General features: G+C 36.2%; 1 protein-coding gene and 2 pseudogenes across 1 annotated transcript in view; all 3 read right to left on the reverse strand.

Moving 5' to 3' along the window:
• LOC125777527 (uncharacterized) overlaps positions 1–11,372 on the reverse strand; it is an 11,876-nt gene extending 504 nt beyond the window's left edge. The window contains exons 1-4 of the mRNA XM_049452630.1: positions 10,844–11,372; positions 6,854–7,184; positions 286–509; positions 1–219 (exon numbers count right to left, since the gene is read on the reverse strand). The exon at positions 1–219 is cut by the window's left edge and continues 504 nt beyond it. Coding sequence (XP_049308587.1) covers positions 1–219; positions 286–509; positions 6,854–7,184; positions 10,844–11,272 — 1,203 coding nt within the window. The 5' untranslated portion in view covers positions 11,273–11,372. The remainder of the gene's footprint in view (positions 220–285; positions 510–6,853; positions 7,185–10,843) is intronic.
• A 27,865-nt stretch (positions 11,373–39,237) lies between these two features.
• On the reverse strand, positions 39,238–39,365 carry LOC125777950 (small nucleolar RNA U3; annotated as a pseudogene).
• Positions 39,366–40,498: 1,133 nt separating this feature from the next.
• Positions 40,499–40,628, reverse strand: LOC125777932 (small nucleolar RNA U3; annotated as a pseudogene).
• Between the last annotated feature and the right edge of the window lie 31,461 nt (positions 40,629–72,089).

The raw sequence follows: 72,089 nt of genomic DNA on the forward strand, positions 1-72,089 counted from the left end.
AACGGAAGCCAAAAGACTGTTTCTGTCATAAAGTTTTGTAATCCTGATTGCATTTTGGTCCGTGGGTTGTATAAGGGGGGTGACGTTGGGTGGCATAAACATTGCTAAAATAGAGCCGTCTTCACTTTTGAGTTCATCCTCAGGTGGATGCGATGGAGCGTTATCAATTAAAAGGACAGCCTTAACTGGTAGACCTTTTTTTGTCAAAAATTTCGTTACCTACATATTTAAGTTGTAACACACATAAATAAGTTGTAAGCTACTGAAATACGAGTTAAAACTTACCTCAGGTATGAATGAACGATGGAACCAATCTTTGAAGATAGCGGCAGTCATCCAAGCGGACTTTGAATGTCTATAATTAACAGGGCAGTCAAACCCCTTAAAACAACGGGGGTTTCTGGCCTTGCCTATCACAAGGAGCTTGAGTTGATGAGATCCTTCCGCATTTGAACAGCATAAGAATGTTATTCTTTGCTTTTCCATCTTTGCTCCTGGGGCTGTTTTTTCTAATGATGATACATACGTCTTTTGTGGTAAAAGTTTCCAAAATAAACCAGATTCGTCGGCGTTGTAAACTTGCTCCCGGCTTAAACCAAGGACTTACATTTTCGTCTTTAGAGCTTTTTTGAATGGATCGACCAACTGGGGCTGTGAAGATAGTTTTTCCCCAGAAACTTGGAGCAACCGAACGCCATATCTCTTTTGGAAATTTTGGAGCCATCCATCAATGTATTGTTAACATATTTAAGGATAGCATTTTTATTTTTCTTTATTCCACATACTGTAGACTTTGCCACTTCATATTTAGTTGCTAAATTTGTAACACTTGCACCTTTTCGTAAGCATTCCAAAATATCGGATTTGTCCCTTAAAGTCAGAAACGTATGCTTTTTTGTGTGCATGTTTCAAAATTATTTACATTTGATTATTTCTTAAGAAAATAAAGAGGCACTTATGCTTGCGTGCAATCACCAACCAAAAACACTTAAAAATTCTTACAGACGACTGACGTAGACAAAATCAAACCCTGTAATGAGCACATGTAAGCATTTTCGAGCGATGGGTAAATACATGTGTATGTACATGCACATTGTATTCGAATAACTAGGGAATTCCCCAAATTACAAAGCGCTTTAAATTCGTTATTGACAACAATATTGTTCATATTTTATATCTTTTGTCCAAAGCTCGTATTTTAGAGTAGTCAATGGTAGCCAAAAAGTGTTCATATTTTGGGGGGTTCATAATTTAGGGTGTTCATATTATCGCGAGTCCACTGTATGTATATATTTTGAATTGTGTTTGTAGCTTCCGCACGTACTGTGGTTTTCGAAGATCGCTAGTAAAGTAAAGTAGTTTTAACTGTTCTTGTTGAATATTTTAAAAGTTCGCTGAAGCCCTTCGCCAGAGTCCGTGGTGGGCTTCACAAGATTCGCACGTTTTTCAAAGATGTCATCTACTTTGAATGGAATTCGGAAGAGCTGCGAGCTATTTGGTTTCAAAAGATCATTGCCACAGTGTGATTTAACGTAGTAAATTAAAAGAATTTACAGTGTACAGATACTTGAAGCTCTTAGATAATGGATGGCTCGTGAACATAACACAAAACTCTGCGGCGCTTTCTGTGATGTACTACTATGAAAAATAGTAAGACTCTGTTAATTTTTAAATTCTTAATTTATTCTCCAAAAACAATACACGTGTGCCAATGCAGTATGCGAAGGTACATTATCATGGTTCAAAAACCAAGAGTTGCCGACTCTGGTCTCTTTTTACGAATAGATTCGCGCAAACGACAGTCACACCTTCATCTCGCCCGCATAGTCATATACGCAATTCATTCATTTCTTTTAAGATAATTTAAATACATTTTGCAAATAAAACTCGTTCGTTGGTCAGGTGGTCGCAGCGATGGTCGCCTTTAATGGCTATTTAATGTGTCTGACTATAATGGCTTTCGGTATATTTTACTTTTTACGGAACCAAAGTGAGACATATGTTGGTAATGAATGCAATGCAGCGTTCACCTTACAGCTGATAAACATACATGTGTATGCAACAAAAGAGTTGAAGCTTTCACTCCAGTCATTCGGTATTATTGAAATGTGCCATGGTGTCCAGAAAACTCTGCTGAGTTCTCTCTTTTAACCCATACTCGTACACCGTGTACCCTTTCCACATGAGTGCAGGCACGTACAGCTTTGTGGATATATACGTTTAGCACTCACTTCACTTGCAATGCAACTCGCAATACTCTTCCCTTTCCTCTTACTCTTCCCCCTCCTCCTGTTTTTTTAGTCTTCCTTTTCTTCCACCTATTTTTAATGAATTGTTGAAATCCTGGGTTGTGGATCAAAGAATCGTGGACATAGATCAAGGATTTGCGGCATTTGTAGTTCGAGACTTCAGTTTTAGAGAGTTTGGAACCGTCCGCGCGAAAATTGTAGGATTTGGTTAAGTGAACTTGTCAAATTATTTTGTTAGCTTTGAGCTTTGGCGTCAGTCTGTTTGAATACTAAGAATATTCTGCCGCATTCTGTCGTTCCTTGAAATTTTCCAAATTATTGCGACACTTAAAATTTATCATAAGAATTTTCTATTTACTTGTTATCATTAAGTTGTATTTATAATTTTCTCTCTTCTCATCTACTACTGCAAGCAAACATCTTTCCTGTCTATTTTCTGAATTCCACAATATAAGTATGTACAGTTCACAAACAACAACTAGAAGATTTACCGCACAAACTATTCACGCTGCCAGCTTCTTCACTATTTACCACATTACTGCATTTAACTCGCTTCCAATCCGCTTGAATTACAGTAATACTCCATCGACTGCGGTTCATTGCTTAGTAGCTTTCACACTCAGTCTCCGGTTGCGCATCCACTTTACTGCCCTTCGGCAACGATTTAGCGTATATGGTTCACGAATTTACGAACAGCTTTCTTTTCCAAAACTAAGCAGTGGATGAAAACATTCCAGCTCTGAAAGTATTCGACGCAGTACCCGCCGCAGGGAGCAGAGGAAGAGGAAGACCTCCACTCCGTTGGAAGGACCAAGTGGAGAAGGACCTAGCTTCGCTTGGAATATCCAATTGGCGCCACGTAGCGAAGAGAAGAAACGACTGGCGCGCTGTTGTTGAGTCGGCTATAATCGCGTAAGCGGTGTATACGCCAGTAAAGAAGAAGAAGAAGCAGTCAAGCACCGCAGCAGCCAGACAGCCAACTCGCTAGCGAGCAGCTTGCCCAGGCAATTAGAAACACTACAATAGCTTTGATAGTCAATCAAATAGCTTTACGCCGACCATCCCGACACTGTCGCCTCTTGTCGCGATTCCGAGATTACTGACACATTTACTCATATACAAGTTTCAAGTATTCCTGCGTGCTATCCAACAATATAGTACGAGTATGTGTGGTATCGTAATATTCGTACTCTTCCAACATAAGCTTAGCTGGTAAAAAATGAGATGGTTCGCTACTTGGATTTTAAAAATGATTTTCGTTTGGTTTGTTAGCTGGTTGTCTCGTTGGCCTGTCACATTCGGAAAACAAAAGATGCGCAAAATATGAAATGATGCAAGTCGTTGCACAGCATAAAATCATTGTGACAGCAATAGTAACAAGCAGAATCGACTGGAGTCGTCGGGTGTAAGCGTGTAAATTATTAAAACGATCAGTTATGGGGATGAGGCAATTGTTTACTGAGGCTACAGTGTTGAAAGACTTAAAGATGGTAGCCGGTAGTGGAATGTCAGTAATGGGTAAGTAAGTTCAAAGAATGAAGCTTCTCAGTAGTAATCTTCGGTACTTTCAATGCTTATTCGACAGCTCTCCCACCTTCTACTACCAGAAGGATTTTGAGGTTTTAAACTTTCGATCGGTATACTGAATATAACTTTTTTTTAACAGTATGAGTTTGAGAGGTTAATGTTCTAATCAGTAGAGTGAGTATTGTGACACCTTTTTTGCTATTCATTCCCAGCGTGATTTCGAGAGATTAAAACATGCTTGTTTATTAAATTTGGGACTAACCGCCGCAGGTTACAGAAATTAGCAAACTTCTTTCTTCGATAAGCTTCGGTTCTCTCGGTGGAGGCCTTAATCAATACCTGCGGATTTTGAAAATGGTCAGATAATTCCTTTCCACGGAGAGAAGCTGATCCGATGTAGAGCCCACTAAATGGTGTGAGGTTAGCGATATCTGATATGGTATAGATTCTCTTTTCTTACATGTGCCTTTAAATATTCAAACACTTAAGACCCAGATCTTATAAGAACATAAAATCTTTTCGACGTGAAGAACATGCGATAAAATCTTGATGAGGGTTTCTTAATTTCTCGACATTGTAATAGATTGAGCCACGAGGAGACTTGGCTAGGTCCATTAATATGATTATCTATTAATAATTAAAACCTTAATCACGATGTTGATCTTAGTTGAAAAGCTTGAAACTGGATTGGTCCAAATGAAAACCAACCAATGAAACAGATCTAAATTTTAAGCATTGTTCGCAAAGGCTGACTAATTTTTCGTGATCCCGTGACAGCTAAGCCTACACAGTCGGCTGTGAGATGTCCCGGTATCTTGCGAATGATTTTGTTCTTCGCCAAACCCTAGTAAGATTAGAAAGGAAGGAAGGATAGAAGGAGTTGTTGTTTTGTTTTTTGCAATTATCCGTTTGTTCTCAAGAAGCTGTTCATTTGTCGGATCTGCCAATATCTAACAATTACAGCTACCACACAAACGGACCGATTAAAATCAAGTCCTTGTATGCAAACAAGATTGGGCAATCGGTTATTAGAATTTAGTTCCAACCTGCTTCTACAACACTTCTTCTTCTTCTTCTTTACTGGCGTAGACACCGCTTACGCGATTATAGCCGAGTCAACAACAGCGCGCCAATCGTTTCTTCTCTTCGCTACGTGGCGCCAATTGGATATTCCAAGCGAGGCCAGGTCCTTCTCCACTTGGTCCTTCCACCGGAGTGGAGGTCTTCTTCTTCCTCTGCTTCCCGCGGCGGGTACTGCATCGAATACTTTCAGAGCTGGAGTATTTTCATCCATCCGGACAACATGACCTAGCCAGCGTAGCCGCTGTCTTTTAATTCGCTGAACTATGTCGATGTCGTCGTATATCTCGTACAGCTCATCGTTCCATCGGATGCGGTATTCGGCGTGGCCAACGCGCAAGTTTTAGGTTTGTTCGAGCGGAGGAATAAAAATGCCGATGATGTTATTTCTATGACATTATATTTTATTCTCTGATGTTTCAAGTTATGTTCTGCTTATATAACTACTAAAGTGATTACAATTTTCTTAATCTATTTCTTTGTTTTGTTTATTTTCTTATGAAATACAATATTTGTAAAATGTAATCTTATTTTCTATTGAATGCAAACAAACATGACTGTGGGGTTTACCCGATAATGTTTGGGTTATCATTACAGTCAAACATAAGGACCAAAACATGTTTGTATGCATTTGCATTATGAATACAATATTTGTAAAATGTAATCTTATTTTCTATTGAATGCAAACAAACATGACTGTGGGGTTTACCCGATAATGTTTGGGTTATCATTATAGTCAAACATAAGGACCAAAACATGTTTGTATACATTTGCATTATGTTCTTTATCTCTACTTGTTATCTTATATTTTTTGTAATGTTTACTTGTTTTTCTTTAATCTTTTATTTTGTCCAATTTATAATATTTTGTTGTGTGGTGTCTGGTTGGGATGATAGTGTACACATAACTCCTCCCTCCCTTAATGGAAAACTCTCCTGAGTTTGAATAGTATTGTTTTTCATTTTTTTAATTTTACAAGATATTAAAATTATTATTATAATCACAATAATACTTAAAATTGATATTCCAATATGAGAGATATTTTTGTGATATTTTAATTCATTAATTTCTTTTAAATTTTCTTCGTTTTTAAATACAAGGTCGTTAATTGTAATTTTGTTAGTGAAATTGTGAGTATCATAGTTTGGATAATAGAATCTCTGATTGTATGAAATTTTAGTATTTGAGAATGTTTGGTATAGGGTCTTAATAGTGCAGTTATTATAATGAATCAATGTAGTGTTTTTCAACTTAATTTTTCTGTTGTCGCAGTTCTGGTTTAGTTCTATGCCATTTGCATTTTTTATTAAAATAGTTTCTTCATCAATTTGTAAAATTTCTGTAATGCTATTTTTGATAAGTTCACAATTTAATAAGTAGATGCAATGTTTAGAAATTTGTAGTTCATTGAGTGTTTTAGCTTCTTCGAATTTATAAGTGACATTTTTGTATTCAAAAACATTTTCGATTTCTGCTGTTATTTCTTTACCTGCTGTGTTTGGTATAGGAATAATAGTTTTTAATTGCACCGATTGAAATTCTTTTGGGATTTTGACTACGAACATTAACAAATTTTCTTTATATTCCAAGGCGCATAATTTTATATATTGAAGTTTGTTGAGGTCTATGTTGTAATTATAAATTTCTTCATTTGTTAAAATGCTTGGGTGAAAAATACCATTTTTTGCTGAAATAATGTTTTCCTGAATCTGGTTTACTGCGTCTTTGAGAATGTTTATCTTTATTGTTTGTTCATGAAGAATCAATATTTTGTCTGTTCTCTCTTGATACACTAAAGAATTATTTCTTTCGTCTTCAATAATTTGTTTTAATTTTGTAAACGTGTTCGAAAAGAAATTATTAATTTTTATTTGGTGGTCGAGAGCTGTAATTGAATTATGTAAATTTTCATCTACTTTTCTTAAGGTGATTTTCAATATCTATTCTATCTCCATCATCCATCGTTCCAAATAGAAATTTAAGTACAGAACCTATACCGATAATTAACCCTCTCTTTTTTCTACTAACTTCTTTTCTTGGGATTAATGTTTTGATTTTACCTCTCAAGATTTCAATTTCATTAGATAGGGTGTAGTAATGTAAATGTGAATATGTTTGCGAGATTTTTGTTATATTATTTAGTATGTAAAGAATTTCGCGAGGGTCAATTATGTGAATTACGAGGTCAGATGATGTAACAATCTGTTTAGTGTTGGTGATGATTTCTGCGTATCCATTGTCGGTATGTATTTCATGTACTTCCAGTTTGGCTGCATTGCTAATTATTACAATTGCTATCATCAATGTTATTTTGAAGATGTATTTGACCTAAAAATTTGTTTGGACGTTTAATATTTGTCGGGTGAATATTATCTAATGGTAATTTTCTATACCTTGGTTCGTATTTGTGCCGAACTGCTTTATAATTTTTTACGTAACCTTCTTTTTGAGTGTTATTAAACTCTTCTCTATTTCTATTTAGTTTTCCTATGCATTTTTCTTTAGTCTTCTGAATAGTGTCTTTAATCAAATTCTTATTAGTTTTTCCATTTATAACCTCAAGAGGTGTGGCTTTAATTGTAGAATGATAAGATTTGTTATACCATTCTATGCTTTGAAATACTTTTTCCGCTGTCGAAAGGCTTGGTTTTTCAATTTCTAGGACTCTAATTCTTTCGGATAGAGTATTATGAAATCTTTCGATATCTGAATTCCCAGTATGACTGTTTGGTTTTGTAAAATGAACTTCTATTTCTTCTTTCCTAAAAAATCTTTTATGTTAATTGAGTTGAATTCATTATCTAATATTAACATTCTGGGTCTACCTTTGATAGAAAAGAATAATCTAAGCTTTTCTATAATAGTTATACTGTTTCTATCTTCTAGCTGAAATGCCATAGCAAATTTCGCAAATTTGTCTATAAAAGTAAGGAAGTAACATTTTTTATTTATGTATATATCCGCGTGAACTATTTCATTTATATCTGATGGTGTTTTCGTTAATTGAAATTTTGGTTTTAAAGGTTTTCTATCATATTTTGCTCTATTGCAAACGTCGCAATTATTTATATATTTTTGAATCAAAACTTTCAAATTTTTCCAGTATGTTAGTTTTTTCAATTTTTCATAATTTTCGTTAATACCTGCATGGCCTGTTTCATTTTTATGATATTGAGCAATTTGTTTATAAACTTGTTCTTCATTTTTCATATCTTTAGCATGGAATTCACATCTAAAAAACTTTACATGTCTATTAAATATTTGAATAAGCTTTTGCTGAACTATATTGTACTGATTATCGGTTAAATAAGAAAAAATACCTACTTTTCCACTATTTATGTGCTTACGACAAAGATCTATGAAATTATTATTTTTTATATCTTCTGCGCTAATAAAAATTTTCTTCGTGTTGCCTAGTTCTTCAGATTCCATAATTTTCTTGTTTGTTAAAATGATTTGTGTATTGAAGCGATTTACAATAGTGTGTAAAATTGGAAAATGATCATTTAGTTCCTCCTCTTGAGAGTGGATTGTAGCATTTGTGCTTATGTTGTCTTCTTCCAATGAATGAATCTCGCCTGTGTTACTATTTATTCTACTTAGAAAATCGGCTACGTTATTTTCCTTTCCTTTCACGTAATTTATATTAATATTGTATTCACCTAGTTTAATTAACCATCTTTGCAATCTTGGGTTAATGTCTTTTCCCTTGTTTTTTATTTGGAGCCACTTAAGTGGTTGGTGATCGGTTAAGAGATCGAATGCTCTGCCATAAATGTATGGTCTATAATATGTCACTGCCCAGACAATAGCTAGTAGTTCTTTTTCTGTAGTGGAATAACTTCTTTCGTGTTTGTTAAGTGTTCGACTAGCATAGCTTATATTTAGGATGACTGTCCTGGGTTAATACTGCGCCAATTGCAAAGTCACTTGCATCAGTTGAAATGCCAAATTTTTTGTTAAAGTCTGGATATTTCAATATTGGTGGGCTTACTAATAGATTTTTAAGTTTTTCAAAGGATGATATGTACTGAGGATCGCGAGTGTTTATTTTAATATCCTTTTTTAAATATTTTGTTAAACCATGTGCTACTTTAGCGTAATCTCTTACAAATTTTCTATAATAACCTGTTATACCTAGGAATGATTTAATTTGCTTTGATGTAGTAGGCAACTTTAGTTTTTGTATGTTTTCGATTTTGCTTAAATTTGGTTGTATCCCTTCTGTTGTTAAAGTGTGACCTAGAAATTCAGTTGTTTTCGCGAAAAATTTGCATTTATCTACCTGAATCTTTAAATTATGTTTTCTTAATGCTGAAAATATTTTGGTGATATTTTGGGTATGTTCTTCAATACTTGAACTAAAAATTAAGATGTCGTCTAAATAAACTACACATATCTTGTTGATATATTCCCTAAGAACTGAATTCATTAAACGTTGGAAAGTTGCTGGTGCATTCTTTAGTCCGAAAGGCATTCTAATAAATTCAAAGTGTCCTTGGGGTGTAGAGAAAGCTGTTTTTGGTCTATCTTCTTCTTTTATTAATACTTGATGAAAGCCTTTTGCAAGATCTAATGTTGTAAAATACTGAGTTCTTCCAAGTTTGCTGAGTATTGTTTCTATATGGGGTATTGGAAATTTGTCATCTATAGTGACTTCGTTTAGCTTCCTGTAGTCAATAACTATTCTCCATTTTTTCTTCATTGAATTGTCTTGCTTTTTCGGTACAATCCAAAGAGGCGAGTTGTACGGGGAATTACTTTCTTTAATTATACCTTGGCGCAACATCTCGTTCATCTGTCTAATAATTTTTTCTTCATGAATTTGGGGATATCTATAAATTTTATTATAAGTTGGTCTACTTGTTTTTGTAACTATTTCATGCTGAATTTCATGAGTATGAGAAAGGTTTTTACCTTCTTGGAAAAATAAATCGCTATTTGCTTTTAGAATGTATTCTAATTTTTGCTTTTCTTCTTCATTCATGTCACTATTTGATAAAATATCTAGCAAATTCTCTTTACATTCTGTAAGTATATTAATATCTTCGTAATTGTAAGGGCATGAGTTTATAAATTTAATTTTATTGCCGTTTATTTCTACATACTCCTTTTCTAAGTTAATTATTGCTTTAATAGGTTTTAAAATATTTTGTCCTATTATTGCATCAAAGTTTTTATTTTTTATGTTGGTTAGTTTCCAATGTATATAACTTTTTTCATTGAATTCGTTTGGGGTTGGGGTGACTAACTCTTTATTTAGGGAAAAATTTTCCTTAATGGTGCTAAAGTGTATTGGTTTATCAAGCTCAATGCATTCATAATCTTTTAACACATTATATTTCAATAATGATGTTGTAGACCCTGTGTCAAAAGACATTTAATTTTGGAATTTTTTATGGTCACTTCTATTATCGGTAACGATTGTTTTGGGCTGACAACCGAAAATTTGCTTGTTCTTGAACGTGATCTATTTCCATCGGTTCGGGGGGGTTTTGTCTCCTTTGGACTGAATTATATCTTCTAGATTGTTGTGAATTATTTTGCGTACTTTGTCCAAAGCTAAATTGTTGATAATTGTCATTTTGGTTAGAATTGTTACGAAATTCTCTCGGCTGATTTTGTCCAAATTGAAAATTATTGGAATTTTGCATATACTGGTTATTATTGAAATTGCCAAAATTGTGAGACAAAGAATTTCTATTTGAAAAATTTCTATAATTATTTCTTTTATAATTGTTTTGTCTTTTATCAAATTGTATTAGCAAACCTGTCTCTTGAAGAACGCTAAAAGCCTCTCTAATGGTGCTTATATTTCTACTAATCACTACACTGCTTAAGTTGGGGTGTATCCCATTTAAAAATGTTTTTAGAATTAAACTTTCGTTGTTAATTGGGGAAAATTCTATAGGCTTTATCCTATCGAATTCATGTTTTAAATTTAGTTTATCTAAAATATCTTTTAAATTTTGGAAATATTGACTTACGTTATAGTTTCGTAGTACAATCGCCTGATTGTAAAGGGTGTGGTACGACTCCTTTACTCCAAAATTCTTTATGAGTTCTTCTCTCATTTGCTGCCATGTTGGTGTAGGTCCCAAAGGCCGGATGACACTTGCTGCTTCTCCTTTAATTTTTGTTTTGACGTGTCGCTGCGTTACAAATTCCAACATTGATGGGTTGGGGTTGAATAAAGGAAGGATCATGTCAACTTCCCTGATGAATGATGATAAATCTCTGCCGTCAAAGTCCATGATTCTTGAAGCTTCCTTCAAAATTTGCGATCCTGTCATCTGAAGTGGTTGCTGCTCGCCTGGATTCATTGCTGATGTATCCTCTTTTATTACAACTGAACTTGTTGTTGTTGCTTTGTATGGTGCACTTCGCTCTTTCTGCGTCTTCTGTGTGTGGGGCATTAATCTTTAATCCCACTCTTCCTGGTAATGTTGATGGGCGGAATGAAGCTATTCTTCGCCTTCACAAATTGTAGTCCTCGGAGTCGCTCTCCGACGTTCCAGATAACTTGTGTAGAAACTTAAATTTCTTAAACTTGGCTATCTGTGCCGACCGACTTATATATTTGTATATATAAGAGATCTTTTTAAAATGGGAGCTAATCTTAAGATTTGCTTCCCGTTGCTAAAGCTTACGAAACTTAAAAACTTCAGTTTTTAGTATCGCTCAACTTTGCAGTTTGTTTTTACCGACTGCGCCAGTTTTAGGTTTGTTCGAGCGGAGGAATAAAAATGCCGATGATGTTATTTCTATGACATTATATTTTATTCTCTGATGTTTCAAGTTATGTTCTGCTTATATAACTACTAAAGTGATTACAATTTTCTTAATCTATTTCTTTGTTTTGTTTATTTTCTTATGAAATACAATATTTGTAAAATGTAATCTTATTTTCTATTGAATGCAAACAAACATGACTGTGGGGTTTACCCGATAATGTTTGGGTTATCATTACAGTCAAACATAAGGACCAAAACATGTTTGTATGCATTTGCATTATGAATACAATATTTGTAAAATGTAATCTTATTTTCTATTGAATGCAAACAAACATGACTGTGGGGTTTACCCGATAATGTTTGGGTTATCATTATAGTCAAACATAAGGACCAAAACATGTTTGTATACATTTGCATTATGTTCTTTATCTCTACTTGTTATCTTATATTTTTTGTAATGTTTACTTGTTTTTCTTTAATCTTTTATTTTGTCCAATTTATAATATTTTGTTGTGTGGTGTCTGGTTGGGATGATAGTGTACGCATAACTCGCAAAGGACCATAAATCTTCCGCAGAACTTTTCTCTCGAAAACTCGCAACGTCGACTCATCTGTTGTTGACATCGTCCTAGCGTCGGCAGCATCTAGCAGGACGGAATTATGAGCGACTTATAGAGTTTGGTTTTTGTTCGTCGAGAGAGGACTTTACTTTTCAATTGCCTACTCAGTCCGAAGTAGCACCTGTTGGCAAGAGTAATCCTGCGTTGGATTTCTAGGCTGACATTTTTGGTGGTGTTAATGCTGGTTCCTAAATAGACGAAATTATCTACAACTTCAAAGTGATGACTGTCAACAGTGACGTGAGTGCCAAGTCGCGAGTGCGACGACTGTTTGTTTGATGACAGGAGATATTTCGTCTTGCCCTCGTTCACTGCCAGACCCATTTGCGTTGCTTCCTTGTTCAGTCTGGAGAAAGCAGAACTAACGGCGCGGGTGTTGCGACCGATGTCCTTATTTCGTTTGCCATGGTCGTCATCAAAAGGGGGGTCTCTCATCCGAGGCTGTGTTTGCTTTTTCATTGGGGGTGCTTTTTTCGTGGCGGGTCCCAAACCCAGCGCACAACCCTAAGTAGGGAAACAACACTAGTTGGCTGAAATTTCTTACAGCTCACACCTCGGCAGGTCGGTTATCTCCACCAAACCGGCCGCCGGACTTACGAAATCGCAATGCAATTCCTTCATTCAATCAGCGCTGAGTGCACTTGAATGATTTTCGTTCGTTTCCATATTGTTTTGTCGTGCAATTGGATTGCTAGCTAGCATGATGCCTTTGGTGTTGCTGCTGCTATTATAGTTGTTGTTGTTGTTATTATTGCAGTTTTAGTTGTTGTTTTTGTGCTTGTTGTTATTATTGTGCCAAGCGATGTTTTTGCTTTTTTCTGCCTGCTCGTCGTGTTGTTGCTAGCAGCTAGTATTTGCCAAGCCCTTGTTGGCACTTGTTGTTGTTATTGTGCTGGCTTGCTGTCGTCATATGTGTGCTTCCGAATGTTATTGCTGTTACTGCTCAGTGCTTGGCAACGTGCATCGGTGCCCCGGTTATTGTTGTTGTAAATGCTACTGGGTTTTTGTTGTTATTGTTGTTGTCATTTCATACTATACGGCAGTGTTCAATATAGATCGTTGTTGCTTTTGTAATGATTTGTTGTTTTTGTAATGATTTTTTTGTTGCGGAAATCGTTATTGTTGTCGATGTCATTGTTACTGTTTTAGTTGTTGTTATATGCACACATTCAGTGTTTCCTAAATTCACTTATCATTCGACGCCTCGGCAATTTTCTTTGCGAAGAATTTCATTTCGTTTTGGCGAATGCATTCGAATTTGATTTCGCAATTTTCAATGTACAAGAACAACGCGAACGAGGAAGCATGCCAGAAACAATGCGGCCAACGAGCAATAACGGAATATTAGAAATAGCTGCAGCTAAAGGACAGCGCAAACATAAATAGGAATGCCAGCGAACAAGCTGATACATATACATACTCGTACACACATTGAGACACACGAATTCAATCGAACAATCAACAGCAAAGTAAACTTGCAACAAATCGAATGGAATCACTTTCCGGCGCGGTTGTTGGCGGTGCTAAGTAGCAATGATGTGTGTTGGTAAGTGGTGAGCGTGGCACTGTCTACTGATAAATACAACCGGCTATATTATAGCGAATGTGCCATTTGGCAATTGGCGCATTTTTTCCGTATTTGCCGTTATCCGTATACATGTTTGCATGTGTGTATTTGCTGGTGTTTGCTTTATATGTGTGTGTTTGGGGGTCCTTTTTTCCTCCCCTTAGACCCTCGACCCTCGGGTCCCCACTGTCTGCTAACATTGATTGCTAGGCATATACAATAATAACGGGAATCTAAAAAAAATAAATAAATAATGGTAGGTAAAAAGTGAAATGGATTTTCCGCGAAATAAAAGAGTAACGAATGGACATACAGACCTAAAGTCACATCGGCCTCTTTTTAGGAATACCTTCGCGCAAATGATACGTTACACTCAAACAGTATTCCTTATTGACAGTTTGGTCCGTCGGAAGTGCACCACACCTTGCTAATCAAAGAAAAATACCAACGTAGCTCTAATTTTTGACCGCTGAGAAGTATTTTTGTTTTGCGTTCGGCTCATATTTCCACGATATTCGGCCGACTGATTGTCGGATTTCGGGTCTTAAGCATAGATCCAAGATTAATACATTTCATGACATACTGGTGGTCGGAGAGCATTGTTTCACGGTTGCTACCGGAACCCGGTTTTTCGAAAAAAAATTAGTGCTTTTGGAACCCATCATGCTTTCACTTTTCTTAGGCCTAAATTATTTTTTTAAATGCTGTTCACTCATCCTTCCGATATTCCAACGCTGCTGGTAAGATCTGTGTTTGTAAATCCTCGATTATCAACACCAAATCCTTTATTTTATTGACGTGTTGATTATTAGTTAATATTGATGGCAGTCCGGGACGTGGTTTGTGGTCAACGCATTCTCGACCTTCTTTGAATAATTTGTATTAAACAAAAAACTTGCTCAAATACCATATTACTCTCAGAGAAAGATGTTTATTTACCTAAAAATATCCTAAACATTGACCGATATTTTAGAAAAATAACTCAGTCAGTAAATAGTTAGATTTCGATACATTTTTTTAGCAGATTTTTATTTTGATATTTTCATTGGTGCTTCATTTAGGTGGCATACTTCAAAGACATTATTCGTGCAAAGTTTCATACCGTCCATTTTCGCACTGTAACATAAAAATGTTTATGTAGTATTATATACGGAATTTGGTTGAAATTGGTCGAGCAGATATATATGCGGAGATCACCACTGTACACTAATTATAATTACTCATAATTTTTATTTGTAATAATAGTTATTTGTAGCATGCTTCTTAAGTTTGTCATTTTATATAAATTATCTTAAAACTTAACAAATGTAAGAATATTAGATCAAAAGCACAAAATTAAAATATAGTTCGTCAACGACCAGCGAAGTGTTCACAACGATTCGCTTAGCACCGCATCACCACCAAATATAACGGGTGATTTTTTTGAGGTTCGGATTTTCATGCATTAGTATTTGACAGATCACGTGGGATTTCAGACATGGTGTCAAAGAGAAAGATGCTCAGTATGCTTTGACATTTCATCATGAATAGACTTACTAACGAGCAACGCTTGCAAATCATTGCCCATATAAAGGGTGATTTTTAAGAGCTTGATAACTTTTTTAAAAAAAAAAACGCATAAAATTTGCAAAATCTCATCGGTTCTTTATTTGAAACGTTAGATTGGTTCATGACATTTACTTTTTGAAGATAATTTCATTTAAATGTTGACCGCGGCTGCGTCTTAGGTGGTCCATTCGGAAAGTCCAATTTTGGGCAACTTTTTCGAGCATTTCGGCCGGAATAGCCCGAATTTCTTCGGAAATGTTGTCTTCCTGGAATAGTTGCTGGCTTATTTCTGTAGACTTTAGACTTGACGTAGCCCCACAAAAAATAGTCTAAAGGCGTTAAATCGCATGATCTTGGTGGCCAACTTACGGGTCCATTTCTTGAGATGAATTGTTGTCCGAAGTTTTCCCTCAAAATGGCCATAGAATCGCGAGCTGTGTGGCATGTAGCGCCATCTTGTTGAAACCACATGTCAACCAAGTTCAGTTCTTCCATTTTTGGCAACAAAAAGTTTGTTAGCATCGAACGATAGCGATCGCCATTCACCGTAACGTTGCGTCCAACAGCATCTTTGAAAAAATACGGTCCAATGATTCCACCAGCGTACAAACCACACCAAACAGTGCATTTTTCGGGATGCATGGGCAGTTCTTGAACGGCTTCTGGTTGCTCTTCACCCCAAATGCGGCAATTTTGCTTATTTACGTAGCCATTCAACCAGAAATGAGCCTCATCGCTGAACAAAATTTGTCGATAAACACATTTCGAACCGAACACTGATTTTGGTAATAAAATTCAATGATTTGCAAGCGTTGCTCGTTAGTAAGTCTATTCATGATGAAATGTCAAAGCATACTGAGCATCTTTCTCTTTGACACCATGTCTGAAATCCCACGTGATCTGTCAAATACTAATGCATGAAAATCCTAACCTCAAAAAAATCACCCGTTATATGTAAGTGATCAGGATGAACAGACGATATATAATATATATATTAGGGTGTTTTTTTTTTGTTAAACTACTAATTTTTTTCAGTCCCATAGTGAAATTTCCTTGGAAATACCCTAAAATAATTCTCTGAAAATTTGAGCCCTTAATATTAATATTTGTGACTGGACGAAAGCATGTAATTTTCCATTGAAAATATACGACAATCGTGATTTTTTATCTTTACATTTCTATAGTCAGAGACATTTTATGCCATCGCTCTGAATTGATCACTCTACAAAAGTTCCCATTGCGACAAACCTGATTTTTCTACGAAATTCGTATTTTTTTGTATATATCTCGTAAATGACAAGAGTTATAGAAAAAATGTACATGACAAACTTGAAGGAAATTTTATTTGCTACAAAAAGGGTCCAAGGTCAAAATTGCTATCATTAATACTTCTCGAGATTATGGGCTCTTTAAATAATGCTGTATGGAATTTTCACACCTTTTTATTACATACCATTTGTCTGCCCAAAAAAGAAGATATAGGCTGATTTCAATTTAGCGTTTCAGACATTCGGAGAAATCTGAAAAGTATGAAAATTTCCTTATACTACCTCGGTGACCAGTTTTTAATTGTTAAGGCTCAAACCATATTTAATATCGGAAAGAATGCTTCGCGATGACTTAAATGTGGATTAATCAATAAGCATTTACTTACTAGATATTAATGAGTGAATTTAAACTAAAACAAGTATTCTAAGATTACCACTATTTGAGACCAATTCGACTATAATTTAATGCATTATAGTTTAAGGACTTAAAATATAGACTAATTCATACTGATTTGACAATCGTTAAGAAGTCAATCCAATTAAATAGTGATGACTTTTAGAAACTAAAATACTCCCTTAAATATTCTTAAAAATGATTCTTGAGTGTAAAATGTTCACTTTTGACTATTTAAGAAATCGCATGCTGCCATTGAGTAAGGACTTTTCACAATTTACAATTAATATAACAATAAATTGATTAATCGCCACTAATTAGATCCTGAACTGGCTAAAGACCTTTAACTTAAGTCTATAATTACAATTGATTTAAATTCTGCCACCATTCAGTATTGACTGTTTTACAATTTAGAATTGCTTCGGTAATTGATAAAACGCTACTAATACAAAGGTATTAGATTTTTTGTTTCATTTGATTAACAATAAGAACGAAAGAAAATTGCTGGAAAACTATAAACTACAGCTACATGCATTTGAAGTTACAAAAACAACAAATTAAATATAAACGATACACTTAAGTCACAGCGTATTTGGCGACGTCAGTTGTTAATGCGGTGGGAAGAATCATTTGTTGGCCAACTGCTTTGGTGGGTGTTTACCTAAAAAATTTTAAAGGAAGTGTTTTCTTAGGTTAAAATATAAAAAAAAATTTATTTAGTAAAACAAAAATAGAGAGTTCTTGTAGTCAATAGCTTCTGGTCTTGAGTCGTATTATACTAGTCAAAATGATGTATTTATTTAAAAAAAAAATTAAAACTCGCATTAAATACAAGTAATCGTTAGTCCAATTGTTGCAGGCATTATTCAATCTTCAATAGTTGGAGTCAATTTCTAACAGCCAACACTCTGACTTAGTGCAGTAATCAAAAGTTATTATTTATGTAGTAGAAAAATAGTAAAATAAAAGAGAGTCCTTGTTTTGAATAGCTAAAACTCTTTAGTTAATTTAAACTTCACAGTAGACTATATAATCTTAAAGTAAAAAATTAATTACTAGGTATTACCAAATAACATGAAATTTAATTTCAGTACCAATAAGTTAAAAATCGAAATCAGTATCACATACATCCTTGTTGTTTAAAAAAATCGGAACTTACGGGAGCTAATCAATCGCTTTTATTTTGTAAGAAATAAAAATCCCTTGCAGTCAACAGCTAATAAACCTTAGTCATTATATAACAGCCAGTAGACTACAGTGTTTTGTGAAAGTAAATTATATTAAAGTCAAAATTTGGTTATTATACATCTGAAATAGAAAATCATAATTCAGTAGCGATAAGTCAGAAGTCAAAGTCAGTACACTATATATCAAAAAACAATAATTGTTAGGAAATAATCCTAAAAATTAATTTCTAATTGACTTGTGATAAGTCAGAAGTCGAAATCAGTATCACATAGTTAATACCAAATCATTCTAAATCTTAATTCATTGAATGATAAAATCATTTGTTAGAAATTGAAACCAATATGAAATAGTATAAATTGTGTAGTCTTGACTCAAAAGTCATACGTCAAAAGTCAAAAGCCAATCTTATTACTAAACAATCCGACTTTGTTAGAATTAATTTTGTAGTCATTAGTCAGAATTGAAAAAACCAGTTCATTTGAAATGTTAATTCACTGAGTTATAAAAATTTTCAAAAATTAATTCTAGTCTTAATTCAGTAATCATCCGTCAAAAATTAGGAATCAATTTCGCAAGGTTCAAAATACCAAATCATTGGAAATCTAAATTCACTGAATTAGAAAAATTTTCGGATATCAAAAATCAATATAACAAAATATAAATCTTGTAATCTTAATTCAACTTTCATTAGTCCTAATCCAATAAAGCATAATTATTACTAAATAATCTAAATTCTTTAGTCTTAATTCTATAGTCTGACTTTTATGGTTCATTCAATAGTCAGAAGTCAAAGCCATGATTACATAATCAACAATAAATACCGACACCTGTATTTATAATAACACTCAGTGGTCTATAATAAAATTAGTTACTAGAAAAATTAATAATCTAAAATTCAATATTAATGTCCTGATTAGGGCACATTAAGTTTGCCACGAAGTTTCTAAAACAGAAAAGAAAACATCGAAGACAATATAAAAGGTTTAGCGATCAGCTGGGCGAGCTGAGTCGATTTTGTCACGTTTATCTCTCTGTATTTACGCGATCTATTCCTTCAACCATTTCTTCTAAGAAGCTGTTCGTTTGTCAAAATCGCTCAAATCAGATCACTATATGATATGGGTGCCATAATTTCTGATCGTCTCAAATCAAGTCCTTGTCGGGAAAACATTTTTATTTGAAAAGATATCATGCCGAAATTTGGAACGTATTATTATAAAAAGCAACTGTGTAATGTACGACTAAAAACTTTTTTATTCTATCTTTTAATAAATTGCCTTTAAAAGCAAGAGTAGAAATGTCCAAGGAATTGCTTAGATCGGACCCCTACAGCATATAGTGGCCATACAAACTTAACGAACTGAATCAAATCCTGGTAACAGCTTCGGTGCACCCGAAGTTGACGTTTTTTCTTTTTTAAATCAAATTTTCATAATTATTAAACAATGCAGTGCAAATTAAGTCAGCACTCAATAGCTAAACAGAGACTCCATTGTTCTCCGCATACTAATTTGATTGAAGCTGCTTTCGAATTCAGTTCTCACTCAATAAAACTGAAAATTTAATTGATTTCAACACCCACCATGCACTTAGCTACTATGCAGCAACAATTCAATTTACTTTCGACTACACGACACACACACACAGCCATAAACATAGACAATTGCAGTGTAGCGCTGAGCAATCACGTGGAGAAGCTGCCAAACAAGCAATTGTCCTCCTGATATCTGGCACCTTGTCCCAAAATGTGTTGCTGTGCTTAACAACTGGGTTGCATTGTCGCTAACAAGCTGGAGTGTTTGTGCTGCCAGTGTCAGAGTTGGTATATGGCGAAGGTGTTGTTGCCTTGTGACTGCAAACTGGACTTGCAACAAAAATGGGGGAGCTAAAGTATTGTTCGGCGGTTTGAGTGTCCGTGTGACACATATTACAAGGTGCGTTCCAAAGTAAACAGGTCTTAAAAAAAACAGAACAAATGGTTTTTTCGGAAAAATCAATTTATTTTATTCAAAAAAATCTCCTTCTGCTTCAATACAGCGCTTTGTATGGTCCAAAAGAATGTCGAACCAGGGTTTTTATCTCGTTGGCCGGTATGGCCGCGGTGCAAGCCTTTTGAACATTGTGGATATTGAGTTATTTTGAAACCATTCGTGCACTTTGCTGCGAGATAGGCAATCATCGCCATAAACTTGTTTCATCAATTGAAACGTTTCGGTAAAAGTTTTTCCAATTTTAAAACAAAAGTTAATGTTGGTTCTTTATTCGAAGCTCATTTAAATCGCAATAGCTTCACTTGCAATCCATGAAATGTTATGAAATTCTCACTAGACAATCCATAAAGATAGCAGATTCTAATGCACCAAAATTTTAAATTTCGCAGCTGTGGTATGTTATTCGCAACAACAAATGTTGCAACATTGAATATATAACATTTAAATGTAAAGCCATCAGAATTTTTTAGTCGTACTTTAAAGGGTACAAATAGTAAGTGAAATGAAAATGTGCGAGAAGAGGCAGAGAAAGAGTGCGAGCAATAGCATAAATATGTGAAATTCATATTTTTACGCAACTTGATACCGATTGCTTAATGTGTATGTACTAAAAAATCGATTTTACACGTTAACACACACACTGTCGTTATGGCTATACGATAACTCTATGACAACTCCACTAACATCAAGACGGCGTAAAAAATTTAAATTAAAACGCAGCAGCAATCAACAACGAGTTAGCGCTACATAGCCATGTTGCAACAGCAGTTGGTAGCGTGCTGTCAACTGGTGTGTCATCAGCAAGCGGTTGCATGCCACAAACAGACATGCGCATACTCATGTCAGTGCACTAGCGCACTAGCATACATGCAACCAGTTGACGCCTTAAGTTGCAATGCACTTCCGCTTTGTTGCATGCGCTGCCTGGTTGACTGACTAACAGACAGTTGTTGTTGTTGTTTTAAATACTTGTGGTTATTGTTGCTTATGCTGCGACTGACAACGCATTGTGACACAGACTCTTCATGTGCAACACAGCGCTAACTACATAAAAGTGCTTCCCGACTATATTGCAACATGCCACATGCAATGCCAAGCAGCAATGCTATACGAGTTTTGCTTTAAAGTGGCAAAGTCTTAGCTATTGGAGTTACTGTGGCGCGTGGCAAGTGCGGCAGTTTCCGAGCTTCTAGTGTGCCACCAACAGGTGCAACAAATAATGTTGCCGCATAATTTACCTGAAATAGACACGCTTAGAGCAGCAGAAAGCACACAGAGTGCTACTTTACAGCTTTTTTTTAAGGTTGGATTTTTTTGTAACTACATACGGCCCCACATTGTACTTGCCACACCATTAAGTAGAGCATTTTATTTTCTGTTTCGCATTTTTTTTCTATTTCTAATCTGCTAGCTCTTGCCGCCATATTATATTCATAATGCATACAACTAAAGTGGCAACAACAACAAGGGAATACAAATACTCTTATCTGTTGTTGTTGTACTTTTGCAATGCGTGACACATCACATCAAATCCCTCGAAATGTGTGGATATTATTAAATTCTTATGCACCTTATCCCTGCCAGCAGTTCTTAGCATTACAAAAAAAAACAATAAATGCAAGCATAAAATGACATTTGAAAATGTCAGCAGTGGCAGTAACAAGAAGTGTAGAAATTGCGATTGCTGTGTAGTTGAGAGTAATCGAAATGAGCAACTGAGGAGTGGAGGAGAGCATTTGAAAAGAGCAAAAGAGAGGAAGAGTAATTAGGATAGTAATTTTTTGATTGGTATTAAGTATTAGTTCCTGTAATGTGGCAAGCACAAATAACAACAGATCTAATTGATAGGAGTATGAAACTCGCACCATCTTCTCACATTATTTGTGTCAATTTTTTGGTCTCAGTTTGTGCTCTAATCATCACCTGGATTAATTTCCTGTTTATGCCGTCATAACTGCCATTCTAGAGGTCTTGGTCAATAATTGATCTCTGCGCAGCTACTGACGTTCGCTTTAAGTGTCTTTGTCCCTCGAAGGTTTTATACAGCAATATTCTGTGTTTCAAGTGGCTCCTCATCATTAGGCTGATATGTGTAGGTATTTTAAAGTTTTCTTCTAACGCCTCAGCTTTTTTTAAAGCGATGTTCGAAGTACATCATGCCCGTTCATTGAACCCTCTGTGTGCTTTTCTTATACTCCTCACAATATTCTCAATTTCGCCCAGTAACGGGTCTGAAACCATATTATCTGGATGATAAGCCGCCTGCCCTAGTGATTGCTTCTTCTACTCTTGGTTTCAACAATATTTCGAAAAGCTTACCAACTGTCTGAATTTCCATTTCTTTTACTAATAAAAAATGGCCGAATTTCTGGAAATATGCTTGCTATAACGGTATTAAACATTGCTAGTAGCACCTTTGGAGGGTTTTTGGCTATTACTCTTAGTATCTCTGCTGGTATACTTCGATGGTAATAAGCGCTGCGTTGTTAAGGGACTGCGTTGGTCCTGATTCCTCGGCTCTTATTTCATGTCTCCAGATCTTGTGTGAAAAACATGTTTTCTATAACCGAAAAAATTGTTCACATCGGACGACTATAGCATGCCGAACAAAATAAAGTTAAAGACCTTCTTCAGCCTTTTTTTAAATGTGAAGGATAGTAAAGGTATTTTTTTGATAAAAAAATTATTTATTCCAAAAAAATAAAATAAATGTTTTTAAATATAGTTCGTTTCAAAATTGTTTTTATTTTTCAATGTAACATATTTAGACTTAAATTTATTTCCAAATGTTTAGCCCAACGGCCTTAAGGTCATAATTTTTTCTCCAATAAAATATATGTCGTGTTTTTGAAATTTGTGTACGTATATTTTATCGCCATGAAATATCTTGCTTCTTTAACAGAAAAAATTCTTCTTTCTATTTAGCTTTGCATTCTAATTTCGACGTATAAATTATTGCAAATTATTAAAGCTATATCATTTCCACTTTTCTAACAACAGTAACTCTACGCTAAGTATAATATATTTTTTATAAATATATTTCATTACACTAAACAGCCATCACTTGCCGAAGGCGCTTTCCGCAAGTTCCCAGTTCTGCGTAATCTTACCGTAATTCATTCGCCAGATTGTTGTTTGGTGAAACTTCTGTATTAACTAGCTGCTACACTTTCCATACAGCAAGCCCCCCGCCTCTCCGTAAGCCCCATGTCATGGCTGGCACAATACGATACTGTTCGGCCATATGTTATTCTACAGCTGGCTCCTGCTGTTTACTGTCTGCTTTATTCGTAGTTTTGTTGTTGCTGCGGTCCCTTCTTGTGTGACTTTCTGCAGAACTTTGCCCGGAATTTGTTATTAAGAAAAATTATAGTTATTTTGTCTGCTTCGCCTGTTGGTAGCTTTCAGACTGCCAGCACATAAGTAAAATGTAAGCTATGTAAGCTTAGCTGCCTTGATTGAGCTATAAAATTAGTTTTTATTAAATAGTTTTGTTGTTGTTTATTATATATTTTTTAAATTTCTTCCTTATTCATGATTTTAGTTGAAGCTTCAAACTGCGCTTCAGGGAAACCGTATTTAGTTATTGTGTGACCAAGTCATGCTCTTCCTCTATTTCAAACAAATTCCACTTGTTAGACCTTTGTGCCTCCAAAACTTTCATTTTCCCTGTTCCGTATTTATTTATTTCTTAACTTCTATGTATGCCAAGTTCGCCAAACATTTTCTTCATGACCATTTTCATTTTCTGTGTGACCAAGTCATGCTCTTCCTCTATTTCAAACAAATTCCACTTGTTAGACCTTTGTGCCTCCAAAACTTTCATTTTCCCTGTTCCGCATTTATTTATTTCTTAACTTCTATGTATGCCAAGTTCGCCAAACATTTTCTTATTTTCCCCTGTGTACACAATAAATCTAAATTTAGCAGTATATGAAACATTCTGTGGCTCAAATAATTGAAATTCCCTATGGATTTGATTAAATTTTTCACATTGCATGGCACGACTAGTACTGTCACGCTTATTCCAATAAAACACCACAGTGCAAGCATAAGATTTATATATATTTGCTTGCTTTTTTGCTGCTGCAGCTCAGTCGTACGGTATTTCACTTGTTCAGTTGAAAGGTTTTCCCTTGGTAAGTTTTTTAAATAAAATTGTAGTATGTGCCACTTGGGATAGGATATACATATATGTACTTGTGAATCTGCTTTCAATGTTAGTTCGGAAATTTCTTCAAAGCGGTTGGACTGAAAGACTTCAATGACCTTTGTAGAAAAATTTGTTAAGTAAGATTGTACTTCATGTTTATTTTTGCTTTTGAGGTATGTTGATGAAACTTGGTATTGCGCGTTCCGCTGCTACGCACAACAAACGTCATTAACTGGGTGAACTCTGAACTTAGTACTCAGATTCCTTGCTCTGAAAAAAGTTCTAAAAGAGGCACGAAAAGTTTTATAACTCCTAATCTGGTACCAGCTTTAATCGATCCCAGTTTACATTATCCATGCGGGTTTAGAGGCGCTTGGTCTAAACTGCGGTGATTTTCCTATCCTCGATTCAGCGTATAAATACTCAGGCGAGAAATTCCAAGCCAGAAGCCTGACGTAGTCGTAATCCATTGGGATGGAAAACAATTAACTGGATTGGATGTAGGAAGTTCAAAAGAAGAACGCTTACCAACTATTGCTTTATTTGAGGATACAGCTTCTTCAACTAACAAAATTAGAGAGTTCTTCTGGAAAACATCAAGCTAAAGCCATTGTTTGATTTGTATCATCAAACATTGACCTCAAAAAAGAATCTTTAAGTTCTTACTGCTGGTAGGGGAAAAATAATAATATTCATTCTAATTTTATTTAATGTTTTCATTGCTTATACACTATTTAGGAAACTATCTTAAATAACTAAATATATATGTATGTGTATATGTTTGTATGTATTGTACATATTATTTATGCTGCTTGATATGGTGTTGTTTTCAAGTGTTCAATTTAATTTAATGTTATCTCATCTGAAAATTTATGACTTGTGTCCCAATGCATTTGTATTTATTGGATGCGCATTGCATGTAAATGCAACTGTTTATGTATATATGTATGTATGTGTGTGAATATAATGCAAAGATATTTATATTTAAAAGAATTTCGGCTTTGCTGATAAGTAAGTACGTTCAATGATATTTGAACAGCCATTTCAACTACACTTTTTTGCTGGGACCTCCACGATAAATTACAGATAATGTGCTGCGGTACAACAGCTTCAAATACTGGTCGTCTCATTGGAGCTTGTGCTATTTTGTAACAGACTTTAGAAAGGGAATTGCTGTTTTATTTATGAGTTGATCCTTAAAGCTGTTTTAGAAACCAAGGTAACGCAAATTGCAAATAGCCAGGGAACCACCTCTGAATTTCTGAACTGGACAAACCTTTTATTAGAGACGAATACCGCGAATTGGTTGAACTATGCGTTGTGTTCTTAGAAGGAGATACAGAGAATAAACTAAAACTCAGACCCCGGAGCTTTGCATTAAGCGCGATGGATGGCGAGAGCGATCTGTTCTATAAAAATATGTTTACTTCAATCGCAACTGAAAATTAGTGCAAAGGACAAGAATGCTCTACAAGATGTTTGCTTATTTATCGGTACCTTGTATACTAAACCTTGGCTTGAAAGCACAGTGGGAATTAAAGCACCTAACCAAGACTTGTGCTTGTTGAAAGCTCTAAAAGAATATGAAGAAGTAGACGCGACAAGTTCCAAGGCATCCATGAGCAAGTTTGTTCATCATTTATAGTATTTGTGTAAAGAAACAGCCATGATATCTTTCTTTGATGAAGAAGTTGGTGCCAAAACCAAGACAAAAATTATTAATATTTTAAACAGAGCCGGAAGGTCAGATTACGCCAAACGCTATGCCCCATTGAAGGAAGAAATTACCCAAAATGTTTAGTAAGCTAAATATTTTCTGGTTTTCAAATTTTCGTGGCTTAGCGAACAATTTCTAACTCGACTGCAAATCGACGACAGTTTTCTTCAGGAAGATGTAACTTGTTGGGATTACAATCCTGCTTTTTTGAAAGCTAGAGGACAAATAAGTCGTTTGAAGGTCGTAAATGATACTGCTGAAAGAGCTGTTAAATTAATGCAAGATTTTAATGGACTTATCACGGCTGATGAAGACCAAAAACAGTTTTTGTTGCGTTGTGTTCAGGAACATAGAAAACTTTATCCAGACTGTAAAAAAAACTGCACTAAAGAGAAGCTACCCTAATGAATTATTTTTATAATTTGTAGTTAAATAAAAGTTTATGTTAGTCATATTTTATTTTTACTCATACTTACTTTATTTGTTGCATTTTAATTAGTTTTGGATCAAACCAAAATGTCAGACCAAAACAGCATTTTTTATTAAACTTTAGAGCTCAGTCGGCACGGGTTGAAATCATGTTAAAAATATTCAATTTCATATTAAAGTATGCTTTCGAAATTCTAAAAAAAATGTTTACCATATAAGGGACACTTCTAAAAAAAACTTATATCTGCCAAAAAAATATAAAATAGACTGTAGTAGAGACGAGAATTAAAACATTCACACATAGAGAATATTGAGCATTAGGCTTCAGAAACTTGAGAACGGTTCGATTAATTTTAGTGAGATTACCCTAAACAATATACTAACTTTTCTTTATCAGTTATAATTAGTTTCATCTTGTTTGATATAATTCATTAACATAAAGACTAAGTATATAAATATATCTATTAAAAAATTAAAAAGTTCCGTAAATTTTTATATATAGTTACATAATAGCCCTATATACTTTACCTATACTTATTCTAATCGTGCTCTTGATTCTAGCATAGTCTTACTCTTATATTTAATTACCTATGTTTACTCTAATTTACAATACTCCCATTCACACTTTATATACTTTCTCCCACTCTACACCCACACGTTCGCCCCCACACTAAAGATACATACAATATATTCCCGAACATACATTATTACCTCTACTCTCTCCTACACTCATTAATATTACTGTAAAATAGTTAAGCTTTTAGCTAATACGAATTTTTGTAAAGAGAGAGTTGAATAAAGACACTTGAAAGAAGTAAACGTTCAACATCGTTTCTGGCGCAGTCAATTGCGAACCTCACATGCACTGCAAATTTAAAATAAAAAGTTTTGGAAAAAAATTAAAATAAAAAGTTTTGGAAAAAAATTTAAAATAAAAAGTTTTGGAAAACAAATTTAAAATAAAAAGTTAACTACATAAAGACATAACGTTCGAAAAGAACACGTGTGTTAAAATCAAATTTATTGTAATTAACGTGACTCGAAAAGAAAGTTAAAAAAAAATTTTAAATACAAAGTTAATTACACAAAAGATAAAACGTTCGAAAAGAATACTTGAAAATTTAAGAAAAATAAATTACTTTTAAAAACTAAAAAGTACTGAAAACGACAAAATGTTTCCATAAGAACTTTTGTTATATTAAAATCCAAAAGAAATTAAAAAAAAAATTTTTCGAAACAGTAAATAATTCGTTTTAGAGAGAAATCATTCTACGAGTATTTGAATAATTTCTGGCACTCAAAGAGAGCTTACGGACATAACAGAAAAAAAAGTGATCAAATCAAAATTAACCAATAAAAAACAAAGAATAAAAAGCAGGAACAACAAGAGAGGTATTGAAGTTATTACACGACAACGAAGGCAGTAAGAAAAAAGTAAACTGCAGAAACAAATCAGAGCAGTACAACGCTTGCATGGAGATGTATAGTTAGAGCACAAGAGAACAGCACATTTTTTTCCCCTCTCGTCAAGAACTCAAGGTCACCTTTGGCCGAATTCATCACCTTCATCAACGCTGCAGCAAATCTTGGAAAGAAAAGCAATTGGCAATTGGAAGTCAAGAGAAAGTTGGTCACACTTATGTACGAGTACATACAGGTTTATATGGATACGTATGTATATAATTTGCATTAAGAGCAATGCAAACACACTTTTGTGTACATACCCGTTAAAGCTCGTAGTTTTAAAAAAGTAAAATATATCCATTTATTTGGCATTTTATTTAATTTAGTTTAGCAAATATGGATAGTTTAAACATTAAAGTAAAATGTAAGCTCATTCCCACCAACATAAATAACATTCCTCCATATGACGGAAACAGAGATGCACTATTTAATTTTGTACAGCGTATAGATTACATGTGTCCAATATTAGACAGTTTTACTGATGAAGAATATAAAATCCTGTTAGTTGGCCAGATTAAAGAAAAAATTATTGGAAGTGCTAGAAGATCCATTTTAATTAATGGAAATTCACTTACATGGCCAGAAATAAGAAAAGTCCTTATAGATAATCATGGCGAAAAGAATTCAGTTGATGAACTCATTGACCAAATTAGGATTTGTGGATGTACTTCTACAATTGAAACTTTTTATAATTCCCTTAATACTTTATAATGTCGGTTAAATAACGCATCAACTTTTTTTTGGCAATAGCTCTTCTAGTATAGGGTGATTTTTTAAGAGCTTGATAACTTTTTAAAAAAAAAAAACGCATAAAATTTGCAAAATCTCATCGGTTCTTTATTTGAAACGTTAGATTGGTTCATGACATTTACTTTTTGAAGATAATTTCATTTAAATGTTGACCGCGGCTGCGTCTTAGGTGGTCCATTCGGAAAGTCCAATTTTGGGCAACTTTTTCGAGCATTTCGGCCGGAATAGCCCGAATTTCTTCGGAAATGTTGTCTTCCAAAGCTGGAATAGTTGCTGGCTTATTTCTGTAGACTTTAGACTTGACGTAGCCCCACAAAAAATAGTCTAAAGGCGTTAAATCGCATGATCTTGGTGGCCAACTTACGGGTCCATTTCTTGAGATGAATTGTTGTCCGAAGTTTTCCCTCAAAATGGCCATAGAATCGCGAGCTGTGTGGCATGTAGCGCCATCTTGTTGAAACCACATGTCAACCAAGTTCAGTTCTTCCATTTTTGGCAACAAAAAGTTTGTTAGCATCGAACGATAGCGATCGCCATTCACCGTAACGTTGCGTCCAACAGCATCTTTGAAAAAATACGGTCCAATGATTCCACCAGCGTACAAACCACACCAAACAGTGCATTTTTCGGGATGCATGGGCAGTTCTTGAACGGCTTCTGGTTGCTCTTCACCCCAAATGCGGCAATTTTGCTTATTTACGTAGCCATTCAACCAGAAATGAGCCTCATCGCTGAACAAAACACGCGCGCGAAACACATTTCGAACCGAACACTGATTTTGGTAATAAAATTCAATGATTTGCAAGCGTTGGTCGTTAGTAAGTCTATTCATGATGAAATGTCAAAGCATACTGAGCATCTTTCTCTTTGACACCATGTCTGAAATCCCACGTGATCTGTCAAATACTAATGCATGAAAATCCTAACCTCAAAAAAATCACCCGTTATAAATAGTGAAAGCAATGCTAGAATTGCTTTAAACTCATTTAAATATGGTTTACCCGAGCCAGTCAAAAGCATTATTGTATGCAGGAATCCAAAAACTTTAAAAGACGCATATGAAATTATAAAATCAAATGGTTACTTGAACTATAAACATCATCAAATAGCTCATGGAAAGAATAACTGTGAACATAATGTTAATAACATGAATTTTTCTTCTCATAGGCAACTTAACAATTATAACAGAGAAGCTCATATGAGCAATTATGTTAATCAACAGAATAGTCAGCTATTTATTTACAGCAATAGAGCAAACGATACATTTAGTCAACAGCATAGACAACAGAACAACAACAATGACATTAATAATAATCAGCGACAAAATAACTCAAACAGTGCAACACTAAACTCTTCTACTCAGCCCAGTTTTAATAGCAACTACAGCAACCAAACATACAGAACTAATCGCAGCTCGAGTATTTTTTCTAATCAGAATATTAATAACAATAATGAACGACTGTTAAATAACAGAAGTAATAATCGATTTCGCAGTCAATGAAAACGAACAAAATTTTGAATTAGAAGGCCAAGGAAGTTACCCTATATAACAGTTGAAACAAACGTGAGAAAACTTAAGTTCATACGAGGGTTGCTATATATATTTCAGGCTTAATAATGAAAATAGGAATATTTACCAACGAAAATGTTTTTTTTTTTTTTTTCGTTGGATTTGGCTCGTATTGGAAGACCCACACGGTCGATTGCTGTTTTTTTTCGGGCTCATACGCATAGATCCATGATTCGTCACCTGTGACGATCTAATAAACGTCTTTTGAAGCACCGCGATTGTATTTTTTCATCATTTCTTTACACCAATCCACACGAGCCTTTTTTTAGCGATTGTCAAATTGTGCGGGATCCAACGAGAACAAACCTTTTTTACGGCCAGATGTTCATGCAATATCGAATGTATGCTGGTGGGAGAAATGCATAGGCATGTCTCTATCTGAAGGTATGTTACATGACGGTCTTGCATTATCAGTTCACGTATGGCATCGATGTTTTCTGGCACAACGGCTGTTTTTGGACGACCTTCACGGAATTCGTCTTTGAGCGAGCGTCGACCACGATTGAATTGTACCAGTTTTTCACAGTGCTATAGGATGGTGCTTCATAGCCATACAAAGATTTTAGTTCATCGATGCACTCTTGTCGTGATAATCCACGTCGAAAGTTGTGAAAAATGATTGCACGAAAATGTTCACGAGTTGATTCCATTTTTTGGCCGAGATGAATTTTCTAATTCCTTGTAAATGAAACAATTCACGATTAAATGACAAAACGTTCTGAGTGATGTTATGCTAAAAAATGTCAAACTATCCAATGGAAATGTCAGATTTCACATGGCAACACTTGGTGTTGCCTAGTCTAGAAATATATAAAGCAGCCTATGTAATAGATACAGGTGCAGAATTTAGTATCATAAACCCAATTATTTGTAATTCCAAATGGAGAATAAAAACACGTTCTATTGCTTTAAGAGTTATAAATCGGACTGTTACTACAGATGTACAGTATAGCTTTCCATTGTTTAAAGAATTTTATATAAACCAAATTTTAATGTTAATTTCCTAGAATTTAAATTTCATAACTACTTTGATGGTCTAATAGGTAACAATATATTGCTTAATTTGAGTTGTAAAATCGACTACGAGAATAGAGTTTTAATAACAAAAGATGCAACATTACCAATTTATTTTTGCGAAGAAGAAGAAGTAGATGATTATCAAAAAAATAAACATATCGAAATATTTATTAATGAAGAAAAAGAAATAGTAGAACATTCGCCACTTGGTATGTTTCCTAGTCATTTAAATTCTAAAGATCAAGAAGTTTTAAAGACTGTTGTCAATAAGTTTAAAGATATTTTTTATAAAGATGGTGAAAACTTTCGCCTTTCAGTAGTGAAATTCGTCATCGAATAAATACAAAAACTGACACTCCTTGAAATATATTTCGATGTGTCTACTATTCGAGCACAGACGTTATATTACTACTGTGTGCATAAAGTTTGTATATTTTTGCAATATGAGAATATTTAGAAACTCGAGAATGGAATTAATCGTTTTTAGAAAAAATTTTGTTGGCAAAGATAACATGTGGATCATATTTATTTGGTGGCGAGGTAAGTAAATTATATTGTCGACTCATTTCTCTCTAGTAGCTTAGAACCGTTATATGCCATCCACTGCCATCTATGTATGTATAACTGCATTACATTTTTTGAGCAATCATCATGAAAATTACAGCTAACCACGTTGTCTACTGCCCTTGCTCAACATGTCTTTTTACTCAAAATGTATTTATCGTAATATCTGAACGTCAAACACATTTGTATTTTGGAAGTCACATTTTTAAATTGGTTTCATATATTTATTAGTAAAGTTACTTGGTATTTGCACTTTTTATGTACATTTTATCTCTAGCATACATGCTACTCTATTACTCTTCTCATGGACCATTAGGCACTTTGCTTTATTGTGCATGAAATTGAATTCAAAAGTGTATTATTTAAAATTGACATATAGATATTTTTGCCATTTCTTGCAGTTCAAAGTGCACTTTTGGTGAACAGTTAATCAAAGTAACTGCCAGGAAAATTTCTATTTTATTTGTTAAATATTTAGATGATTTCAAGGCAGTAAAATTGATACTCCTTTATAAAAAATCGACTTCGGATGAAAGGGCATTTAAGCTTACCTTAAAGGAAATGGTGATAGCCAAAGATACAGTACTTTGAAAAGGTTAACTTTGTGCGATTAAGAATTTTAGAAGCCTTAAAAAGACACCTTAACCCATTTCCAACCGCGCTGCAAAAATTTTAAAATTTTTTTATTTAAGGTACATTTTTAGATTAATTACGGCCCCCTGATTCCAAATCTGTCATCAAAAAATTTCTACCTCTTCCCGTTTTCCCGATATGTCAAAAATTAAATTGTTCGATTAATCGAACACTGGCGGTGAACACATACCATAAAATCCCATACAAATGCGAAATGTCAATTTTTCCCGCCAAATGATAGCGCTTTGACTTTCTTTTGTGTGTTTCAGAAGAAAATACTTTTTTTGTGCCTGCTTTTCATATTCTTACATTTTAATAGTTTTTCGAAAAATAAATGGTGAGAATCTATTAGAATATAGTTTCGTTTGATGTGTAATTCCGAGTGTTTGTCTTTTTTTTCCCGCCAAATGATAGCGCTTTGACTTTCTTTTGTGTGTTTCAGAAGAAAATACTTTTTTTGTGCCTGCTTTTCATATTCTTACATTTTAATAGTTTTTCGAAAAATAAATGGTGAGAATCTATTAGAATATAGTTTCGTTTTATGTGTAATTCCGAGTGTTTGTCTTTTTTTTCCCGCCAAATGATAGCGCTTTGACTTTCTTTTGTGTGTTTCAGAAGAAAAGACTTTTTTTGTGTCTGCTTATCATATTCTTACATTTTAATAGTTTTTCGAAAAATAAATGGTGAGAATCTATTAGAATATAGTTTCGTTTGATGTGTAATTCCGAGTGTTTGTATTGTTCCTCGATTCCAGAATTGCAAAATGGCACGTTCAAAGAAAACAACAATGAGGGAGATTGAAGATATTTTAGAGAATTGGCGATGATAAAAATGCGGTTCAGTGTGTCAACGTACTCCCACCCAATGTACATGAACTATCCAATTCTAAGAACCAGATAACCCTTTGTCGCTGGCAAGATAATAAGGAGGTCACCATTACTACAAACCATGATCAGATTCTGACACTCTACCCTGTTCGGCGTTGGCAAAAGGCATCTAAAGCTTCTAAGAAGAGCCTGGGAGAAAATGGGAAATTTTTTCAATGTCGATCAACCTGCTATGCTTCACAATTATAACAAAGGAATGGGTGGCGTTGATCTCCACGACAATGACATTCAAAATGATCGAGTAAACATCCGTGGAAAGAAATGGTACTGGCCACTTTGGATAAACACCCTAAATTCTTCCACTGTGAATGCATGGAAATTGCATTGTTTGGTCGCGAAATATAAGAATGAGAAGCCAATGAACCAAAAACAATCCAAGTCGTCAGTCACTGAGTCTCTTTTGTAGACCGATGAAAAAGAAGCATTGGAGGTGGAAGATGATCTGCAGTTCCAAAGACCACGCAACTTACCAAATGTGGTTGGTGAACACCTCATCGTCCGTCAACCTCAATTGAAATGTCGTCGATGTCAATTGAAAGGCTGTGAAAAACCAACAGTTTGGATGTGTGAAAAATGTGCCAAGCATATGCACTCGAAGTGTTTCAAAGATTTCCATGAAATACTATCTAAATAATCAAAAATAGCCAATATTCAATAAACATTTGTTTTTACTGAAATAATCTTGTCTATTCATTTATATTACGATATGTTGTATGTGATGACCGCCACTGTTCGATTAATCGAACATCTATTTTGAGTAATACCTGTGCCATCCCTGTTTTGTCAGGTGTTGATTTTTTTATTGTAAAATAATATTTGGTTCTTTGCCTATAAGACCTCATGTTTATTTTTTTAGTTTTATTTATTTACATATTTTTAATACAATTTACAAAAAAGGTCTACCGGCAAGGCATTTTTCAGCTCCTCCCCCAATCAAATTAAGGGGGAGTTGGGGGTTGGTAAATATAGTTATCAAAGTAATATATGATATTCACTATCGTCCTGATATCATTTACCTTCACAGCTAAAACAATTATTCAAAATAGACAACTTTGCTGTTCGATTAATCGAACACCAGTTGGAAATGGGTTTATCAAATTTGGACCAACACGATTTTCCGGCAGTTGTTCGACATTTGCAGTAAAGGTTCTGCAGGTTGCTCATACGCAGTGGCAGTCCGCCTATCCATAAAATATGTTACGTATATGCAGGGGTGAAATTTTCGGCAATTTTACGACGTTTACACTAAACAAGCAATCAAGAAAGTACTCAGAATACTGAGACTTACGTTACTCTTGCGCAGCACAGTGGCACCGCTCCATACATTTTTTGGAAAAAAATAGAAGAGGAGTGGTCGTACAACAATGAGACTTTGCAGAAACACTTCTCTGGACTAAATTAAGAAATCTTGAAAAAATCTTGGAAAACCGCTCACTGCCACACCTACCTCCCATATAACTGCAATTGCCAAAATTTTTATTTTTGGACCTAGGGACTTGAATTTCGGGACACTTCTTAATTGAGTTCTCCTGATGAAAAAAAATTAAACTTAAACGCAAAGTGACGTTATTTATACCCTTACCTTGATAAAAATCCAATATAATATGCGAAAAATTGTGTTAGTTTTTATTTGTAATATTATGCAAGCACCATATCTTTAACAATGGGAAATCTAAGGAAATTTTGTTCGAATGACGCCTTAAGCTACTTATGTAAGGATCCGAAGTTATAAGAAGTCTGTTGAAGACATCAGTATTTGTGGAAATTCGATCACACTTTCCCGAAAACATCAATCGATACTTCCTGTAGTCCTTGTTTCTGGCTTCCTCGGCTTCCTCTGAAAGCATTCCTATTGGTAATACGGCAGCATCCATTATATCCTTACCATGCATTAGTACTTTGTGCACAGTAACAGGCATATAAAACCAACTATAATTTTGTACGAACAGTTTCACAGTGTCCGACGTATATAATTTAAATTTGTCACTATCAATTTTTTCGCCACATGTAATTATTTGAAGAATTATCCTGAATCGATCGATAAGTTCTTCATTGACGCCAGTAATATCCACAACCATTTGTGGGTTTAAAAAAAAAAAGCTTTGAAGTGTTCCCGTCGTTAGAAGTTCCTGTACCTTGTTGAACAAAATCAACTCGCAACCGCATTTTATCTTTAAAGGCCGCTTGTATTTTTAATTTATTTTGTATTTTAATTTCTTTGTTTTTGAAGGTTGCAGCCCATTTCTGAGATGGTAAATTATAAGCTATATGGAGAATGCATTCCATAAACTTGATTCTAGCATGTAAGGATGAAATTCCCAATTCACATGCCCCAGGTTTAATTGTTTTCATTGAAACTAACTCTAAGTTGTTCATTTCAGTAGGTTTCGCTCAAGCTTCAATTCCCGAGAGCTTGAAAGTATACTACATTTTTTGTCTTATTGACCATTTGTATGAAATATTGGAAATGACTTTTGAAATTAAAATCGATGTTACTAAAAGGGACGGTAATTGGCGATGGTTTTTTTTTCTTTAATTGAAAGTACAGACTCGGAACTTTCATTTTTTTATAGTAAGAGGGCTAAGCAAGGCAAAGCACATAAAGTTTTTTTCCATCAAAAAATGAAAAGTTGATATTTTTTAGTATAATTTTTGAAAAATTATAAAAATTAGCTTACTTTCCCAATTTCAATAAATTTTTTTTTATAAACAAGTACGTGCTATATTTTCCACTGCCAATGCCACTGTGCGCAGTGCCAGTTCGTTTTGTCTGTAAGATTTATTACGTATACGCAGTGGTGACGCCGAGAATTTGGTAGTATGGATTGATACAAAATTTTCTGTAAATTATAAATGTCATATATAGAGTGGATTGCAATCCAATATTTAAAGCCGGAAATCTTAATGAGAACATATTCCAGATTACGAAAAAACAAAAATTTCTTTTATAAAATTATGCAATGCGTGATAACTAAAAGGCAGAAGTTGTGTAAAAGTTTTTCAAAGATATGTATGTATTATCTTGGACGGAATAAAGCAGTGCTGCCTTTTTGTTCATGTTTTTTCGCACTGGTTAAAGTGCAGCTGAGTAAATTTATTAAAGCAAAGTGACACTGCAACATATTTAATTTCATGGCTGTCACAGCGATTATTTTAATTGTGTGGCAGAAAGCGGCCTAGATATAGAAGAAGGGTAGATTGCTGGGGAAAGAGGAGAATCTTAATGAAAGTGGGAATACTTGCAAGTCAAATAAAAGCGAAGTGAGGACTGCAAGGTGGCGGGAGGCGTATGTGGAGAGGAGGAAAAATAATGACAACGAATAACAGCGAGAGAATTGCTGTTCGAGCGTAATACTATGTATGTATTGTATGTGTTCACACAAGAATTATTACTGTTCGCATACACATATAGACATAGAAATAGCTGCAATATGTAGTAAAAACAGAGGAAATTTAATTAGCGCTAAAGGATGCCTAATAAAGCTGGGCGAGTAAGCTGAAAAATTGCAAAAGTTTGCTTCGGTTAGGGGGTCACAACGCGCAGTAGCTTTGTACACAGACATATATACAAATATGGTACATTCACAAATAAACATACAAATATACACATGTACATATTTCCAGTTTAATTTTTGTTGTTGGCCTTGAATTAATTTAATTTCAACATAATTTTATTGCAATAAGCACGCGCTAGCTCACTCAGACTACTCCGCTGATGCATGGTGTAGCATACTTTTAGTTGCTTAATCCTCAGCTATATTATATAGTGCAATAGCGGTCTACACCTAGGCGGTTAGGTTTTGGGTTATAAATTTCAGCACTAAAAGTGGTAGCGCACGTTCATCTATACTCCCATACAATGCCCTGTGTGTGTGTGTTAGTGTTCGTGCAAGTGTCGCTAACACATAAATTTTGCTTTACAACGCTGACATTTTTATGGTACCGAAAGTCGGCAGTCCGTGGAACTTCAATTGGCTAAAGCAGCTACAAAATCTGGTGCGAATTGTTGTGATAATAAGGGAGAGTGGAAAAGACCGCTTGGCGAAGAAAGCATTGACCTGTAGCCTGCCGGCTAATAAAACAGCAATATTGTTATGCTTAAAGCAATACGTTTAGAGGAAATCTATCAATATTTTCGGAGAGAATTTTAAAATACTCTATGCGAGTCATTTTCTTTTTTTAGGAATTTTATTACAAGGTCTCAGTTTTAATAAGCTATTAAATTATTGGAAGATTTTGTGAAAGGCATGAGACAGATCTTCGAGAATTTTTGAGAAAATTTTTGTAAATTTTTTTTTTTTAATATTCGAACACTATTTTGAAAACTATTTGGAATGTTATCGTAGAAGCCGTGGAAGCTTTTGTGACGAACACATTAACGCTTTTTCAAAGCTTTTTATTTTTGCAAGTTTCTAGGAAAGACTGATTGGTTTTGTGAAATCATTTTGGGAGGATTTTAAAGCTAATGTGAATATATTTGAAAATTTCTTTATAAGCTTTTTGTATCTGGTCATTGGGAAATATTTTTGGAAGCGAAAGCTTTCTGAAAACTGTTGAGAAAAATATTTGAACACGTTTTCTGAAAGTTACCGTAGAAGCTTTTTAAGAAGTCGTCGTGAACGCTTTTTTGAAAGCTTTCGCCTACGCCTAGCTATTTGAAAGCATTTCCGAAAGTGTTTATGAAAGCCATTGTGTCATTATCGATTAACCTTTTATAGGCTTTTGTTAAAATTGTTAAAACCAAATCTTTAAAGGTTGCTTTTAAAAAGAATTTTTTAAAATCTTCCGTGAAAACTTTAACAAATTTTTCGAAAATTTCCTTAAGCATTAAAAAAAAGGTGCGTGGAGTCCCTACGCGCGGATGAAGTTATACTTCTTAGTGATTTTCAGAAATGCATATCATTTTGTATGAAAGAAAACTAGAAAACTTGAATTTACATTTTATAAATTTATTATGCACATAAAATGAAGAATAAAGCAATCTCTAAATGAAGGAATTTTGACTCGGAAAGTAGTTCCGTCTCTTCGTTGCGGAAGAGAATATGCAGCGTAATCATCTCTCTTTTGTTCTTCGCCATTTTGGCTGCCGGATTGACTTGTGAAGATCAATTTTTTGTTGGTGACATATTCATATGTGTACGCATATGTATGTTTGTATGCTTGTGATTTATTTTTTCGGCAATGTATGCAAATATATGTACATATAAGTATATATGAATGTATGAACATGCAAGTCAATGCGCACACATGCGTATACATACACTCATATGAGCATGTACAGACACACAAGATAGGATAGAAGATGTATGCCTTTTAACATCATATACTCTACAAATAAATATTTTTCTTACTAATAGAAATTAAAATAAAGAAAAATACTTATTTTTATAGTATACGAAGTTAAAAGTAAAAAATTAAAAATTTATTCTGTCGGGATTCGAACCTGGGACCTGTGTTAGCATCTTGACCTTCCAAGCGCTTACCACCAACACCACCATTGATAATTAGGTTGCACTGCCTTAAGTATGATTTGGTTATGAATGCAAGAAACATACGATGGTTCTAATAATTTTGTTTAAGTATAGAAATATACATACTTTGTAGAACATTTGCTTTCGCAATAAATTTATCACAGCAATACATATGCATAATATGTATATACAACATATACATAACATTGCTGTGATGCCCTGAGAAGTATAGTCTTAATAAATTTACTATTAATTTTTTGCTTACTAATAGAAATTAAATTTATCGCAGCAATATTATGTATATGTTTATGTATATTGCTGTGATAAATTTATTTTCTATTAGTAAGAAAAAAATATTTATTAGTATTGATTTCCAAAAGCACAGAAATGATTCTGTGAATTTATTCATTAAAATCGCCACTCAGAAGTCGTTTTATCCCTTGTAAGCGAGCGATTTTCTTAAATCTCACGCTTCCACATAAAACCATATACCTCGTCCTCGTGGGTCAGTTTCAAAAACCACAGAAGTGATTCTGAAAGGCCAACGCAGAGTATTTCAACCAAAACATACGTAAAATAGTTGAGAATTCGCAGAAATGAAAGACAAACGAAAGAAAAAGAAGTATAACTTCAATAATGCACAAGCACACAAACATAAATATGCGCACACATGTGCATAGTCACCTCGTCATCGCGGAGAATATGAAGAGACAGAAACATATGTATTTACGGCAGCGTTGTCCACTGCCTATGCGCACAATAGCGCACGGACAGTACCAGACACCTCACACCAACATGTCGCGACAAGTGTCTGTGAAAGCACGATTGCGCTACTGTATTCAAACTAAAAAAAAATAAATTTCGTTAAGATTCGATCGTATGTTTCTTGCATGCATAACCAAATCATACTTAAGTCAGCGCAACCTAAGAGTCAATGGTGGTGTTGGTGCTAAGTGCTTGGAAAGTCAAGATGTTAACACAGGTCACAGGTTCGAATCTCAACAGAATTTATTTTTAATTTTTTGCTTTTAATTTTTTGCTTTTTAACATAGTATACTATACTAATAAATATTTTTTCCTTACTAATAGAAAATAAATGTATCACAGCAATATTATGTATATGTTTATGTATATTGCTGTGATAAATTTATTTTCTATTAGTAAGAAAAAAATATTTATTAGTATAGTATACGATGTTAAAAAGCAAAAATTTAAAAATAAATTCTGTTGAGATTCGAACCAGTGTTCACATCGTGACATTCTAGCCGCTTACCACCAACACCACCATTGACAATTAGGTTGCGCTGACTTAAGTATGATTTGGTTATTCATGCAAGAAACATACAATGGTTCTAATAATTTTGTTTAAGTATAGAATATACATACTTTGTAGAACATTTGCTTTCGCAATAAATTTATCACAACAATACATATGCATAATATGTATATACAACATATACATAACATTGCTGTGATGCCCTGAGGAAGTATAGTCTTAATAAATTTACTATTAATTTTTTGCTTACTAATAGAAATTAAATTTATCACAGCAATATTATGTATATGTTTATGTATATTGCTGTGATAAATTTATTTTCTATTAGTAAGAAAAAAATATTTATTAGTATAGATTTCAAAAAGCACAGAAATGATTCTGTGAATTTATTCTTTAAAATCGCCACTCAGAAGTCGTTTTACCCTTTGTAAGCGAGCGATTTTCTTAAATCTCACGCTTCCAGATAAAACCATATACCTCGTCCTCGCGGGTCAGTTTCAAAAACCACAGAAATGATTCTGTGTGATTCTGAAAGGCCAACGCAGAGTATTTCAACCAAAACATACGTAAAATAGTTGAGAATTCGCAGAAATGAAAGACAAACGAAAGAAAAAGAAGTATAACTTCAATAATGCACAAGCATACAAACATACATATGCGCACACATGTGAATATGTCACCAACCAAAAATTGAAACATTGTTCTACAAAAACAACAACAGCATAAGCATGGAACATTGTGTTGTGTTGTTGTGTCGGCCGAGCTGTGCCGAAAGAAACGAACAAACGATCGCCGATTGTCACCGCTTCGCTTGCTGCTCGCACATCTTCGCAGACAAGGTTGCGTTACATTCATATGGATGGAGCGAGGTTGCGCAACTTTGCGTTACTTTTATATGGAAGGTTGCGCAACCAGAATCTATCGCAACCTTTTCCGTCGTATAAGAAGTATAACTTCAAAAAAAAACTTTCTGGTTCCGTTTTACGAGAGCTTCCTTTAAAACATTTCATATTTTGTTAAAGCTTTTGAGTCTTTGTTGGTCTTCCATAAACAAAAAAAACTGTTGAAAGTGTGTCCACAAACACTTATCTCACGGAATTCCTCACAGAAATTGATTTTTGCAATATTATGCATTCGGCTGAAATTGCAAGTTTTTTCAAATGACAATTCTCACTTATTCAATAACCCTTCACTAATACTGATTGAAATTTGTTGTACACACTAATCGCAAAAGGAATCGTTTAATTACCGCAAATTATTGTAAAGTTTTGCATTCGACAAATGAGAGTGACAAGGAAAAAGCGCAATTAAATTGATTTTGCTTGTCATTAAATTTAAGGTAACGACACTTTGAACTTTGACCTCTCGTTGCAAATACACTGTTAGTAGAAACGACTTACAAACATCGCTGATAATAAATGTAGATGTGCGTGGATAGACACGCGTATATGTGCGTGAAAGCATACCAGTATATGTAAATGGTTATATTTGTTTTAGCTTGAACTCAATTACAATTATTACTGTAAAGATGTGTCACCTCTCAAGCTGATACCTGTGTGCAAATAAGTTCCCACATGAGAGATGCGATATAAGTATATGTGTGTGGACTGAAACACTGAAAGTATGAGAAGGAGATAGAGTGAGAGGTAGCTTATATTTAGCAGATAAAATTTATCGAATACACCAATAATACAAATTGTAAGTTCTGAACTGGTATATAAAATATTGGTTGAAAGTAAGTTGAAAATAAACTATGATTTAGACTATGAATAGAATAACTATTTTGTAGTCATGTTGTTTAATTTTTCACTACGGAACTAGATTTTACTCGTAACCAGTCGCAAGTCAGATGAAAATAAACGAGTCTTTAGATTAAAAATCGTAAACTATTTCTTTTGTTTAATGTATTAGGCCTACAACTTTACTTCCGCCGTTTTCCAATAGATGTCTCTAGGGTCAAACACATCAACATTAACCCAACAAAATATTTGTAGAGATTTGTTTGCATCCCAAACTTATTCTGAACTGAAAATGACATTTTTTGAGCCGATTCCTCGACATTTGCGGGAATTTTTGCTTTTCTTTTTTAATTTCAAGAAAATAGCGGCTGAGGACCCGACCACGCTTTACTGCGGCTGACACACACATAGATAATACTATTAGTCTACTACTACCATCTATATGATTTCTATTAGGTATTAAAAAAATATAGAATTTTTGTAAAGCAACTTGTGTTAGTTCACAAAAAAATGGATCATAAAGCATTTCGTGTGTTAATTAAGCATTGCTTTTTGAGGGAATAAGGGAAAACACTTTTGGACCGTTTTTATACAATAAAGCCTTAAATTTACAAAGAAAATGGCGGAAGTATTAGACCTAATATATTTTGATAACTTGACTTTAAAGACCTAATTGTGAACTACTTTTAGCACCTTCAAGCATAAAACTATTTTATTCCTTTGCTGTTTAATTTGTGAACTAGTCTATACAAAACTAGTTGTGAACCATTTATGAAATACCAGTCGTGAATCAGCTGAAAATTAAGCAGTTTCTACCGAAAGTAGCTATTGACGGTTTATAATAAATATTTTTGTCCAAAATATCTGCTTTTATATATCGTCAACTGAAATGCAAAACATTTTAACATTTTCGGAAATTTACAGTGTTATGAATGAAACACGAAATAAAATGGTGAAAAAAGTGAAAAAAAAATTAATATTGGTTAAAACTGGTTTATATCTGAAATGTTGAACGTATGTAATATTTTGTCTGTAATTTGAAGTAGTGAAGCGTTATCAATAAAACACTCAATTTCGAATTTATTGATGATACGTTATTTTGCATTTCACAGATATACGGGCGTACATGTGTGCATTGATAACTGCATACGCGCTAAAGTAGGTGTTGATAGTAAACAACACTATGAGACTTCCTTTACGGTGAGTCGGTGCCTCCATGCTTTCTTGTTTTTTGTGTTGTTGTAGAGTGTCTTCAACGGCTAATGGCTTTTTTATGTATTTGTATATTCGTATGATGCTTGAGCTGCTCAAGTCAGGAGATGAGAGGGAGGTGAGAAAAGGAGTTATTAATGTGTGTAGCGTAATGTAGATATACTCGTATAAACGAGTATGTGTGTATGGTGTGTTTCTTATTCATACGCACATATACATTCACAAGTATTTTGCTGCCCATTCTTAGCGTACTACTCATTATATGCATGTGCCATACAAGCACTCGAGTGACACTTGCAACAATATCGACAAAATCAACAACAACTGTCGGCTTGGTAATAGCAGTTTGATGACTAGCGGCGCTTCCTCAACTGAGGCTGTCAGCAGTCTGCTACCATGTCATTTCATCAGTTTACTCATCTTGCACACACACACACATATACATATAAATGTAGAACTACATATTCAAGACAGAACGGCTCGAACATTTCTATGTGGTGGCGCCACAAGAATGCGCTGCATTTTTCATTATGGAAAACTGGAAAACGGGTAGGCAACGGTTAAACAGACGATTCGATGGAGTGAGCTCTGCCCCAGCTAAGCAGAGGAGGAATCGTGTCGAGGAGGAAGCGTAAATTACTGTTTTTCAAGTGAGGGTGGATAGTGGAAGGTAATAGTGCGTGACCTCCTTACAGAATCGACGCGTTATGCATGTCTCGCACGTTTCATTGCATTTCTGGCTTATCGCCGCATTTTCTGTCCGCACAGCTGCTGCATTTCCGATTACAATTCATCATGGAACTACGGAAATTTTATTCTGCCGCATTTTGTTGTTTTAATTGCGTGTACATACGTACATACTATACATATATCGCTCCAAGGCATGTCAGCTATGAGTTGCGTACCAATGTAGAAGTAGGAAAGAAAGTAGAGTTTAAATGTATATGTATGTATAGACGCACTTAACGGCCGACTTCAAGTGATGCTTGATAATTCATTGAAACCCGTGAAATGGAATCTGTAAATCTTGAAGGAGCTGTAATCAAGCATAGATATCATTAATCTTCAATTGAATTTATCCCTGTCATCGATATCTGTTGAGCTTTGTAAAATTTTATGTTTTACAGATTGAGTGATCTGATCCACTCGAAATCTGGCAAGCTTCGTAACCTTGCCTACTAGATTTATCAGACTGTGCTACTTCGATGAAATGCTGCTGGTCTTAAGTCCTTATAAGTGAAAGTAATAATCTGAAATATGTCCTTGGTGGTTCAAACTATTCCCAAAACCATACTAAAGATACTCTAAGCTAGTTGTGGTAATATTGTCATATTTGTCGCCAAAAATTATTGTTCTTAAGAAATCTTTCAAGATTGACTAACATTCGAGCATATCACTTCACTTGTAGGAGGCTTTTGAGACTTTGAAAGCTCAAGTACGCCTCAAGTCCAAATATGAAGTTGATTGTGCTGCTCCATGTCTAGATAAGCCATGAATTAGTAGAAATAATCCGATTAGTTTGATTAGTCTATCTTCCTTTTCGTCCAAAAAATTTCTTAAATACGAGGTGTGTTCAAAAAGTATCGCGAATTTTGTGTTTTTTCAAAAATGATTTATTTATTCATGAATATATATTTTGTCCCCTTCAAAGCAATCCCCATGAGATATTATACACTTGTGCCAACGGAAGCACTTCAAAGAATCATTTTTTTTATCTTCTTCAGCTCCTCCTTCGATGCCGTCTTTAACGTAACGTCGTCCTTTCATGGGCCTCTTCAGTTTAGGGAACAAGAAAAAGTCACAGGGGGCCAGATCTGGGAATACGGTGGCTGCGGCATCATTAGTGTGTTGTTTTTGGCCAAAAAGTCGCGCACAAGCAACGATGTGTGAGCAGGGGCGTTATCGTAGTGCAAAAGCCAATTTGTGTTCTTCCACAAATCCGGGCGTTTCTTGTGGATTGCGCAATACTTGCAGGCTATATTCCTTATTGGCCGTTCTTCCCTGTGGCAAGAACTCATGATGCACCACGCCCCAGCAATCGAAGAAAATTGTCAGCAAACTGTCGCGATACTTTTTGAACCCACCTCGTAAAGTTGACTAAAATCAAATGGATTAGTGAAAGCAGTATCTCTATAAATTATTAGGTAAATGCAATTTTTTTAAAATTCTCGACTGTGAAAAAATTGTATGCTCTGAAAAAGTCGGCCTCTCGTCATCGTTTCAAATTATCCATATAAAATTAACAGAGTTTTGAAACCTAAAAAAGAGGGAATCTAATTGTTTTTGATTCTGGACGGCATGGAAAGCCGAAAAAATCGTATTTTGGTAGTTTCGATGGATGGTACTGTGAAAGAAAAGTCTAAAGCAAGCAAACAAGCCTTTCGGTGTTTTATATACATATATAGCTGTAGCTTATCCTTGCACGGAATTTTCGTACTATCCGTTTAATTTGCTTCTTCCCTCACTGAATTTCCATGACAATGCTAGGTTTTACAATCTTAATTTATTGCCGCTTTCGTCAAAAATTTAATATCACACTATCCTACTGACTTTATGCGCTTTATGTGAATTGCGGCTGCAGTGAGCTGTTCACAGACACTAACAATGTTCTTCGATTCCTCTTCTTCACCATAGCAGCAACATTTCTCTCTATATTTTCCGCGTCTCTGCACTTTTTGCGTTTCCTTTTGCCTGCGAGCGGCGAGTGTTCACCGTTGGCAATTAGATTTTCATTAAGCAGTACCATGCTTCGGCTCGTCTCTGCACCTTGATCACCCCCATATCCCTTTGGTGCATATTTTTCTTGTCGTCCTTCATTGATTTTACCAGCACCTCACCGACATTGCCATGCATGATGCAATAAGAATTTATGAATGCATGCGGCGCTTGTTGCATGCAGCATGCTGTGGCATGTGGCAACGTGCTGTTTCACTATATTCATTGCATATTCATTTATCGCTTTGATGAATTGCCTTTTTCGTAATGAATTAATTAGTATGTGAGTTATTGGCAGTTCTTTTATCGGTACCTCCGCGGGTTTTTTAAATTCATTTGGCTGCATTTAAAGTATTTTTAATTGCGTCAATGATTTTCCAATTAAAGTTGAAGTTACTTTCGGTGATCTTTAGTTAATGGATTTAATGATCTAATGAGAGCGGGTTTCTATAAAAATAGTTTATACTTTTGTTAAAGATATAGCTGTAGTTGAAAAGTTTTCCGAATAATCTGTTTTCGAGAGTGTCTTTTTGTAAAATATCGAAATCACCAAACTGAAGAACTGAATGAAAGAGAAGTCATTACCGTTAGTCAATATAGTGCATACTAGGCCTGAAACTTCCTTGCTTATACTTTTGAGATAAGAACGGTTTCCCGTTAAAGAAATGGTTTATGGCTTGCACAACAGACTTTTTTATTAAGATTCTGACAACTACATGTTCCGATCTTCTCAAGTCTTTATTGTGCAGTAATCCCGTTGGTTATTATTTTCTAATGTTTGAATATACTTATTACTTCGGTCTGAGTTTACGGAGTTCTTATCTGATCAATTCTAAGTATATGTATATACATAATTATTGAACATTGGTGAATCCTTTTGTTAATTAAGAATCCTTGCTTTCTATAGAAGAGCGTTCTAATTACTATTTTGTTCAAAACTGCCAAATCTGTTTGGTTATTTCATGTGTGCTCGCCTCGAATCAGTTCTTCACGTTCTGTATATTTTTGTGGTTAAAAGTGGTAACGTTGTTGTATACAATTTCATTTCTCAAGTTTATTTCGGTTATTATCCGAAAGCATTTAGTAAATTCCAATAAAAAGAGATCGTAAAGTCTATAGTCTTTTTAGTGCTGTGACCTTACTTACGATCCCTCTTCCAGCGTCTCACATCATGGAGTCTCACACCTTGGATCTGCAAGTTTTTGAAGTGTGCCTTGTTAAGGCTGCACAAGTGCAGAATAGTGCTTTGCTCTTGACATTTCCTGCAGTCGTTTCGATCAGCTCTATTCTGTAGACGTGTGCCACCACCATTCTGTAACCAATGAGTATTCCAATCATGTTCCTTCAATAGTTCCTATTGAAGATTATTCCAGCTAATGGTGAAGATAATTCATTGATTTACCACGGTCGGTCACATTATTACATGACAGCCGTCGACCGTAGACTTGGCAATCTCGTTCACTAGCTCATTGCCGTTGATGGCTTTGTAATTGAAGTCAAATATCATTTTGTCGAAACAGAAACTTAAAATTTAGGAGAGAGTGTTTACTATCACTCGAAAGATCATTCATTTCCATTTATTGTTTTGGGATTATATCTCTCAAATGTTGGCCGCGGCTACATGTCAGATGATCCATCCGTTGAGTCCAATATTGGATGACTTGTTTGAGCATTTCCTGGTAGCTGGAAAATAACACTCGTGATGTTTTTCTCCAAGGCTTGAATCGAAGCGGGATTGTCCTTAGACTTTACGCATCGCCACAGGAAAGTGTTCTCTCAGTAAACTCATTGATTTCTGCGATGTGTGGGAAGTGGCGCTCTCTTGTTGAAACTAAATGTCGCCGAGATCTCGAGCTTCTATTTCGAACATCAAATATGTGGTTATTATGGCACGATAACAGTCGCCCCTGCCATTTTGTGTTCTCACTGCCATCATTTTTGAAATATAAACCGACGAATTCACTTCCCAACAAATCAGACCAAACCTTAGTTTTTCCTGAATGAAATGGCACTTCCTGAATTTTTTCAGGTTTCTCTTCGTCTCAAATGCGGCAATTTTGCTTATGTACATATCAATTTATCCAGAAATGGGTATTATCGCTGAAAAAAATTTGACTCGATACCGACAGATCTTCTTTCAAGAGCCCATAGAGTGAAGCAATCTCACGAGTGAATGTTGAGCGGGAATTTAACGTATTTTCCTTCTTCGACGTTCTTGTTTCAAAACTCATAACAAAATTAAAAAAAATTGTTTTCGAATAAATTTCGATTACGTGTGCGAAAATTTTAATGCGCACATTTGCTAATTGTTTTCATTTTATTTCACCTAATGCACATTTCGACTACAGCGAAAATTTTGCCAAAATTTAACAAATTTTCAGCAACATTTTCCGCACGCACAGCTAAAACGCGATGTTGCTTGCAAAACAAATCCAGCTGACGTGTCTACGGTAGCATGAGTGCAGCATAACTGATACGCGTATCTGGCATTAACAGCGGTATGCCACATCCACTGTGCCACATGTAATGCGTCTGCTCGTACTTATGTAATATGTTTATGGCTCGCTTGAGTTGCGCAGCGCACCGCCGCTGCAACAACGTGTGGCTGTTGCATTGCGCTGTAATTAAATTTTAAATGTAAAGTACATAATTCGTTGCGCACGGGCCTGTATATGTGCGCATGTGTTTTAGTGTAAAGATTATTATGCTGCATTCAATATGGCACGCCGGGTCAAAATGTATGTTCTGTTGCAGCATGTTGTCTGTTGAATGCGTAAAAACAGCTACACGCGCCACAAAGTATGCTACGATTTTCGGAGTAAATAATTAAATTGGCTACGCTCTGCTACGCTGATTGTAATTATTTTCCCTTGTGTTTAAGCGGAAATATTTCCAAATTTTCATTGCGCTCTAAAAATATATGAATTTATAATCATTTTGAAAATAAGTAGTATCGTGTTTTTTAAATAAAATTATTCTGAAATGTGTACTTTCTCTTTTATCATTTGTTCGATAAGCTCAAAGCGCTTTGACGATTTACTAGAGTCTTATGATCTATTGTATTTAAGATTTATATATCACATTGGACCGGTGCTCTAAGCTTTCCTGTCCTGACATGGACATGGCTGTATGTGTTTCGAATCGAAGTGACTTTATCTTCCATCTGGACAACATGGTCTAACCAGCGCTTTCATTTGATTTTTAAGCGCTTAACTATATCCATGTCGCGTAGAGATGCACAGTTCGTATTCCCATCTTTTTCGGCTCCAAAGATCTTGCGGAGAATAGTTCTTAAGAATGCTCTAAGTGATTTTTATCGCGATTCTACATCGCCCATGCTTCTGGCCCGTATAATTAGCCGAATAATGAAACAGAGCGAAATTTTAATCCCAAAGTAGAACCTATAAGCAAGGGTTATTCTCTCCTTGGCTTAGATTATTGGTGGTATTTATGGTGGTTCCGAGGTATTCAAAATCCTTGAATTTTTCAAATTTATAGCTGCCGAAAGTGTCGAAGTACCCTAGACGCGAAGAAGTTTTGTGTACGCTATCCAAGAACTTTGTCTTGTCCTCATTCACCACAAGACCAACTTCTTTCGCTTATTTCTCCAAGTTGAAAAAGGCTGCGTTGATGGCTCCGTTTTTTACGACCAACGATCTTAGGACCAACCTCTCACCCCTGGAGCAAGGTACTTTCAGAGTAGACAGTCTCACTGCGGTTCCGATAAGCGGCCCTGCCTTAAACCTTGTCTAATATTGAAAGGTTCGGCGAGGCTCTTTACGAGTTTGACGGAGCTGGTGATAAAAATGTTGAGTACAGTTTTCTCATAACCATAAGAATTTTGTAGAGAAATAAAATTTAGAAATAAGCAGATTTTGTCAATGCTGTCGATAGCTGCTTTGAAATCGACACAAAGGTAATGGGTGTCGATTTGTTTATCAACTGGATCAAACAAATTGTGAAAATTTGGTCTATGGTAGACTTCCTTTTTGATAAAATTTTCGGGCTACACTCATGCTAGCCAGCATCTCAAGCCCTTCGTACTCAAATTTGTCTGCCTGCCTTATCTTCAAAGAGCTTTTGGCAAGCTCTAAAAGCTTCTAGAAAGCTTTTAATTTTTTAAACTTTTTGAAATTAAGACAGCTTTCAGGTATTATTTGATCAAATTCATTGAAAACGATCAACTATTTACAAAGTGAAAAAAATTTTCTGTGTTAAAATGCAATATTAAAAATTTTAAATTTCAAAAGCTGATTCGTAATTTTTTTTAATTTAACATCGCAATTCTCTAAGAATTTTACTTTTATAAGGAACTAGCTGTTACCCTGTGCACTTCGCTACACCTAAATCGATTAAAACTCTTAAGGGATTTTACTTTGTGTTTTATTTATTGTTGTAAAACTGTTACTTATTTATAAAACATATTGGTATGCAACATTTTTGGTTTGTCCACCTGGCGCGTAAATGAATAAGCACCTTGGTGTTCCTACTCTCGAGCATGCGACGAACAATTGGCCGTGGGAGAAGCACGGTTCTTCCAAATTGACGTCGCACACTTGAAACGTTTGCCCTTGCGATTTGTTGATATTCATCGCAAAGGCAAGACGTACTGGGAACTGCAAGCGCTAAATTCAAACGGCATGTCCGTTGGAATCATGGGAATGCGTGGTAAGAGTACAACTTCACCTGCTCCTTGCCATTTAGTATTGTTGCTTCAACCAAATTTGGCACAATTTTTTGACTGAAAGTCTTGTGCCATTACACAAAGTCGGTGGCTTCAGATTTCGTAGAAGTATAATGGGTGAACCGACTTTCAGGACCAAACGATGCGGTGGCAGACCGGGGGGATCCAAAGAATTCAGTTGGATAATTGACTACTTCATCTTGATTCAAAACGCTATTCAATCGATGTATATGTTGTAGCTTCTCCTGGCAGTTTTTCTTGAATGGCAAAATTGATTTCGTTGACGTGTACAACAATATTCGGAAATACACTTTCAATCAATTCTTCTTTCGATTGTAAAAGTGTACCTAAGTTGTTCGGCAATGTGATCAAACCGGTATCATCGATTGGTATTTTGCCTTCGCCAATGTCCAACAACTGCTTCGAAAACGCCGCTACGGATCGACCATTTTGCAATTGGACTCGCATGTTGATGGCAAGAGTCAGCCTTTGAACATGTCTCCACAAAACTGACGATTTTAAACATGCGTTTATTTCGTCGGCAGGAGTTGATCGAGGAATGACTGGCAAAGTTTGCCGAAAATCGCCGGATAATAAGACTAATGCTCCACCAAAAAGTTGTTGCTTTTGTCGTAAATCTTGCATTGTTCTATTGAATGCTTGTAATGACTTTTTGTTAGCCATTGGGCACTCATCCCATAGAACTATTCCAGCTCCTCGCAAAACTTTTGCCATTGCTGAATTCCTCGATATGTTGCACGTTGGTGTTTCAACGACTTGGATGTTCAACGGTAATTTCAATGCAGAATGTGCTGTTCGGCCGCCATCAAGTAGAGTAGCAGCGATGCCTGACGAAGCAATTGCCAGCGCAATTTTCTGCTGTGACCGTATAGTTGCATGAATCAAAGAGATCAGAAACGTTTTCCCTGTACCACCGGGCGCATCCGGAAAGTAGAATCCACCGGCGTTATTGTCAACCGCTGGGCGCAGTTATGCCAAGTTGCGCTAATGCCTTATTCGCAATTGTAAGGCACAGATCTTCAACCAATATCAAAGCATCATTATACATTTGTAATGTATGTATATAGCAAGTCTGCTCGATTACGCGCCATAATTAATGAGTCCTCGGTCATGCAGGCTTTGTACTTATTCCACAGTTCTTGCGGATTTGACGGAAGGCATGTAGATATTATTATGGCGAATAGTACGCGTATTTGTTTTGGATGAGATGTGAGTGATGCGTCATGAAGTGCGGTGTCCCAATGCATATCATCTTCTAACAAATGCAATCGCTGACATGCTTCACGATACGTCGCACACAACTGACCGTTAACAGTTTTCAAATGATCTTGGTCCGCGCACGTTGACTAATAGTAGACGCAAATAGAAACATTCGGCGTTGTTCGGATGGATGGTGTAAATGCGTCCTATGGCATCGGTTTTACGGACATTTGGATAACCGTCAACACGCTCCCCTTGCTTTCGTCGTTGAAATGTTTTCGATGATGGATTCCAAGTGAAATATTGTGGTATTTAGGAATATAGCGATGTTCTTGCAAATTCATCGTTTTCACACAACTCGAAAAAGGTAGTTAGTGTTGTCCCCGGTGGTCGTGCTGCGCTTTGTTGTACATTGTCTGCAGTGAAATAAACGCGTTGACCATTTTCGAGATGAACTGCCAAATGAAGAACAACGGGATGCCGGTCGTGTATTGGGAACGATAAAATGCGCCATACCGCTTCATTGCTGCTTATATAACGGCCCATTTGGTATTGCTGAATTTCATCTATTCTCTGATAACCACTCCGAAAACTGCTATATCACTGCCTTTATTTACGTATTTGCAGATGTATTTGATCGATTTGACAGAGTTGCAATATTCTACATTGATGTGCATCAACGTCTTGATTCCGAACTTTTATGACCGTTGAATTACCGCCATCTTCAGCGGATCGACGCCGATATAATGGATATCCGTCATTTCCAGTGATTGTATCATCAACTAAAGCTCTAGGATAGCACTTTGAACACTTATTGTCAATCATGCATGGTGACGTTGGATTAATAGCGCCGCAAGGGCCGTGGATCATGTTTTTAGTTACAACGTTGAACAATTGTGGGTCGATTGCTTCATCTGGAACTTCCGCTGAGATGACTTTATCAATCTGATCTGGTCGTATTTTTTCGAACTAACCAAATCAAGATGTGTGCATGCGGTAATCCTCTTTTCTGCCATTTGATCGAGTACATCCAGCATCGAACTTCTCCAAAAACACGAAGTTTCACAATTAAATCCATCATTGCTTTTTGCTTTTTCCTGAATACACGTGCTGTTAAGTCGTGACGATCAGTTGTTGATTGACCGGGGAACAAATGGCATTTGATGTCATTCCACTTGGTATTGCACGTGAACGTTATGAACAGATCCGAACTGCCGTAATGGCGCACATACGACATCGGATCTTGCGTATAGTCGTGCATATGGCGCGGACTGCCGATGTATGTGGCTGGCAATATTGTCAGACGTCCAATTCTATTCACATTTGCATCATTCATCACGGCATCTCTCAAATGGATGTACTCTTCAGAACGCAATTTCGCTTGGTTGAATCGAATAAAGTGGACACGTTCGGTCTCGATCTTCGCATACATATCAACTAAATACTGATGGAAAAGCTTGCGATATTTCAGGATGTAGTTGTCTTCTTGCACTGAGTTTTTTTGGTGTTTCTTTGGCTATAAATGAACAATACACAAAATATTTAATCGTAAGTAACATTTCTTCGATTTATCAATCGCATATTGATGTGATAGCCGTCATCACCTCTCCAGAATAATATCGGATACTGTAATTCATTATAAAGGGTGATTTTTTAAGAGCTTGATAACTTTTTAAAAAAAAAAAAACGCATAAAATTTGCAAAATCTCATCGGTTCTTTATTTGAAACGTTAGATTGGTTCATGACATTTACTTTTTGAAGATAATTTCATTTAAATGTTGACCGCGGCTGCGTCTTAGGTGGTCCATTCGGAAAGTCCAATTTTGGGCAACTTTTTCGAGCATTTCGGCCGGAATAGCCCGAATTTCTTCGGAAATGTTGTCTTCCAAAGCTGGAATAGTTGCTGGCTTATTTCTGTAGACTTTAGACTTGACGTAGCCCCACAAAAAATAGTCTAAAGGCGTTAAATCGCATGATCTTGGTGGCCAACTTACGGGTCCATTTCTTGAGATGAATTGTTGTCCGAAGTTTTCCCTCAAAATGGCCATAGAATCGCGAGCTGTGTGGCATGTAGCGCCATCTTGTTGAAACCACATGTCAACCAAGTTCAGTTCTTCCATTTTTGGCAACAAAAAGTTTGTTAGCATCGAACGATAGCGATCGCCATTCACCGTAACGTTGCGTCCAACAGCATCTTTGAAAAAATACGGTCCAATGATTCCACCAGCGTACAAACCACACCAAACAGTGCATTTTTCGGGATGCATGGGCAGTTCTTGAACGGCTTCTGGTTGCTCTTCACCCCAAATGCGGCAATTTTGCTTATTTACGTAGCCATTCAACCAGAAATGAGCCTCATCGCTGAACAAAATTTGTCGATAAACACATTTCGAACCGAACACTGATTTTGGTAATAAAATTCAATGATTTGCAAGCGTTGCTCGTTAGTAAGTCTATTCATGATGAAATGTCAAAGCATACTGAGCATCTTTCTCTTTGACACCATGTCTGAAATCCCACGTGATCTGTCAAATACTAATGCATGAAAATCCTAACCTCAAAAAAATCACCCGTTAACTACGGTGTAGCTCGGAAACACGCTGAAGTTGTTCGTTTCTACGGTGCAGTACAATATCTCGCGATTCAAACTGGAATTTTCAGGAGAATCTGTATAGGCGGGATGTATCATTTTTTTTTTTTTTTGCAAAACGTGCAATGATACACCCATTAAATTTCTTATGTGCACCCTCCAAACGGACCCCAATCACCCCTGAAAATTTCATTGAAATCGGGCAAGCCGTCTAGGAGGAGTATGCGAACAGGAAGTTTTGCCACTTAATTTTATATATATAGGTAACTTTTCTATTAAAATTCTGTGTTACGTTTCTGGACTTACATTTTGGAATAGTATATAAGCTTAGACGAAAGCGTACTTAATACAGTTTCTTGTAGAAGTGTTCTACACAACCCAATTTGTGCTCAATTTGTCTCATATAAATGGTCTTTTTTATTTGTAGAACTCTTCTAGTCAGATATAGCTGCAACCTGCATGCACTATTATGGAGTCATAAAAATAGTTACCTCACATATTCTAAAAACCTCCAAAGGCCTCTAAGAATTCGAAAATAGCACGGGAGGGTGTTATCTAATCATCCAGTTGAATTGCCGAGAGCTTCAACTGGCTTAAATACTTTCAGTTTTCTACGCTTCAAAGCAAATTATCTGATTGTATTACGAATTTGGCCTGAGTAAACTGAAAATTACATTATACAGATTAATATATAGCAAACTTTCTCTCACTTATCTTCTAATTTTCTTACTGCTTAATTTCATATAAATTTGTAGGCGAAAATACAGCAATACTGCATATTAATTTCAAATACGCACATCTGCATTGCGTTATCTGTGTGGGAGTGTGAGTGTGAAAGTCCGTGTGTGTGTTCTTCAGCGGCACTTCACTGGCTTTTCTTTACTTCTTACTATTTACATAACTCCGCACTTCCGCTACTCTACTCGTGCTTTACCTTTGCCTTTAAGCGACACTGCTTGTGTGCTCTGCTGCGCGGTAATGGAGTTCCTTCTATGTACTCATAAATAAACTGCCGATCTATTCTTCTTCTTCTTTTTATTTTTAATTTCCTATGCATGTGTACTTTGTTTGCGCGCAAGTGTCTGTGTGCGAGTGCTGCTTCTCTATAAAAGTATTTCTTGAAATTTGGATGCTGCTCGCTCTTGTGACACAAATGATAGTGTTTTTGTTCTTGTTGTTACCGTTGTTGTCTTCGCTGTGAGTTGTGTCGTTGCGGAAGTTTTTAATAAAATTCAATTTTGTATGCAAATTTCCTTTTACATTCATCAATAAGAAACTTGTACACGAAGAATGCTTTCGTAATAGTTTTGTACATCAACTAAAACAAGTGCTGGCACTAGCGGCAACGTACTACATACTAGTATTAAGCAAAGTTACGTAGGTTGCAAACCTTCAAAAGCAAAATGTGAAATGAGAAAAGTTGTCTACTAGTATGAGTGATGAAGGCTGAATTTTCTGTAGCTAACACACTTACATTTTTTACTTTTATTTGGACGGTGTTGGCGATTGATAGAGTTTATCCACAGTTGGCGGTGGATTCATATTTTAATTATTTGTGGTATTTTTCTTCTGAGATATGCTACTATTATCCTTAGACTTATATACAAAATTTGTACAAAATCTGTGGAAATCCTAATTTTTTTGCTGCAAAACTTTGTGTTTCATGACGGCTGATGATGAAGCAGGTGGTGGAGACTTTGTTTCTTCATCTACTCTAGTTACGGTCTACCAGCTCGCTGACTAGTCAAGTAATGCATGACCTCATTAGCAACAGCTTCAAGCTTCTTTCATATTACTCAGTGATTTCAGTAAGCGCTGAGAGATCTTTCTGCCTGAAATTAAAACGTGTTCGAATAATACTTACTTAACAGTTTTGCGCGCACTTGAATTGTGACTGTCATGATACTTCACTGGCACTATTGTTGTTGTGACAGCAGTAAATTCATGATTTTGCTGGCTGCTTTTGAAGCTGTGCTGTGTTTCACTCTCCTTTTTTCAAGCGTCACACACATACATAAGCAGCTTTGGAGCAGTCACATCAACATTATTTTTTCGCCACAATGCGAAACGGAAGTGTTTTATGCAGTGCCAAAAAGTGTTGGAAGCACTCAGCGGCTGGAGCCTGAGCAACAGGCAGTAACTTTGCTGGTTGCGACGCATAGTTTGGGAAATGCCAAATGCATGTATGTAATATACGTCGAGAAATGCTAGGTTTAGTGCAGACTGATGGGATCCCGAAATGGGAACTGAGTTCGTCGGAATTGTGGCTGGTTTGGGCTGTAAGTGTGTAAGGCATTTGAAAGGAAAAAATAATTGAGGTAGCGTCCAGTTTCCACGACAATTGGATTCATATGCACATAACCCTCCTGATCTAACTCGAACTCGCGCTCCCAAAAACTATTCACGAAAGGTTTTCTCATCTTAAAAATTTGTTAAATAATGCTGTATTTATGCAGAATTTAGCAAATATCAAGTAGTTGTTAAAAATAACTTAGCATGTTCCCGTTGTATACACTTACTATACACTTTCCAAGAACGTTTTATGTCCGATACGAATATTTTCACGAATTATGGTTGCAGTTAATTCTCTCACTTTTATAACTGAACTCTCTCAAGACCTCAGTGCTTCTGTAATTTACAACTGCAGCTGTCATAATTTTTCTCAAACTAAAAAAAAATGATGGGTAAGTTACCATGAGTATTTTCCGATAGCAGAACTGCAATACAGGCTTTAAGCTCGCTGATAACGCCTCTGGCGAGCTCAGTAAGCGTAGGTTTTCGAAAGCAATCTGGCAGAGGAATGCATGTCCATTGAACCCCTAACTCATAGGAAGGTTCACATAGCTACAATGATGGGTGTTCTAGCTGGACCCTATCCATTGTTTTTCACGCGGTAAGGCCAGATATTGTAGAGAACAAAACTTGTTAAATCTGCAGGAGGTAGATGAGATTGAAACATTTGGACGGAGAAAGTGTCTAGATGTTTCTACCTCATATGTCCAGATTTCACCAGATTAAGATTGAATCATCTTGGTTGTGATACTTTCTATGAACCCAGAAAAAAAGCTTACATATATCTATGAGCTTTCGTCAGGTATGCTGATTTGCACTGTAGCTCGGAAATTATAAATTTAATGCAAACGTTTCCTAAAGGGTCTTGTTCTTCGTGCCTGCCTGTATTTGTCAGCACATTTTTCTAGTTTATACTTTTTTATTACCGTTAGGTTACTTTTGGCTCGGCACAACTAAACATTCACTTTTTTCTGTGCTGCATTCTACCAATTTTGTCGGCACGCAGAGATTTTGGCGAAATTGTTGGAGTGCGAGTGAGTCAAGACGGCAGCTGCTCAACGCGCCATTATTTTTACAACAACTCGTCGCACATGTTACCCTGTTTGCTGTGCAACATTTTTATTTTATTTTATTTGTAACATTATTTTTGCTATTATTTGTGTTGTGTTGACTATGTTTATCTCTTCCGTCTCCAGCCTGGCATGACCGACAATAACTAGCTTGCAAAATACCGGCCACTGTTACAATTTAATCTAATTTCTACTTTTAGCATATAAAGTTTTGTCAGCCTTCAGTTTTCTTTACTTTGATTTCTCACTTTATATCTCAGCGCCTTGGCAGTTGTTTAATAGATTTTGAGGCGAAAACTGGAGCGCATGCCACTTTGAGCTCATTTAGTGCTCCTCTTCAGCAAGGAAATACAAATAAAGCGTATTTGTATTTGAGAACAAAATATTTTTTTCAGAGTTGAAAGTTAATGTATATTATGAACAGAAGATTGCATTTCTTTGTCGAAGAAGCTGAAGTCTTCTTTGTTTAACCGGCCACTGAAGAGAAAAGGTTCGATATGAAATGGAAAGTGGTACAGGAATACGAAGTAGATAAGTTCTCATAGCAATGTTACCGCAACTTGGTCAGAACATTATAGTGGAACGATTCTATTGAACTTTTAATAATAAGACCCCTGCTTTGCCGGATTCTCAAATTATTTCAAAATTAGTCCATTAGTTGAAGTCACATCTATTTTCAATACACTAAAAAAATAAATATCTGAGCTTTTAGCCGGCGCAAGTATTTCTCTGGCTTTCTACGATTATCAAGTAGCATTTGAAACTCCAGTTTCTTGCAGCTTGAAACTATGTTATCAATAACTCTTCCACATTTGAAACTATGGCAGATGTTAATCTCTGATATAGGTCTGGTAAGAGGCTTTGACTTATAAAGAAGGCAGAAGATCTTCCGTGTATTTGGTCCACTTTTATTGGGTTAGGATTACACAAAACTTGGAAGTTATAACCCGATTATTTCAAACGTATGTATGTAAATCTTACAAGATATCTTATGGCAAGATTAAATTCCAACGATTTGGAATCCAAATCAGGAAAAAAGTGCCCATTATCGCAAACTATGGATGTCAAAGGTCAGAAAATCGTCCGCTGAGATAGGAAGCGTCAACTCGGTATAATCATAAGCCTCTCATATATAAATTTTTCAGTTCAAATCCAAAAATCACGTCTTTGAACTGCGGTCTCCGAAAAGAATTGAGTTTAATATGTTGTTTTAATTTAATTCGGTACTGTGACGATACAATCTGAGAATGTTCATCGATATATGTATGTCAATATTTCGTCTCATTCCATTCATTTATAAAGTTCATATATAAGTTACAGTTAGGAAAGGGAATGCTACAACTTTACTAAGTGGTCAGAAGCTTTGTCTGTGCCCATTAATCTTTCGCTCTCAGAACTCTCTATTCGTTTGTAACCAAAATTCGAGATAATCTTTGAAGTGTCTAGGTTTAACATACTAAAAGGGAAGATATGTGGTGATCTTCATGACTTATGCGATGCTTTCTTCTTGCATGTGAGCTGTTGGTGTTTTGTCGGCGACGGGTGATTGGACATATGGTCTGAAGTCAGCAGACGATGGAGAGTCAAGTCAAGCACACAAACTTTAAAATCAGCTGAGATGTTCTTAGTGAGATTTCCAAAGAGGAAGTGTGGACTAAAAATAAATAAAACACTTTCCTTGCCTTGAACTCGTGAACTGGTCCCATGTTTTGGAAATGTTGAAATGTCTGAGTTTAATCCATTTATTAAAAAAGTGGGCATGAACGAGTGAGAGAAAATTGCTTTGACTCATCTGACGTAGCACATATCAAAGAGGAAGTGTAAAATAACAAAAGAACGAAGGTCTGTCTGTGTATATTCGAGCTTTCTTGAAAAAGAGCTTCGATCTCCTGGGGTATTTATGTAGCATTGATTTTTCTATTGTATTTCGACTATTTCTCTCTCTCTCTCTCCAACTTTGGTCTCATTTATTTAGCTCACTCCGTTACTACTGACTTCATTTCGGCTTAGCTTATCAATTTGCTTATCATCAGTTTTGTCGGATTTTCTTTATTTTCAAAGTAATAACCTTATCAAACTCCGGAGCTGTGAGCGGATAAGCTGTCAGAGAGGCCAGCACCATTAAACCTAACGAATATTTTTCTTGTTACTTAGCAGTTTGTTGTTGAAAGCGCCTTGGTTGCGGGCAATAAGTGATGAAAATTAAAATAAATAAAAACAACAATTACAAGTTGAGAGGCGCGTCAGCGGTGAGGAATATCTCACCTAATATCGCTTTATTAATGACACTAGGCGAAGTCGTCGCCTTGACAGTGCTAATTAAGGAAATTAAGCACACTGGGTCCAGCGTGCACTACCGCAAACAATAACAAAAAGTGAGAACAAGTGCGCAAGAAAATGAAATGTGGAGGGATAAAAATAACCACAAGCTTGAACTTTTCTTCGAATGTGCTGCGCAAAAAGCAGCCACAACCATATTGTACAGTTGGAATGCCAAGAAATTAAGGCCACAAAAGCATCATTTTCTGTTTGCTTGGCAACAAAGAATGCTGATTTGCATATGCTGCAAGTTGAAAGAAAGAAATGGACAACAAACCGGCAAAAATAACAATCTGAACAGTTACAAAGCAGATTAGTGCCTTTGTCGCGAAACGTGTGCTTAGCAACAACAATAATATTCATAATAATTAACGCTACCATCAAGAGCCATACAAAATGCGTTCATTAGGCTGGCAAATGGTCGTGCTGATGACTGACAAACCCGAACAAACGACAAGTGACGGCTGAGACAATTGACAGTCGATTCTTCTCTTCGCTTTTTGCTGCTAATTGAAGATACCAAGTAAAGCCAAGTTCATCGTCATCTGATCTCTCCAGCAGATTGGAAGTCTTATTTTTCCTCTGCTTCCACCGGCGGTTATTGACCTAGCCGTTGTCTCCTGATTCATTAAACTTTTTCAAAGTAGCCGTATATCTCGTACAGCTCATTGATCCATCGACTGCCTTATTTGCTATTGCCAATGGGTAATATGCCATAAATCGTTTGCTAATCTTTTCTTTCGAACACTCCAAAGGCCGATTCATCAGATGTGGTCATTGTCCATGCATCCGCACCATATAGCAGGACCGGACTGATGAGGGACTTGTGGAGTGTGGTCTGGGTTCGTCAATCTAAAGTAGCACCTGGTGGCAAGAGTGATTCCGCATTTGATTTCATGGCTTCTTTGTAGCCTGTAACATATTGAACTAGCTTTGCTGTATTACATGAATACATATATATATTTCTGACCTAATAATGAAAATAGGCATACTTATCAACGAAAATGATTTTTTTTTTCGTTGGATTTGGCTCGTCTTGGAAGCTCATACGCATAGATCCATGATTCGTCGCCTGTGACGATCTTATAAACGTCTTTTGAAGTACCGCGATCGTATTTTTTCAGCATTTCTTTACACCAATCCACACGAGCCTTTTTTTGAGCGATTGTCAAATTGTGCGGGATCCAACGAGAACAAACCTTTTTTACGGCCAGGTGTTCATGCAATATCGAATGTATGTTGGTGGAAGAAATGCATAGGCATGCCTCTATCTGAAGGTATATTACATGACGGTCTAGCATTATCAGTTCACGTACGGCATCGATGTTTTCTGGCACAACGACTGTTTTTTTTTGTGACGATCTTCACGGAATTCGTCTTTGAGTGAGCGTCGGCCACAATTGAATTCGTTGTACCAGTTTTTCACAGTGCTATAGGATGGTGTTTCACAGCCATACAAAGATTTTAGTTCATCGATGCACTTTTGTCGTGATAATCCACGTCGAAAGTTGTAAAAAATGATTGCACGAAAATGTTCACGAGTTAATTCCATGAATTTTCTAATTCCCTGTAAATGAAACAACTCACGATTAAATGACAAAACGTTCTGAGTGATGTTATGCTAGAAAATGTCAAACTATCTAATGGAAATGTCAGATTGCACCTGGCAACACTTAGTGTTTCCTAGTCCAGAAATATATATAGCAGCCTATGTATCTGTCGGAGTTCGGGGTCCACGGACATAATTGGAAGCTTAAACTCAGAGTTACCAAATACTTAATGTCTTCGGGACAAGAGAAAATTTTTTCAGGTCTTTTAGAACGTAAAATAGACATTGAGTTAAAAAAACTCATAAAATTGCAATCAAAAAGACTGAATGAAGTTATAGATACGATAAATCAGCTAGGTCAGTCGTAAGTATAGTTAGAAATCTTCCACACTCGTTTGCCGAAGTAGATATTTGCTGGACTTCAGATATGAATGCCTACTATATTGGACCGTCTCAACTATTCAACTCAAGTATAACGGAATTGTATGATGTGAAGCTTACTGTTGAAAGCATATTTTGATTTAACTAAAGATACCACAAATCTCTATCGCAGTTTGAACCTGTTTTGTAGGCCAGTCAATAGAGGAAAGCAGGATCAATTCGCAATTAGTAATTTCTTACTTTATAGATGGTACTCGTAACAGTACCCACTATAGATATATGTTTTATATCAACACCGGAATCAGCTATTAAGGGAAAGCCGCATATTTGCATGTTAAAAGTAAGGGGCTTCTTTTGCCACAATATTGCACCACTTCCTCCGTACTTTTTCATTTGGCTCCACTGCTTTTCTCCTCATTTCCTTCAATTTTTAATTGTTCGCATACGCATTCGCATTTAAAAAAAAGAAGCCGTGGCAACAGCAACAACATCAAACAAAATGAAACATATGCAGCCGAGGTGCTGACGCGCGATCAAATCCGGCGACTTTAAATACACAGACACACAAAAATATGGCGAGTAATAAGGAACAGATGTAACTCAAAGCTAGCTCTTGTTTAGGGCAGTAGCAATAAGATGCACACTGCCCGATGGTGCGAATACATCTCTGGCATTGCTGTCGTTACTATACATATATACAAGGTGCGTTCCAAAGTAAACAGGACTTAAAAAAAAAAACAGAACAAATGGTTTTTTATTCAAAATAGTCTCCTTCTGCTTCAATACAGCTTTTTGCTTGGCCCAAAAGCAAGTAGAACGAGTGTTTAATCTGCAAGCCTTTTGAATGGTCTCTACGTCTGCGTAACGCTTTTCTTTCATGGGCAAATGCAATTTTCCGAAAAGGAAGAAGGAAACACCACGTTTCGTCACCAGGCACAATATTGTAAAGGATGTTTTTGTCCTTTTTGACCTCTTTAATGATGTCCTCCGAATGTTGGAATCTGAGCAATTTTTGGTCGTCAGTCTATTTGTGCGGAACACGTGCATACACCTTTCGTAAGCCCAAATATTCGGTCAAAATGCGATAAATCGATGTCTTGGAAATGTTCAAATCCATATCCATGATTTTCAATGATGATTTTGGCTGATTTTTGATGAACTCACGCATAGTTCCGATGGAATTTCCGGTGATCACGGATTTTGGTTGGACCACATGTTGAGCGTTATTTATGTCCTTACCACCACTTTGTAAACGTTGAAACCAGTCGTGCACTCTGCTACGGGATTGTTTCATCAACTGAAACGTTTCGGTAAAAGTTTTACCAATTTTAAAACAAAATTTAATGTTGGCTCTTTCTTCGAAGCTCATTTTCGCACCGATAACCCAAAGATACTGACACTTAAAACACAATAACCAATCAATGACATGAGTGAAATTCTCACTGGATAATCGATGAAGATAGCAAATTCTAACACACCAGTCAACATATAGATGGCGCTACCAGGAAGCTCTAGATTCAGAAAGTCCTATTTATTTTGGAACACACCTTGTACATACATATGTAGTAATGGGCTTATAATGCGGCAAGGCATACGCTTGATACCGACGCTGATAAAAATTAATTTGCCTACATCTTACTTCGCAATACCGAAATTATGGTGTGAAGAAGCGTTATATTGCATAAAGACTTTTTGTTTAACGAATTTCTTTGTCAGTAAGCTAGAGTGCGGTTCAAATGAAATGGAAATATTTACATACAAGTATGTATATACCTATATACTCTCATGTATATTTTCGATCACTTGCTTCCAATACTGTAAAGTAGTATACTCTATTTGCCAGAATACCAAAATGAGACTTCTGACTAACAGAATCACTAAATTACTATAGTCACTATTAGAGACATGAGACAATCGTCTCACGCAGAATACCGACATTAGTCACATTAAGGCTTAAACGTTTAATATGGTACACTGTTAGGCTGTTCACGATAAGGTGGTTATCGGGTTATGTGGTTATGTGATTAAGTAAACAACAACAAAATGCGTTATGACAAAATAACCAAAGTTGACCAACCTAGGCCCTTGTTTACAGGTTAAGTCGTTGGAATTTTACTAAATGGCAGCACAAAAAATAAATGAAACTAAGCGAATGGCATTTCCATTTAGATTTTCTTATTGGAAAATCTGCTATTAATAGCTGTTTTTTGTTTACAATCAGCAAATTATGCAAGATGTCTGCAAATTTTATACAAAGCATATTTTGAACCCTTAAAATTCAGATTATTTAATAAGCACATACCTTCAATAAAGTCTATTTCCTGAATAGCAGAACTTATTTTAAATTCGATTATTTTGCTTTTTAAACTTTGTTTAGGCATTTTATAAGTTGGAATTTCATTGAACTAAAATTGTAAACAATGAACAGCTGTTTGTGTAAAAATAAACAAATAACCATACAACATAGGGTGCTCACGGAGCAAAGAGGTTATTTTTAATCTAATAATCACATAACCCGATAACCACCTTATCGTGAACAGCCTATATATGTTAATTGCCGAGCTTTAATGAGTTGCATTCCGCAAGCAAATGCATTCGGGTATTCTAATGAGTAGACATTATTTTTCAAATGCATTGTGGAGCCGAGCCATATATCCTCTTGCAGTGCTTAATTGTAGTTCAAAGGCTGTCCAAGCGTTTCAGAGGGTTGATGGTAAAGGTAAATTGAAGTATTTTACGGGATTTTTCATTGAAATAAATTTACATTTAAACGTTTTAAGTGAAGGTTATGAAGTTGAAATTTTCAAAGTAATTTTTGCTCAGTATTTTCTCGAACTCGAGCTTATTAGTTATTTTTTATGGAAAGAGTTTCCTTTTAAAGAGCAGGAGCTCTTTAGTTGATACAGTTTTTCATTCATTGAAAAGTTTTCTTCTCTGAGGATGAGCGGGATGTTCGCATATGCATAGAAGTGCTTCATATTTGTATATTAAAGAGGAACGTGAAAATAAAGACGGTCGTTAACAGTTACTTCATTTTAGTCTTTTGTATTAGTTGACGTCATTGTTACCATTTTTATATGAACTAGATAGATAGAACTAAATTGTGGAACGTGGTAAAAGCTCACTCTGATATACAGGTATCTAACGGGTGATTTTTTCGAAGTCAACTTGGTAGTTTTTATTTAGATTAAAATATATTAACTAGATGACAACTGATAATATGAATACTCTCACTTCTTAAGAATATTTTTATTCAGATTACTCCTGAACTTACAAAGGGATGTGGAATCGGATAAATATCGTATTAATCTAAAAAGTCCGTAACTCAAAAAAATTGTGAAGCTCGCAGAAGCATATCCGATTTGCAGGTTTCTACGAGTTTCGAAACTTGACTTCGCAGTTTTTCGAAGACTTACCGGTGGATATACTATTTTTGCAGTAAATTTGTGAGCACATTACTTGAAAGCTCGTGCTTTTGGTATTTAAATCGTGCCATTAATCGCCACCCCATGCTTCTCGAGCTCAAAGTCTTAGTAATATTGTGCAAATATTGTAAAGACAAGATTTTTATTTCAGAATTCTGCAGCGAGACTTTAAAGCTGATGCATCTAGGCTACAAACAACTATAATGATTCGGCAGAAACTTCGGGAGCTTGGTTGATAGGTCTTATACATCCATCTTTAGTCCGGTCCTTATTCCAAATTATTACTACCTATTTCTTTTTATGGCGAAATTCATCTCAAGCCAAGCTTATGAAAATCGACAGTTTGAGTTTTTTGCCAATTGCGATGTGGGTTTCTATGAAAGTGGCTTCCAGAAATTACAGTCAAAATGGCAACAAGTTGTCAAAAACAATGGTACATATTTGATCCAAATCGAAACATCGTACATATGTTAGATAAAACATTTCACTCAATGCAAAAGCTGACGACTTATTTTTACTAGATTTTGTAATTAAAAAATTTGCCACAGCCCCGACTTCAACCAACGATAATTAGGGTGGGTGTGCATGCTAAAAGTGTTTGTTATTTCAGACTTTCTAACTTTCTTTCAACTTTTTTCCGGACGACGTACTAAACCCTTAACTCTATCTTTTTTGCTTGTTTATTTGCCCCACCGAACTGCCGTTAAGCATTACATCGTGTGGCCAAGCTTAGCCATTCGGCTCGTCAGTCACGCCATTCTGGCCATTCTCCTCACTGATCCTTCTGCCACTCTTTCCTTCTTAGCTCTTTCTCTAGCTCTATAGCACACCACTCTCTCACACTATCCCACACTTGTTTCGATTCAGTCATGAATCGCACGATGTTATCCGGTATCACTCGTTCCGTTGTCAGTTTCTGTAGATCAGCTCTTTCTTTTTCACACCGTCGGCAGAGAAAGAAGATGTGCAACGCGTTTTCTCCGCTGCTGTCGCAGTAGGAACAATTTGTCCCGTCGTCATGTCCATTAGTCTGGGTCGATTCCGGACTTTTTTCGATTTGGGATTTCTAATAGTGCGGAAAAGTTGCCTTAGTACTTCCTGATTCTAATGCAACTCTTTGTTTTGAGATCGGATTGCATATTCAACCCCAATTCCGGCCTTGAAATTTCGGAAACTCGCCTAAAATCATGAAATTGTCTACCTAGCGCCTGAAATACGCATCTCATGGCAAAATGTTATTTAAAAAGTTATTTGTCACGTCATTTGCTACCGAAATGGTATAGGTGATCATGACCGTAGGGCGAACCGTTCCCGAGATATGAGCGAAAAGGCGGCGCGCCACAGCGCAAAGTGAAAATTGTTGCAGCTCTCAGCTAACCTGTATTGGTCACCCAGAACCCACCGAGAGGAGGTGGTGGCTCTTCGGGTTCCTCCCAAGCCCAACCCAACCAACCAACCATATGTCCGGCTTGTTTTAGTCTGAATCAAATTTATTGATAAAATCAGATTTTGTACTGCTTAGATTTCAGTGTAGAGCGTATAAAACGATCACAAGATTGGGGGCCAATAACTTTAGAAGATGCCGCTGTCACCAGTTTGACGGTTCTTTCGACTGCCACGGTGTGAGAGGAGAATTCACTAAATTTCCATACCTCTGCAGTGTCTCCCGACAGCCGTTTTATGAGTTCTTCGTTAGAAACTGAACAAAGAACTGGTGGAACAGTCAAGGTAATAGTCTTCTAATCATATTGTCTAATCATATCGTAATAATTATTAGCTTTGAAATTCAGCTATGGCACTTTATTACATCTAACTCTTCCATTTATGGTGTTAGACTCTGCTTCTCTGGCTGCCAGAAGACGGTCAAGGGCCAACTTTCTTACTTCTATCCGTTCGTCAGTCATCATACTACGGAGAATGTTTTCTGGAAGAGCAAAGAAAGCATTCTGTTGAATGGATGAATCGACAAACTTGAGTCTCGACCTTTGAATTGCAGCATAGAGATGGCGCGAGCGATATTTGATTGAGCTGTTGAATCCTATTGAGAACCACAAAGGTGAGTAAACTGTAAGTATGTACTTGACCAAAATCTTTATTTCCTTTGTTGGTTTGTCAGTAGAAATGTATAATCTCAGAATTCTATTTGCACAGATGAGCCAGAGAGATTTGCACATGTTACCTGGATGCATCGACGCTAAATCTGAGGAACATTGACCGGAAATAACAGCTTCTGATATTTTATAGAGATAAGCTTGGTCTGTGCTAAGTTGGGTCGGATTAATAACCTCAGAAGGTAATTGGCAGGATGGAAAACTTTCAAATTTGACAACAGGCAACTTCTCACAATCAGGGAGCATTTTACCTATGTCGCCAGAGAATGTATTTGGACTCTTTGAGACACCATCTATGTGTTCGAAAAGAGCACGAAATGGAAGCTCGTTGAAATGTAGAAGACAAACAACCCACTGTAATGGCCTACCGATTCTTTCCTCTAGTTTCCGAATGATTCCACCTTTCCAACCTGTGTTCGTGTTGGTGCCATCAGCACCGACAACTTCTAGATGTTCCACATCAACTGAATTGTCTTGTAAATGTTGCCATATAGCTTGCGTCTCATCCTCAGCTGGCCCGGAAGGAGAGGTGACGTGGCCAAATTAATGACAACCAGGTTCCGCTATAAGAGAAATATGTTCCTCTTTGACAGTATCGCGGTAATACTTTTCACCTTCACTGACTTGTGTAAGTGTATTGTCTTTGCGGCCGTCAAAATACGGCCCATATACAGAGTCAATACTTTCGGTGTTTTAGAGCCTAACTCCAGTACTTTTTTTGCCCGACTAATCTTACGTTTGTCAGTGACAAAGCTAGCCTGATCCTCTGTTATCAAACCTGCTTTTTTGGCATACAGAAACAATCAAGGCCGCTGCTCTATCACTTACTCCAAATCTTTGGGCAGCTAAAGCAGTGTGTTCTAATGCTAGTGTGTTTTGTTTGGTTTTAGTGGATGGAAGAGAAAATTCATCATCAGCATCGTTTTCGGAAGAATCCATGTCGTCTGTATGAGAGTCTGGCTGATCTGAATGGTCACGTGTTCTAGCTGATAATTTTCTGGTAAGTGTTGATGTTGAATGACGTTTTGAAAGCTTTTCTTTACGTTCATTTTTCTTTGTAATCTTTTTTGTTTCAGGTAGATCAACACTTCCAATGCGACCAATTCTTGTGGTTCTCTGGTCCAAGAGAAATGGTTGTTCATTGATAGGAACTTTCTTTTCCTTTGGACAAGTGCAAGAAGAAAAATAAATTCATTTGCAACCAGCGATGTCAAATAATTTTCCGGCAGAAGAGACAGAGTCGTCTTTTTTAGAGCTCAAACTTATAGGATTCCTTAAAAACATTTGTTTAAGATTCAGAAATTTCTTATGGTATGTGGTGAGCATTTGTACAACTCTGGTGTGCGAAACTATTGGAATAGATGACTTTTTGAAAGTATTTTCAACCTTTTTTGCAACTATTTCAGTAACCTCTTTACTCCTAGGTTCTTAGTTGTCGCCTCGGGGTCGCCCTATACGAAATCTAATGTCCATGCTTATAGAGATACTCCCTAAAACACCCGTGCCCCGTCTTAAACTGCGTCAGGTAAAAATCTGCCATTCATTGAGGCTTGTTTGCCTCTCATCTTTCCGTTCTTCAGACGTTAGTCGCCTGCCCAGGCTTGTAGACCTTTCATATACTCTTTTGAGTTCCGTGGCCATTATATCTGGTGGCATGATGCCTGCTAAGATCCCAGCCGCTTCGTGGGATACAGTATGATAACACAAAAAATGCACAAGTGACTCTAATGGCACTGAGCCGCATTGCAGACTGCGCTTTCCTAGCGTACGCCTTTTGCTGTAGTGCTGGTCCCCATATGGGCGCTGCGTACATCATAATTGATTGGCTCACCTTGGCCAATAGCATACGCTTATTTTGGCTTGGTCCACCGATGTTGGCCATTATTCTTGCAAGGGCGGCCGTTGCACGGGCTGCTTTTTCACATGCCTTTTCGGTGTGTTCCTTGTAGCTTAGTATATTGCCTATCAGTACTTCTAAGTACTTCAGCGACTTCTGTGTCATGATGGTATGACCGTCTATATTTAGTTTGATGTCTTCGGGTTTTTTCCTACTTGTGATCAGCACAGCTTCAGCTTTTTGTCCAGCGAATTGGAGGTTTGTTGCCGTGAGCCAGCCATTGATCGCCGTTGCTGCATGATTGCAGAGGTTTTCTAGTTGGCCACCTTCTTTGGCACTGCGGTTATGGCAATATCATCCGCGTACCCGATGATCTGCATCTGCTTCGAGAGTGGGAGACGCAGTACCCCGTCATACAACACATTCCACAACAATGGGCCGAGCACAGAGCTTTGCGGAACTCCGCCCGTTATCTCATACTTTTTATGTCCGTCATCCGTATCGTACAGTAACAGTCAGACGCGGGGTTTCTTTTCGTTCTAGTGCACTTATAATATGGGGCCAATATGCCGAGTTGAACACGTTTTTAACGTCAAACGTGACTACTGCGCAGTAGTCCTTTGTACCATACAGCCATCTGGTACCCTCTATTACCTTGTTAGCTATGCCGGTAAGCTTCTTGATCGCATCAGTGGTTGATCTGTGCTTACGGAATCTGGTTGTCGGACAGGCCTTTCTTATCTTCTTTCTCTAAATACAGCTCTAATCGTGCACAGATTATAGTATCTGGCCAGTCGGATCCAGCATACAGAGCGGTCGATATGAGCTGGGCTCTCCTGCTGGTTTATTTGGCTTCTGAAATAAGACCAGTCTCTGGTTTTTCCAGGTTTTTGGCAATACACCTTTTTGTAAGCACCGCGTAAACAATTATGTGAATGGTCTCGTATTGTGCTTAATGGCAATCTTTAATGCCTTATTAGAAATACCATCTACGCTAAATCTCTCTGCTGTTTCTATAACCTCCACGTCAGTGACTATTGCATATTCTGTTTCAGCAGGTTCTTGCATGCTAAACGTTCGGTTCTCTGGGGGCTGTGCGGGGAATAAGGTCTCCACCACGGTTTTCAGAAATGCTGGGCACGTTGGTGCATGTCCTTTGCTACCTCTAATTTATTTCATTACCAGCTTGTAAGCGTCACCCCACGGGTTTTCATCGATTTTTCCGCAAAGTTCTTTAAAGCAGCAAGATTTACTTTTTTTTTCATTGTTTTTTTAAGATCGCTTCGTTTTCTTTTTAGCCATGCGCGTAATTGCGTTTGCTTCATGAGTCCCCGACTCCTTTGACACCGACTTCTCGCTTTATGACATTCCTTTCTTAATGTGTCGATCTCCTCACTCCACCAGTAAACAGGCTTTCTATGGGTGCAATTTTTGTTTCTACATATAGAAGCGTCACATGCTTTACTCACTGCGCTGTCCAATCGCCAAGGTAACAGCTTTTAACGGGTGATTTTTTTGAGGTTAGGATTTTCATGCATTAGTATTTGACAGATCACGTGGGATTTCAGACATGGTGTCAAAGAGAAAGATGCTCAGTATGCTTTGACATTTCGTCATGAATAGACTTACTAACGAGCAACGCTTGCAAATCATTGAATTTTATTACCAAAATCAGTGTTCGGTTCGAAATGTGAAAATCCGCTTTTTTATCGACAAATTTTGTTCAGCGATGAGGCTCATTTCTGGTTGAATGGCTACGTAAATAAGCAAAATTGCCGCATTTGGGGTGAAGAGCAACCAGAAGCCGTTCAAGAACTGCCCATGCATCCCGAAAAATGCACTGTTTGGTGTGGTTTGTACGCTGGTGGAATCATTGGACCGTATTTTTTCAAAGATGCTGTTGGACGCAACGTTACGGTGAATGGCGATCGCTATCGTTCGATGCTAACAAACTTTTTGTTGCCAAAAATGGAAGAACTGAACTTGGTTGACATGTGGTTTCAACAAGATGGCGCTACATGCCACACAGCTCGCGATTCTATGGCCATTTTGAGGGAAAACTTCGGACAACAATTCATCTCAAGAAATGGACCCGTAAGTTGGCCACCAAGATCATGCGATTTAACGCCTTTAGACTATTTTTTGTGGGGCTACGTCAAGTCTAAAGTCTACAGAAATAAGCCAGCAACTATTCCAGCTTTGGAAGACAACATTTCCGAAGAAATTCGGGCTATTCCGGCCGAAATGCTCGAAAAAGTTGCCCAAAATTGGACTTTCCGAATGGACCACCTAAGACGCAGCCGCGGTCAACATTTAAATGAAATTATCTTCAAAAAGTAAATGTCATGAACCAATCTAACGTTTCAAATAAAGAACCGATGAGATTTTGCAAATTTTATGCGTTTTTTTTTTTAAAAAAAGTTATCAAGCTCTTAAAAAATCACCCTTTACAACAGAAAGTAGCCACGTAGAAACGCTTATGTTGATTTCAGGAGAAATTGCGAAATTTTTTATGATCCATTCTACAACGCCTTTTTTTCAAATATGCTGAGCTATTTGCTTTTGTTTTTGTTCATAATTATGAGGGTTGTCTGGAGGCCCACCGCCCCACTGATGCAGCGGTGACAGCAGACGGTCCACACATTTCCCAGCGAGACTAAGTTTTGGCATATGCGCACATATTATTAGGTTGTCAAAAAAGTCTTGCGGTATTTTTATTGAATTTTCAATTCTTCATAAAATTGGTTACAATAATGCTATTCAAGTCAAATATGCGCCGTTTTGTTCGATGACGCGTTTTCAACGAGATGCCAACTTCATAATACCGCTCTCGTAGAAGCTCGCTT

This window comes from Bactrocera dorsalis, chromosome 3, assembly GCF_023373825.1.
Source record: "Bactrocera dorsalis isolate Fly_Bdor chromosome 3, ASM2337382v1, whole genome shotgun sequence".
NCBI lineage: Eukaryota > Metazoa > Arthropoda > Insecta > Diptera > Tephritidae > Bactrocera > Bactrocera dorsalis.